Source organism: Perca fluviatilis, chromosome 1, assembly GCF_010015445.1.
Source record: "Perca fluviatilis chromosome 1, GENO_Pfluv_1.0, whole genome shotgun sequence".
NCBI lineage: Eukaryota > Metazoa > Chordata > Actinopteri > Perciformes > Percidae > Perca > Perca fluviatilis.
In genome coordinates, this window is record NC_053112.1 from 45,484,260 (window position 1) to 45,556,348 (window position 72,089).

Below are 72,089 nucleotides of genomic sequence, written 5' to 3' on the forward strand. Positions count from 1 at the left end.
CCTCTCTCTCTTTCCTCTCCCTCTCTCTCTCCTCATTCATATCCTGCCTCTCCCTCTCCCTTTCCTCTCTCTCTTTCCTCTCCCTCTCCTCTCTCTCTTTCCTCTCCCTCTCTCTCCTCATTCATATCCATCCTCTCCCTCTCCTCTCTCTCTTTCGTCTCCCTCTCCTCCTCTCTCTTTCCTCTCCCTCTCCTCATTCATATCCTGCTTCTCCCTCTCCTGCTCCTCTCTCTCTTTCCTCCCCTTCTCCCTCTCCTCCTCTCTCTCTTTCCTCTCCCTCTCCCTCTCCTCCTCTCTCTCTTTCCTCTCCCTCTCTCTCCCTCATTCATTTTCCCCCTCTCCCTCTCCCTCTCAGCCTGAAGTTCATTAATTTTCTTCATCTTGTTGTCATATTTTTCCTGAAGTTTTCTCTCCACTTCCTCTTTTTCTTTGCATATTTGCTCCTCTTTCTCTTTCAGGATGTGTTGTTTCTCCTCTTCGACTTCGCTCTCGGCCTCTTGGAACATTTCGTTTGTGTAGTAGCTTCCTCCGTTCTTCTGGGTTAAATTTAGAGAGAGGGGGGAAACATGCAGTAAATCGTCACAAGTCAGATTTGAACCCTGGATTTCTGCGTCGAGGCATAAACCTCCAAGTATACGTGCGCCTGCTCTACCACTGAGCCAACCCGGCCACCATTTTGTTTCTTTTGCTGCAGAGATTCAATACAAAAAATGATTGACCCATCTCAGAGTAGCTATATAGAATGTACAGTTTATGAGAAAAAGGAGACAGAGACAGAATTGTCCAAACCTGACTCCGCCAGATGGATTGCTTCGCATTTGCTCGGCATATCCATCTGGGAACTTTCCATTGGAGAACTTTTGGGAAGGGGCGAAAATACTGGTTAGCTGATTGGATAAACCATCTGTCTATCACCTATGTTGGTGATAGACGGGCCAAATCAACCAATCAGATCCACGAAGCGTATGAAAATACAACCACAAGCCCGCCCTGCTGCTGCAGGCAAAGCATAGCTCGTTAGCTCAGCATGCAAGCAACATGTCGGTAAAGGATATTTGCAGTTTGTGTAACGAGAATTTAGGAATAAAAGGCACCATTTCAGGTTCCCGGTCCATATTCCAAAAGAAGGATCCAAGAGAAAAAAGCATTAGCGAGCGGCTAACAGAATTAGGTCTGAAAATACGGGTTAGCTGATTGGATAAACCATCTGTCTATCACCACCTAACCCGCCTCAAAACCAACGCTGATTGGCCCGTTCGTTTGGCGAACTGCTCCAAATTTTCTCTATCTCAAGATGCCAGACTGATCTGCGAGTGGAAAACTGGAGCTTGCGAGATCAGGACGGTCTCACGAGGCTAGAATTGTCCTGGTACTCCTCTTCCTCTCCCTCGTGAAGGTATTTTTCTTATTTTCTGTGTTCATCTACAGTATATTGTTCAAATAGGTCATCTTTTACTGTACCACCATATGATCATGTGATTGAAAGAACCTCAACCTCTGAGTGTGTTTCCTAGAAGGGAATCAGCTGTGATTGATGTATTTGCATAACATCAATCAGCTGTTTCTCAATAAATGCATGTATAAAATGCAGGGGATATATTTGTGTTTCAATATACAATATGATCAGCTGTTCACTTTGACTTTAGCCTATAAGTTAGGTTAGAACATTATGTTATCTGTTGTAAAACACTGGACTTTCACTCAGGAGACTCGGGTTTGCGCCCCGCGTGTGGCGTTTTGTTTCCCCGTCTCCGGCGTGTGTTTCCCGGCTTTTGAGGCGTCCTTTCCCCGTTGTTTTTCTTTTGTTTCCCCCGTCTACGGCGTGTGTTTCCCGGCTTTTGAGGCGTCCTTTCCCCGTTGTTTTTCTCCTAAACCCAACCTCCGCGATTCCGTTCACCCGTCCCGAACAAGCGCGTCAAAAGGGACAAAAAAGGGACGGCAATAGTGGCGACCAAGCACGTTTACATGAGACGCTAAAGGAGACTTTTAACGTCAAATAAGAACGAGAAAGGCTCCTGACCGAACGTCCTTATTTTACGAGTTGGGTGTGAGAATGTGTTGTGAAAAAAGTGTCATAGCGATCGTAAAAAACTGTAATACACCAATGAATAAAAGATGCGCACAAACACACGCACACACACACACAGACACACACAAACACACACACAGACAGTCAGACACACACACACAAACACACACACAGACAGACACACACGCAAAACAAGCCCTTTTGTGAAGGTAAATACAAGCTGAAGAATTGTCCTATTAACTTACATTGTAGCTTGTTTCTCAGCTGCCGACTGCAGCAATCTCACTTAACATTGGACTAATTACAAAGATTTTTGTTCCAATCAGTCACTTAGACACAAAAACATAGGACCATAGGGGCCAGGTTGGAAAAACAGTAGTTACTGTTTACAGTTTTTTCCGATTGCTAAACGACACTGGGCACAACTGGAGTCACATGTGCAAAACTCAAACTACAGTCTGCACTACTTACAGTCACCGGAACTAAACAGTTCACATCTCCTGCAGAACTCATTCAAAGCAACACAACTCTTAACACACGTCTCAAACAGTATGCACAGGCCTCACTGAGATAACACACACTGTCACTCAGAACACACTGAGGGTAAAAACACTAGCATCAAACACCAATACAGAAATTACAAACTTTTTCATCTTTACAGTTTGAACAATTTGAGTGACTTGACACTACTCAACAGTTTATTTAAGGAAAAAATATAGATTGAATAGCATACCAATTTTTACATAAGGTAAACAAGAAGGAATGAAAAGCAGCAGTTTTCTTCAATAAAGTATTTTGTCTCTAGTAATTTATGGAATTACTGGGGGAAAAAAACTAAAGGTACATACGTAACAGTACCAACGAATAGTGTGACTAATCCTGCCTCTCTCCAGCATCATGTGGCAAGTTTTCTTCATCACATTGGATGTCTGCATCATCTCTAAATACTAATGAATGTGGTGTTTCTATTGCTTTCACCTCCATTACTTTCTGAAAAACAGTAAGAACGCAGTTTTACTATTGTAAAGATATAGTGTTTTTCACTTTTTTTATAGCTGTGTATATAACCTCAGACATCTTCCCTGGACATATTGGTATCTTTGCTCTTTTACCTGTTTCTCTCAAACAGTACAGTGTTTCATTCTTATTTGGTGTTTGTATACAAAAAAGTCTTTCTGAGCTTTCTCTATATAAATACCGTATATGTTCACTAACTAGTCTAAAACAAGACACCTGCTTAGGCGTTCAGCTAAAATTGCAATCAGCAGTGTTTGATAGGCACCAGACTGAAATCTATTCTGTTCTGAATGTGTGGTTAACAGTTTTGACAGCAGTGTGTTAGCATTTGAACAAAGTGCTGTAAATCTACAGTGTTGTGCACGTTGTGGTTAAAGTCATGGGATAAGTGTGTAGAGTTTTGAAAACTGTGTTCAAGCGATGAAAAACGAACTAGAGTTTGGTCCACATGAACTGCTGCTGTGCAGACTGGAGTTAGCGTTTTGCAGATGTGACTCCAGTTGTGCCCAGTGTCGTTTAGCAATCGAAAAAAACTGTAATGTATAAAGTAACTAAAGCTGTCAGATGAATGTAGTGGAGTAAAAAGTACAATATTTCTCTCTGAAATGTAGCGGAGTAGAAGTAGAAAGTGACATGAAAAGAAAAGACTATTACCTCAAATTATAATCATAGACTATTATTTATGATTTAACAACTTTTAAAAGTATTTCCCAATGTATTGGTTCACTTATATGTTACTCTTTATTAATACACTGGTAGTAAATTAATAATATAGTAGTTTGAATTATTTCTCTAATATAGGACATTTTAGATTTTCATCCATTTGCTGATTGACCTATGTAAACAAGTAAGCATAAACAAGAGCCAAGAGATGGCAAAGCGAGTTTATTTGAATAACACATATTATACACAAAGGTAATTCAGAGTGTTTATAACATGCATGAACCACATTAAAGATTAAAGTACAGAATGAATAGAAACCACTGCTTACATTGTGTGTAAAGAGAAAGAGAATTACTAGATTGATGCAATATGTGCTTGAGGTCAATTTTAATGGCATTGGAGAACATAAAAATGTTGATATAAGCATTCATCTAAATCTGAAAAAAAAAACAGAAAAAAAGAAAATAGTTTATATGTATAGTAAAATGTTAACTTACATTATGGAATATGACCTTGGGCTTTGTTAAAATAATGCAAAAGGAACACTAGATGGCAGTGTGAGAGTATGATATGATGAGTGAACCATGGAGTGAACTGGCCTTACTAACCTACGGTATACAGCTCTACTTTAACAAATACAATTAACTTCTTTTTTTTTTTTCACTCAGATAATAAAAAGTAAATTGTGATTTTAATTCTGTGGATGAAATGATTGTTTTAAATATTCGTGTGTAGGAGCTTCTAGAGGGTTCCTCTGTAGTTGTGCTGCCTCAATCACTCACTACTTTCATGTCTGTTCTGCAACTTTTCTATTTCCTCTCTCAGTTCTTTGAACGATCCCCCAATTACTTTTCCAATAGATGTAATTCCTTCAACTACCTTCTTGCCAGCACCAACTATTGCTTCAACAGCTGCTACCAGATGATACAATGGATTAAACCCCTCAGCTTCCTCTCTGGCCACACGTTCATGTCTGTTCTGCACCTTTTCTTTTTCCTCTCTCAGTTCTTTCTCATGCTGTTCCTTCATTTTATTCATCAGGTTTGCATACTCCCTTTCTTTCTCCTCTCCGTCTCTTTTTCTCTCTAATTCTCTCTCCTCCTTCTCCCTCTTTCTCTCCTCATTCATTTCCTGCCTCTCCCTCTCCCTCTCCTTCTCTCTCTCTTTCCTCTCCCTCTCTCTCTCAGCCTGAAGTTGTTCATTCATTTTCTTCATCTGTTTTTCATATTTTTCCTGAAGTTTTCTCTCCACTTCCTCTTTTTCTTTGCGTATTTGCTCTTCTTTCTCTTTCAGGATGCGTTGTTTCTCCTCTTCGACTGCCCTCTCGGCCTCTTGGAACATCTCGTTTGTGTAGTGGCTTCCTCCGTTCTTCTGGTTTAGATTTCTGATCTTCTGGAGCAGCTCAGTGACCTGAGAGCGATCCTTCAGCTTATTATTGAAGACATGGTACTGGCCATTACATCTGGTCACGAGTTCTTGCAGGTCTGAGGATTCCATCAAGAAGTCTTCAATAGTTGTGTCTTCAAGAAGGTCCCCATGAGTAAAGAGAACCATGCTGTATCTGTCTGCAGCCTGTCCAAAGATTTCTTGAATCCTTTGCACTGTCTGCATTTCCTCTTCGGTGTATCTGCCCAGCCGGATGACCACCAGGAACACATGGGGTCCAGGAGCAGCATAAGAGATGCACTGGCATATATCTTTAGTTGTTCTATCCATGCCAAACCTAGTGTCAAACAGGCCTGGGGTGTCGATAACAGCCACCTGTTGCCCATCCACCTCAGCTTTGCCCTTGGAACAGTCTACAGTCATAGACTTTGCACTGAACTTTGATTCAAAGCACTGTCGTCCCAGAATGGTGTTTCCAGCGGCACTCTTCCCAATTCCAGTCTTCCCCACCATCACTATCCTCATATCCTCATTATTTCTGCTCGAACCTGTATAGAAGAATGTGTGACACTGAATAAGAATCAGGTTGTACATGCTTTGTAGTTAATACTACAGGAAATCCTATTGTGGCTTTCTTTCCATGATCTAATATGGCTTCCATATATTGTTTAGTTAACTATTTACACGAAAAGGCACCAGGTATTTTAAAGTACCCCATGCATTAGTGTCTAAGTGACTAATATGAACAAGAATCTTTGAAATTGGTCCAGTATTGAGCAAGAACGCTGTAACCAGCAGACGCAAAGCAGGCTGTAATGTAATTATATACAGCAAATAGACATCGTCAGTTTCCATCCACCATAACTTCTTTTCTTGCCACTGACAGGCTCCGATTATTATTCTGTCTGATAACATTATGGTAAGGATCCATACAGAGATAGACCTTTTTGTTAAAGAGTCAAATCCTTTTAAGTTTAACTACCCAGTAGGCTATGTCTATGGAAGCATTAGTCTATAGAAGCTACACAAAGACATTATATAAATAAGATTTAGCAGTGATCACCGTTATAACATTATTGTTAATAATGATCAAAACATTAAAAATATAACAAATTAAAATGGATACAGCATCATAACTTACCAAAATAGCTGGCCATGTTTAGGTTGTAATAGTTCCTGTCCCTGGTTAGGTTAAAGAGTATGGAGTAGATACTGCAGCTGAAGTAAAGACAGAGTTCAGAGTGTGTCTCTATATATGAGCCAAACCACACCCAGGAATACTTATAGACTTACTCAAAACTACAGACGCTGCTGTACAAAGCACAAAGCTCCCCCTTCCCTTCAGTATTTACAAGAAATGGCAGCAGTTCTCTTAAGGTCCTCGTGATTCTGTCAATCCTACCTGTCACACTGGCTGGTGGCCGAAAAAAGTTAACTTCAGGCCCTGCTTATCAATCATAGTAAGTGCAACAAGTATAATTAAGACAGAGTGGTTTTTTTTGGGTAATATTTCTTTGACTGATTAAATGAAAATTATTTCCCCCCCTTTTTATAGAACTGAACCGGTCTGGTTCTTTGGTTACGAGGTGCTCAGTCAAGGCACTGGTTTGAGTGTATCTTTTGGTCATTCAATTTTCATTTCATAAACAGGTATTAGAAAACTAAAAACGAATAGTTATTTGATTTTCGTTTTAAAATTAAAAAAATTGAAAATTGAAATACAAGGTGTTTTTTTTCCTTTTCATGGTCAAAAGAAGATGAGAGAAATTTTAAATATGCTTTGATTTTCATTTTCTATTTCATATAAGGAAAAATAAATCACTAAAAAACAGAAATGAAAAAAGGCTGTTGTCATTTCCAAGGCAACAGCGCAAGTGTACCACTGTTGCTTTCAGCACAGGCTAAAATGACTTTGGATTCCTACTCTGATTTGATTTTAGACATGGCGGAAAAGAAGGTCTGTCATGTGCAGCAATCTCTGTGCGCATATTACAGGTAAGTGGGGGTGCAAGAGGATTTTCTGCACGAAATGTGAGGAGATTTTTCACTGAAAATGACCCATCTGACACCATGCTGAAGTTAGCTTCAGCTTCCGCTTGGCAGCGTCTGATTCTGCAGCTGAGGGAAATCTGATCCTTTTTTTTCACCTCTTTACATAAATATACATAAATATGGCTATGAAATACATCCTGAAAAAATGTATAAATGAGGCAATACATATAAAGATATACATTAGTCATTATAGTTCAATACCTATGTGTTTTACTTTTATTTATTTCAGGGGACTTCATTTAATGTGTAACGTTACACATTTATTTCCCTATTTGCACGTTTTTTTTTAATTAAGTTTCATTATCTTACAGAGTCAGACTACAAGCAAGTTAGCTGGCCTCGCTGGCATAGTGCATCAAACCATATGACTATCTGCCAAAAGGAAATAAAATCTTAATACACCCATAAATAAAACACGCGCACAAACAGACACACACATAAAATAACACACACAAACACACACACACGCACAGTCAGACACACACACACACACACACAGACAGACACACACACACTGACACACACACACACACCCACACACACACAGACAGACACACACACACACAGACACACACACACTGACAGACACACACACACTGACAGACACACACACACTGACAGACACTCACACACATGTTTCTGCCCGTTTAAAGGAAGTTTTTATGTTAAGTTTTTATGGGTATGAGCATGCTAGTGTTGTTAATGGAGAATCAGATCTGTTCAGTTTTAATCGTTCTTTTACTTTATTAACAGTATAGCATATTTATATTTGACATTTATGTTACCCCCAAACCATATTAATAAGCAGCGGTGGAAGAAGTATTCATATCCTTTACTTAAGTAAACGTACTTATACCACACTGTAAAAATACTCTGTTACAAGTAAAAGTTCTGCATTGAATATGTTACTTAAGTAAAAGTATGTAAGTATTGTCGTGGAAGTTTTCCTATGAAGCAGCAAGGTTTAGTGATATTCAGGATAAAATCAAAACGAATAACGACCGTTTGAGAATTAAACCAAAGTTTGGTCTTTGAGTATTTATTTACATTTGCAAATGGAGAAAACACAGTTTCAAAGGTACGGCTTGTAAGGTACAACTGAAAATGTCTTTCTAACCTAAAGTCTAAACATCAAAACATCATATAGTGAAGAAACTCTGTTAAGCCACCCCTCTAACTTTATCTTTTAGCCTGGCCATAGTTGAAAAGAGGACATCATTACAGTCACACCATTGTCTCACCTTCCCCTCTGCTCCTGTTCTTTTCATTAGCCTAAACAACAGTTTATCTCAAGAGACAGAAACCTACGTAGTTCTCACTGTCGTAGACAGTCATCGGCCTTCTCCACTTCTATCTAAGCAAAAGACAACAATGTGAGGAGATTCAAGCTAGTAAAATCTTTAAACAAATGGTTAATATCATTAAACAAATGGTTAAAATAAAATTTGCCACCACAGTTGACCCTTTTGATTACAAAATAATCACAAAAATAAATTTTACTTTTTAAAGATTCAACCCTTATTATAGAATTAATCATATAACCAAACTTTACTTCTTAATATTCAACCTTATGGATATTCATGTCTGTTTCTTACATGTTAAATGGAAAGGTACAAAAAAACCCTCTTTTAAATAGTAGCAAGCATTCACATCAAAGAATAAAACAAAATGAATCAATCTCACACAGTATCAGAGACGGTGTCCAAACATTATTATCATATTCAGAAAGACGGAATACGTCAGAAGGCTCAATCATATTAACCACAAGAATGAAGAACTCTTTTTCTTGATTAGGGTAATGACATAGCAAACAAAAAACAAATCTGAAGACCAAACATAATCTGCTAAAAACCCTGGACCTTAATGTCACTGGTTAATGTCACATCAGACTAGTGCCTTATAATTTGTGTAAAGAATGTGTTATGTATTTAAACATTAAAATAACCTAGTGTGAAGTGCGAAAATTTACTAATTTCATATCTACCCATGCGTATGTCCATTGACAACCCATGGTTAAACCCCAAGTACTGCAAACCCATACGGCGAAGTCAAATTTTCCATAAAGCTGATTATTAAATTATCCAATGCCATCAAATAATTCCCTCCTTTGTTTATTTTAATATAAATCAATTGAAACACGCTCGGTGCAATTATCAAAGCTCTCACAGAGTGAAAGTTGAGAAGAATCAGAATCAAACTGACCCCTCCTTATCTCTAACATCAGTAAGTGCTGTCAGAGCACAAATAAAATTCAGTTATTCTATGTGTGTGGTTTCACTGGAAAGAGCTTATTTCTGTAAGTGAAGAAATAGTGAAAAAAAATCATTATATCCTACATCACGCATACATTTCCTAACTAAACCCAAGTCATTCCTTAGTAGAAAATGTATCTATTAGTTAAGCTTTCAAAAGTTTTAGTCAAATGTGGTGTCTATGTGTCGTCAAAATGTGGAAGGTGAAATTACTTCAATGTAATAAAAGATCCACAAGGAACTTTTCCTAAGTTCTAAAGCACACAACAAAATGGCCTAGGTCTTTATACTTAACTTTGTTCAATATTAACAATATTGCTGTTTAGGAATAATTTACTTTCTTTATCAATATTCTATCAGTGGAGTTTGTGTGGTCATGAGGAACCACATAAAGTACAAAACCCCTAATTAGCCCCAATTTAGTAGCATTCGTATACCAACCATCCTAATGCCTGTTATTGGAACATAAGAGTGGACGTAAGTTAATCATTACAGTAATATTAGCTCTGTACTAGTACTTATTGTATTCCAACCACCATTTTCTCCTTGACATGGAAAGTAGTGAATACATCACGTCTTTTCACTATTGTTCCTAGAGTGTTTTTGTATGCAAATATTGGGAGAAATGGTTACACGTGATTTATCATACTTTTCTCTCATCAAAAATAAAATGCAAAAACCATGAATGCAATTGAAAATCATAAATGCAGTAATGAATAATAAACACACTACAAATGTGGAAGCCCCCCCATGTTCTTCTTGAAGGGTACCTGTTGCAGTCCTTTCTGTCCTCCTGCCACATGTGTGTGTGTGTGTGTCAGAGCACACTGCTCCGAGTCACAGAGGAATGTCAGATGCTCCTCAAAAGAATGTGCAGTGAGTGTGTGTTCAGAGAGAGAGAGGTGGTGTGTCCTCTACAATTGTGAAGTGTATTCTGCTGTCACTGTCAGAGAATGTGCTGTGGTTGTCAGAGAAGAGATCAGTATCACTGCTGTCTTCTGAAATGATTTCAAACAGCAGGCTACAATACCAGTATGTAGCTTCTGGTTTTTCCTCCTTGGAAAAACTTCTCGTTTTTCTCCTCTCTCAACGTGTTGCAAACAGTGAGAAAAACTCCAGCTTTCCCCGATTGATTTCAGAGATAGCACAGAAACGCCGTCTGTCAGGCTGATCTCTGAATCGATTTCCCTCGTAGGTGACTCAGCAGAGGATCTGCTCGTCACTTGTTGCAGGTTGTAGAAAAACCTGCCCTCTTCTCCTCCACATCTGGAACCTTTTGTAGTGATGCGTGTATCCAGGTGACTCTCCCTGGAACCTTCACTGCCCTGTGTCAATGGAAGGATCTCGATGGTCACCGTCTATTTGCCAATCTTTCCTCCTGAAGTTGTTATCACCACAGAATCCCCAGGCTTGACACCTGGATTCTTACGGCCAAAAGAGCAGAAGAAAATTCTCAATAACCTAACCTAACCTATAATTTCCCTTATACTGCCGTGGAAGAAATAGGTGTTTTTTATTATGGGCCTCTCCCTACCTATGTATAAATAAAGAAAATGAGCAAAATTCTTTGGAGCAAATCAGAATCAACAAAACAAAAAAAATTACTATTGCATCCCCTTACACTACCGTGTCAATCAGGGGGTAGATGATCCTTTTGTTTATAGTTGAACTATCAATTTTGTCAATTTTGTTCACAGCTAAGCAGATTTTTTTTTAAATGTACAGTTGTTAACTATTCTAGCACTTTGGTTATTCAAGATCTTTTAAACTGGAGCTACAGTGATGTCACAACAAGTGTTTCAAACGTCTATAAAAAAATATTTTAAAGGGGTGATAGAATGATAATATAGGGTATTTTACACTGTTCCTTAAGGTCTCCTAATGGGGTATGTAACATTGGTTGGGCTGAAAATTGCCCGAATGCTATTTTATTAGGCCCTTAACTACCCTGTGAACATGGCTCTATTTGGAACAAGAGCTTTTCTTCCAAATATGGTATGCTAATGAATATTCAGAATGAGCTACGCGCTGATTGGTTTGAGCAAACTACATAGAAACATATGGGAGACTCTGCAGCAGGCCTCATATTTCAGACGCTGCAAAGTTATACATTGTTTGTCGGGCTATTTCGTTATTAAATTCATTTCTGAGACTTTTTTAAGCGAGAAATCAACTATATAAAGCTCAAATATGGGCCGTTTTACGAAAATTTATGGCTAATTGCAAATTTGGTAAGACTGTGTGTCGGAGTTCAGCCACTGGTGCTGCCTTGACGCCCGCCGGTGCTGCCTCGCCGCCCAGCCTGCCTTCCTTCACATACCCCGGCCTGCTATGAGGTACTTGGAGCTCCGTCACGGCTGGCAGCCCACAGCAGGGACTACCAATACCGCTGCCCTAACAGAGCTCCAGGGCCTTCAACTCCCCTCTTCCTGCTAGTTAAATGGCCCGTTGTGTGAGAGTGAGAGCGCCGTCAGCGAGCTTGTTACACCAGCAATCTCTTACCACATGTTACACACATGTCACGCCACTTATAAAAAATCTAACTAAAGGTCTTATAAAGCTAACAACGGTGTCCGATTTCAAGTTAATGAATATTTGTGAAGACAAAGTGTTTAGTTAGCTGCGACTGTCCCTTCAATCCTAGCTATGTGTAGCTACAAACCACGGATAGTTAGCTTCCTTTTCGCCTTAATTCGAGTATATTTACAGTTTGAATTTCGTCACGCCACTTACACAACATCTAACTATATGTCTTATAAATCTAACAACGGTGTCCAATTTCAAGTTAATATTTGTGAAGACTAGCTAGCTCGGTGTTTCGTTAGCTGTGACTGTCCCTTCAATCCTAGCTACAAATCACGGATAGTTAACTTCCTTTTCGCCTTAATTCGAGTATATTTACAGTTTGAATTTCATCACGCCACTTACACAACATCTAACTATATGTCTTATAAACCTAACAACGGTGTCCGATTTCAAGTTAATATTTGTGAAGACTAGCTAGCTAGGTGTTTCGTTAGCTGTGACTTTCCCTTCAATCGGATAGTTAACTTCCTTTTTGCCTTAATTCGAGTATATTTACAGTTTGAATTTCGTCACGCCACTTACACAACATCTAACTATAAACTATGTCTTATAAACCTAACAACGGTGTCCGATTTCAAGTTAATGAATTATTGTGAATTCCAGAGGAATTCTAAGAGGAGGCTAGCTAGCTCTCATTGATGCAGCTCCATCCAGCCGCAGGCTCTATCAATGAGACTCACGGACAAGCGGCGTTTATTTCCCCAATCGTTTGTTTAAATAACTCCACACATTATAATTACACACATTAAAAGAGTAACTGGAACCTGTGGTAAGAGAATGCTGGCGTAACAAGCTCGCTGACAGCGCTCACTCACATACACAGGGCATTTAGCTAGCAGGAAGAGGGGAGTTGGAGGCCCTGGAGCTCTGTCAGAGCAGCGGCGTTTCGTTGTCCATTAGCCCAAAACGGTGACTGGGGTCTGTGAAGGAAGGCAGGCCAGGCGGCGAGGCAGCTACACAGGCAGCACCAGTGCTGAACTCCGACACACAGTCGGACATAATTTGCAATTAGACATCAATTTTCGTAAAACGGCCCGTATTTGACCTCTACATAGTTGATTTCTCGCATAAAAAAGTCTCAGAAGTGAATTTAATGGTAAAATAGCATTTGAACAATGTATACAATTTCTGACATCTGCACGACCTAGATTCAGAAGACTAACTGATCTCAGGTCAGTAGCCTATGCAAATGTTGGGGCGTGACAAAGAGAAAGACTAGAGCCAAATTAGGAGGAGCCGCAATAGTTGACGTCAACTATGGGGCTCGTTGAGATTTGCCCGTTTTCAGAGGCAGTTTCAAATAGTGAGATTTGCAGAGAAAAGAGGTGTCAATGGGATTTAGAGGTTCTATGTATGTCCTAGTTACCCACTAAACTGTCATTATTCAACTATGACAAGGTAAAATCAGTTTTGCATTCTATCACCCCTTTAACACTAAAATGATTTAACAAACACTATTTATTTCTGCTACTTTTCCCTTTCTCTTTATTAAACCCCTTATTTATCATTACTATACTATATCCCTCCTATTTGAGACATGACAAAGCTCATGACTCAAAAGCAATATAAATAATCTGTTTAATATTCTAATCCTTAACATTGTTCTAGGTTTTACAGCAAATCCTGTTTATCAGTAACAAAAGTTCAATGAATAATTTCTTTAGGGGAATTTTCACCTCAGTAAATTTTTCAACGTCAACATCAACTAATTTAGTTTAGACAATTTGTGATATAGCAACAATAAAACTCATTAGAGTACGATATGAAACGTACTGCTTTTAGGATTAAATCTCATTTAAACCTGCATTTATGCAATATCACCAATAAACTAAGACGAATTACCCAAAATACATTGTTTATGTCCTTTTTTTATCTACAGTTTACAAACCAAAGTATCACAAATTTACTATCTGCTAGTTCCAAGAATCATTACAAATTAAAGTTTTTAGCCTTCTATTTATCCAAATCGTTACCTGTTATGGGAAGCATCATATCATATAACATTCAACAAAAATGTATATCAAAATAATTTCTTTAAACCAAAATTTCACTTGTACTACTCATGTTTGGTTTTAGCTTGTGTCTTATCTCTGTGTGGGGTGTGTGTGTGTCTCCTCCTCTGGCTTTCCTCTCTCAAAGAAAGAAGGATTTCTCCAAGGTACATTTAACACACTGTTATTCTTTTTGTAATTTATGGCATCATTAATTAACAACTCAATGTATTCCTCACAAAGGCGTGTCAAGGTGTACAGCTTACCATCACCCAGAACTATAAAACGATATTTACTGTCTTTTCTACTGGAACACTGACAAAAAAAACGTTAGACGAAACAACAGAGAATCAAAACATTTAACATTCCCTGCAGAATGTTATTTTTAGCTGTTGGAGACACTAGGTGCTCAAGCATAGACCCACTGCATTTACTGCTTGAAGGTCCTGAATAAAACAAACCTTTAACAATTATAATAAAAATGATTTTTCTTATTTATGTTACTTGAGAAAATAAGAGTACATGCCGGAGAATCTAAACATGGAACTATAACCCCCATCCGTCAATAAAGAGTTAAAAACACGGTCGGATTACTTCCTGTTTTAGCGTGTACTGATGTTTCTGGGGCCTGTAGTTCGAACGCAGCTTGATGACTACAGGTTAACAATTTGTCAATCAATCCACGTCACATTTGTGTGTTTTGCCCAGAGATAACGCTGTACCTGAGACAAAAAGTGTGGTGAAACATCAGTAAATAAAAATATTGTTTTTACCGTGTGAATATGCCTGTTTGTAGTCACACGTTTACTAAATAATTGAACACTGTGAATACAAGGCCTACGCTGTTGTATGGGTTTTCTATAGTCTCCTTTCGATGGAGAGAAATAAACACATTATCAGTAGTGTCAGTCCAGTCAGTAAATTTTTACAAATAGTCACAAGGTGTCCTAGGTCTGTCTCCTCTTCTGTTGGAGACAAAGAAACATGAATGTGAGCTTTTGAGTTAGAATTTCTGAAAACCTTATGTAGTTTATCAGTCAAGGTAACAGCCACTGGACATGTGTATGTGCCAGCAGACAAAAGAAAACTCATGCTCGTCCTTTGATTTGTTAAAAAAAAAACTTTTCAACGTAATCTTCATCAGGGTCAAAAAAAAGGTGACAAATTATGTATGTAATGTAATATTTGTGATTCCTTAAACTTAACTACAGGTGCCCCAGTTTGTTTTACCGTAATCAGGAGATTAACAGACTGACATGGTACGTGTTCCATTACAATTTGTAAACAAATACATACTTTTAGGCTGCAACAAAAATATGTCAGCCAAAGAGTGATTTTTATCAAACCGCACAACTTTAAAGCAAGTGGCTTCAATTTCAAATAGACATTTTCAAATGTCTGCCTAACAAATTTTCAGGACACTCAGATGGAAGGAAGGAAAAAAAACAATGAACATTTCCCTTTCTTATCTAGTTCAGGATCCTAAGGATCTGAACTCACACATATAAGAATGGTGAACTTTCCTGGGATAACCACTCAATCATTTCTCTAAAGGAAAAAACTAGTTTACCAGAGAGCTTCTGATTTGAAGAACAAAACTTCACTAAACCCAAATTATTGCTCCTGAATCAACTAAAAACTCAATTTTCTTCCCTTGTATAATTAACACCATGCTAGGCAATTTGTATACACATCAGATAAATACATTGAATAAATTAAGCTATTTTCCAAAAGTATTCAATGTGTAGTATTTGCATCTAATTTTATCTGTCTATCGTGTGGGGAGTGTTTGTAGCGTGCAAAAAGCATGTCTTCATTGCAAGCATGTGTATATACGTGTATGTCTGTATGAACTGTTTTTAGGGATCTGGCAGTCCCAGCATAGGGGGAGACAGTTACATAACCAATGTCCAAAGTCCTTGCGGTACCAACACTGGTCTGGGTTCTAGGGCTCAGCATTTTTGCCCACGGTACCCGCCTCGGCCTCTCTCTGGTTCGACCACGTCCTTTGTGGGAGCGGCCTTTTTCGGGTCCGCGATCCATATGTTGCCCACCAGCCTGTTGTAACATGCAGACAAACGCTTCCAACATGGTTTTCTCACGTACTCGTTGGTCTTTCCACCCAATGCAGGTGTGACGGTGCTGTTGGTCCTGTCCCAGAGTTGAGTCTGTGTCCTCTTCCTCCCTCCGTTTCTCCAGCTTGTCTTCCTGATTTTTAGAGAAAGCTCAGAACATGGGCTTTGATTAGAACTGATCAGGAGGTTATTGGTGCATGTGTGTTTTGCATTCTTTCCCTGGATCACTGTTTTATCTATATTTTAAAACATTCTTTGTTTTTCCCGTACCTAGTAGCTTTAAATCCTCTGTCTTAATCATTGATTTTTCCATTAATTTTCTTTCTACTTCTTCTAAAATCTTGCTTTAACATTCTCAGTGTCTTTGTACACAAAGATCCGTTTCTCGGAAAGCCAAAGCTTTTTGACCAGTATGACAGACATCGCAAACAGTCCAACATTTTTGGTCCATATTTCTGACACATCTCACCCACAATGGGTCCAGATGCATTGCTCGGCCGGGAATTTCTTCTTCCATGATTGACCCTTGGACCTTATAGTATACTATGTCTTGGTCGATGTGATCGTCACCACACCGTGAGGTTATCTGCTCGGGAAACTTGTGTGAAAACCCGTGTGCAGCCCTGCGGACAAAATCAACTTAATAGTCAAATAACTCGACCTATTTAGTATGTCTTGCCTTGTTGCAGTCTGTCTCTAAATAATCAAGAGGCTCTCTTAGAGTATCTTTACAACCCAGACCGTCCTGCAGGTTGTCCTTAAAGGGTCCAGAACTTGTTTAGAGTATCATTACAACCCAGACCGTCCTGCAGGTTGTCCTTAAAGGGTCCAGAACTTGTTTAGAGTATCATTACAACCCAGACGGTCCTGCAGGTTGTCCTTAAAGGGTCCAGAACTTGTTTAGATTATCGACTATTTGTTTTTGTTCGGGAAACTTGTATGAAAAACCTGGGCCGACCATGCTGTCAAAAATCTCTTAAATAGTTAACTATTATTTTTTTTTGTTTTACTCTGCAGTCCGCCTCTTTAATCAAGAAACGTGCTATCAGTTTCGTAGATTAATTTTTAGGCCTTGCCTACTCTGCCAGTTCTCTTACTGGTCCGCCAGCATCAGAGAATTGATCAGAAATATGTCCGTGTCTGCCAAAAGATGTCATTCATAAGCTCATTTATATCTTTGTTACTATCTAATGACCCCAAAAAAGTACCCAGTTACTCACTTCCCAAAAGTCAGAATTAGTTTCATTTATTCTCTTTAGTTAAAGAGAATGATTTCGCCAATTATTCATTACTTAATTCGTTTAGCAATGGTTGCTTGTTTAGAATGTTTGTTCAAAAACCTTGAATTCACAATACAATTGTAATTCATCAATTTTATCTTACCGTGCTGATTGAAATTTCTTCCTGTTCGTTTTTGACGGAGTGGAAAACAGTCAAGAGCGCTCCGCGATCCTAACCCTCTTCTCTCTGAAAAACCTTTTTAAAGGTTTAGAGGTATGAGGCAGGTGATTTTTGATCCCTGGATAGCCAGTCATCAGCGACCCAACGGAGCTCTTTTCTCTGTTAACTCATCCATCCTGCCGGACAATGCCAAAATGTCGTGGAAGTTTTCCTATGAAGCAGCAAGGTTTAGTGATATTCAGGATAAAATCAAAACGAATAACGACCGTTTGAGAATTAAACCAAAGTTTGGTCTTTGAGTATTTATTTACATTTGCAAATGGAGAAAACACAGTTTCAAAGGTACAAAAGCACAACTGAAAATGTCTTTCTAACCTAAAGTCTAAACATCAAAACATCATAAAGTGAAGAAACTCTGTTAAGCCACCCCTCTAACTTTATCTTTTAGCCTGGCCATAGTTGAAAAGAGGACATCATTACAGTCACACCATTGTCTCGCCTTCCCCTCTGCTCCTGTTCTTTTCATTAGCCTAAACAACAGTTTATCTCAGGAGACAGAAACCTACGTAGTTCTCACTGTCGTAAACAGTCATTGGCCTTCTCCACTTCTATCTAAGCAAAAGACAACAATGTGAGGAGATTCAGGCTAGTAAAACTAAATAACTCTCTAGGCTATAGTTTACGGTTGCCAACTGTTCCCCTCTCTGGTGCTTTAAACGTCTACAGGAAGGAGCAGGATTTTGTGGAGGTTTAAAACAATCTTTAAACGAATGGTTAATATCATTACAGTTTTTCACGATCGCTATGACTATTTTTTCAATACTTTTAACAACTTTCCTAAACACTTAACGCACCAACTCACCTACAACACACGATTGGCAAAACAGTTAATTTCATGCTCAAAATCACACATTGTAAACTAAACTCCAACACTGATTTTCAAAATACAATAATTCACTAACACAATACACTATGTTTACCAAAACAATGCAATCATGTCTCAAAATCAAATAATTCTTCCAAAACACTAACACATGTTCTCTCCCAACAGGAACATTTAGTCAATCATAGAACAATATCATACAAAACACTAACATCCATGGAAATACAGAAATTGCATTATTTTATATGTGTCAGTCTGGTCTGCTCTTATACAACAGACAAAAGTGATTGTATTGATCATAGATTGTGTTTTGCACTGCAGTTACTGTTGAAGCTTCTCTACATTTTTGTTTTGTTGGGTTTAGTAAAACAATTTTAAAGATTTTTTTGGGGCTTTTCCACCTTTATTTGACAGGACAGCTAGTTGAGAAAGGGGAGAGAGAGAGAGGGAAGACATGCAGGAAATCGTCACAAGTTGGATTTGAACCCTGGACCTGTGCGTCAAGGTACAAGCCTCTAAGTGTATGTGTGCCTGCTCTACCCACTGATCCAACCTGGCCACCAATTTGTTTCTTTTGCTGCAGAAATTCAATACAAAAAATGAATGACCCATCTCAGAGTAGCTTTATAGAATGTACAGTTTATGAAAAAAAGGAGACAGAGACAGAATTGTCCTGGTACTCCTCTTCCTCTCCCTCGTGAAGGCATTTTTCTTATTTTCTGTGTTCATCTACAGTATATTCTTCACATAGATCCTCTTTTACTTTACTACCATATGATCATGCGATTGAAAGAACCTCAACACCTGAGTGTGTTTCATAGAAGGGAATCAGCTGTGATTGATCTATTTGCATAACTTCAATCAGCTGTTTCTCAATAAATGCATGTATAAAATCCAGGGGATATATTTGAGTTTCAATTTACAATATGAACAGCTGTTCACTTTGACTTTAGCCTATAAGTTAGGTTAAGAACAAGATGTTATCTGTTCTGACATACAGTATGAAAGCATTTGTAAATTTGGCAGTAAAGATCCATTGTTTTGGTTTTGGTGGAGCTTGTGTGTATAAGAAGTTCAAGCATTTTAAATTTGTGTTAACTGTATGCATTTCGTGTCAAAGCAACAAGAAATGTGTTAATTGTATAGCCTGCACAGACGGATGTTGTGCTAACTGTGTTAAGAGTTTAGAAAAGTTGTTAAAAGTATTGAAAAAAGTGTCATAGCGATCGTAAAAAACTGTAAACAAATGGTTAAAATAAAATTTGCCACCACAGTATTATCAGGAAAATGTACTTAAAGTATTAAAAGTAAAAGTACTCAGCAAAAAAAACCTCACATTTTAGAAACTAGAAACGATCAAAACACTTCTTTGTTTTATCCTCTCATCATTTTAGCTTTACTTGTAGGCATGTGTATATTGTTGGGTGGTTTATAATACAACATATTATATAAACTACATGTGTTTCTTGTGCAAAAATCTTAAAGGGTAACTACCGTTTTTTTTTTTCAACCCTATTTGTCTATGTTTTTGTGTCTGAGTGATTGAGGTTTTAAAGGTCTATCGCTGAAGGGATCCTTTCCATAATGTTGTCAGACACTTAGAATATTAATCTGAGCCTGTCAGCAGCAAAACGAGCCCTTTTGTGAAGATAAATACAAGCTGGACAATTTTCCTATTAACTTACATTGTAACTTGTTTCTCTGCTGCTGACTGCAGCGATCTCGCTTACAGTTTTTCACGATCGCTATGACAATGTTTTCAATACTTTTAACAACTTTCCTAACCTCTTAACGCATCAACACCTACAACACACGATTGGCAAAACAGTTAATTTCATGCTCAAAATCACACATTGTAAACTAAACTAAACTCCAACACTGATTTTCAAAATACAATAATTTACTAACAAAATACACTATGTCTACCAAAACAATGTAATCATGTCTCAAAATCAAATAATTCGTCCAAAACACTAACACATGTTCTCTCCCAACAGGAACATTTAGTCAATCATAGCACAATGTCATACAAAACACTAACATCCCATGGATTTACAGAAACTGCATTATTTTATACGTGTCAGTCAGGTCTGCCCTCATACAACAGACTAAAGTGATTGTATTGATCATATATCGTGTTTTGCACTGCAGTTTCTGTTGAAGCCTCTCCTCTTGTTGGGTTTAGTACATTTGTTTTAAAGATTATATTTTGGGCTTTTCTGCCTTTATTTGACAGAACAGCTAGTTGAGAAAGGGGAGAGAGAGAGAGAGGGAAGCCATGCAGGAAATCGTCACAAGTCAGATTTGAACCCTGGATCTCTGCGTCAAGGCATAAACCTCCAAGTATATGTGCGCCTGCTCTACCACTGAGCCAACCTGGCCACCATTTTGTTTCTTTTGCTGCAGAGATTCAATACAAAAAATGATTGACCCATCTCAGAGTAGCTTTATAGAATGTACAGTTTATGAGAAAAAGGAGACAGAGACAGAATTGTCCTGGTACTCCTCTTCCTCTCCCTCGTGAAGGCATTTTTCTTATTTTCTGTGTTCATCTACAGTATATTGTTCAAATAGGTCCTCTTTTACTGTACCACCATATGATCATGTGATTGAAAGAACCTCAACCTCTGAGTGTGTTTCCTAGAAGGGAATCAGCTGTGATTGATGTATTTGCATAACATCAATCAGCTGTTTCTCAATAAATGCATGTATAAAATGCAGGGGATATATGTGTGTTTCAATATACAATATGATCAGCTGTTCACTTTGACTTTAGCCTATAAATTAGGTTTAGAACATTATGTTATCTGTTCTGACATACAGTGTGAAAGCATTTGTAAATTTTGCAGTAAAGATCCATTGTTTTGTTCTTGGTGGAGCTTGTGTGTTAAAGAAGTTCAAGCATTTTAAATTTGTGTTAACTGTATACATTTTGTGTCAAAGCAACAAGAAATGTGTTAATTGTATAGCCTACACAGACGGATGTTGTGCTAACTGTGTTAAGAGTTTAGGAAGGTTGTTAAAAGTATTGAAAAAAGTGTCATAGCGATCGTAAAAAACTGTAATACTGGACCAATGTCAAAGATTGTTGTTCAAATCAGTCACTTAGACACAAAAACATAGGAACATAGGGTCCAGGTTGGAAAAACTGTCAGATGAATGTAGTGGAGTAAAAAGTACAATATTTCTCTCTGAAATGTAGAAAGTGGCATGAAAAGAAAAGACTAGTACCTCAAATTATAATTATAAACTATTAGTTATGATTTAACAACTTTTTTAAATATTTCACAATGTATTGGTTCACTTATATGTTACTGTTTATTAATATATCGGTAGTAAGTTAATAATATAGTCATTTGAATTATTTTTCTAATATAGGACATGTTAGATTTTCATAATTTGCTCATTGACCTATGTAAGCAAGTAAGCATAAACAAGAGCCAAGAGATGGCAAAGCAAGTTTATTTGAATAACACATATTATACACAAAGGTTATTCAGAGTGCTTTATAACATGCATGAACCACATTAAACATTAAAGTACAGAATGAATAGAAACCACTGCTTATATTGTGTGTAAAGAGAAAGAGAATTACTAGATTGATGCAATATGTGGAAGGGGAATATTAACTGATTTGTATTTCTAAAAAAAACAGGTAGTGAACTTGCTTCTCAATGGTAGCCAACATAGTACATGTATTATATGCATTGTTGCCGATGATGTCAGACAAGAAGGATGGCCTGGTTCTTCCCAGTTGTAAATTGTTAATGTGGAGTTTTAAAGTGTATCAGTATGTTAACTTGAGGTAACAATGGCTGATAAGTTGTCATTACCGTCCAGTGTGGTAATGAGGAGGGAAGTTTGACCCTTTCTTTCTCATTTTAATCAAGATTTACAGAAAAACCAAATCAGAGAATTGTACAATCATTTTCTGAATCAGATAGCTGCTGTGCTTGGTATCTCAACCTTTCTCTTTCTACTTCCAGTTCTCTTTCCCGCTGCTCCTCTAAATATTTCTGCATAATTGCAATATGCCTTTCTCTCTCCTCTTCATCTCTCTTCCTCTCTGCTTCTCTTTCCTCCCTCTGCCTCATCCTCTCCCTCTCTCTTCTCTCCCACTCCTTCTTCCTCTCCTCCTCTCTCTCTTTCCTCTCCCTCGCTCTCTCAGCCTGAAGTTTTTCATTAATTTTCTTCATCTGTTTTTCATATTTTTCCTGAAGTTTTCTCTCCAATTCCTCTTTTTCTTTGCGTATTTGCTCTTCTTTCTCTTTCAGGATGTGTTGGTTCTCCTCTTCGACTGCCCTCTCAGCCTCTTGGAACATCTTGTTTGTGTAGTGGCTTCCTCCGTTCTTCTGGTTTAGATTTCTGATCTTCTGGAGCAGCTCAGTGACCTGAGAGCGATCCTTCAGCTTATTATTGAAGACATGGTACTGGCCATTACATCTGGTCACGAGTTCTTGCAGGTCTGAGGATTCCATCAAGAAGTCTTCAATAGTTGTGTCTTCAAGTTGGTCCCCATGAGTAAAGAGAACCATGCTGTATTTGTCTGCAGCCTGTCCAAAGATTTCTTGAATCCGTTGCACTGTCTGCATTTCCTCTTCGGTGTATCTGCCCAGCCGGATGACCACCAGGAACACATGGGGTCCAGGAGCAGCATAAGAGATGCACTGGCATATATCTTTAGTTGTTCTATCCATGCCAAACCTAGTGTCAAACAGGCCTGGGGTGTCGATAACAGCCACCTGTTGCCCATCCACCTCAGCTTTGCCCTGGGAACAGTCTACAGTCATAGACTTTGCACTGAACTTTGATTCAAAGCACTGTCGTCCCAGAATGGTGTTTCCAGTGGCACTCTTCCCATTCCCAGTCTTCCCCACGATAACTATTCTCATATTCTTCTTTTGCTCTGTATGGAAGAATTAATAGCATTAGAAAAGTAATGAATGCTCTAGATATCCATAATCTTTTTTTAAGTGCATCGTGAAACAAATAAAAAAATTATATTAGACTTAAGACTGTAAAATATCCTATTGCGCTATGCTTCTCATTTCAAAAGAGATTCAATGTTCAGGAGCAGTAATTTGCAGCTTGGGATACGGCTATTCCTGTTAGCTTTTTACGTTGGAGGAGCCGGATAGATGCTGGACAAAGTCTCTACGCTACCTGCCTGAAGTCACCTACGACGATGTGGTTGGGATTGTAAATGAACTCTCAAAGTAAAAAACATTTTTAAAACAATAAAAAAAGACCGTGTACAGAAACTATCAGAGACTTCAATGGTAGAAACTCGCTCTAGCCGTTCGCGGTTTCAACGCTACGGTAAACGTTACTATGGTAACAGCGAGTTGGACCAATCAGAGACATTGTTGTTATGCTTAGGATTGTGGGCAGTGTAGTTTTTCTCTATAAGATCGCGGATAAAACATGTTTTTCTTAAAACAAGATAGATTTCATACAGACTTCTAGCTTCTACAGGAGCAGAAACTTTCGTTTCACAAGAAGAAAGGGACTGTTGACCGGAAGTTCTGATTCCCTACTCTGCGTTCCAGAAGCAGGAAGTGTGACATAGGCCTATTGACACTAAGCCATGTCATATTCCCCAGCGCTGCCGTTTGTCCAAATATAGTCACTTCTCTCTTAACTTAAAGAGACAGGTGATTAAACAACAGAGGGTGAAGGGAGGTGTAGCAAAGGTCTCTTTGACAGACAGTAGGGGAAAAATAATGTTTGTTTTTTTTACATTAAAGTATGTAAACTAGTAGATCCCCAAAATAAAAGTAAGAACCCAAACATAACCATAATATGTCCCCTTTAACAACATGAGTAACAGTGTTGGGCAAGTTACTTCCAAAATGTAATACATTATAGATTACTAGTTACTGTCATTTGAGAGTAATTAGTCTCTGAATTGAAATGTGTTACACTACTTTTGCGTTACTTTTGAGTTACTTTCACCAAAATAACAGCGGAAGTTTGACTTGGCAGCTAGCTTGTGAATTTCACCACTGGATCAATAAAGTCTCATCTTTACCCACTTTAATACATCACAGATTATTCATAATATTTTGTATAATTAATATGAATATGCAAAGTAACTAAAGCTATAAAAAATAGATAAGTAAAATGTACAATAGGCAAGTAGGAGAAAATGAAAATACTCAATTAAAAGTACCTTACAGTTGTATTGAAGTAGCCTACGGCATTGTTGTAAAATGTTTGTTTAAATCACTTGAATAAGAAATTCATGTTCTTTAGTTTAAAGTGATGGTTTGGAGTAATTTACCCTAGGGTCCTTTGCACCATGACCTCGAGCCAAACACCCCCCCAGAAGCTTTTTTCACCTGGGTCTAACATTGGGCGAGTTAGCGTAGAGTAGCGTTAGCCGCTGAATAGCTTAAGCGGGCTAATGGACCCACGTTTGTATCTCTTAATATGGCCCACTAATAATGCCCGAAATGATACCAAGGTCTACACTAGTATATATAGGTTATGCACTCATAAAGCGATGGATTGGAAAGTTTGTAAGTACACCAGAAGTTTATGTAAATAACACTTGCCTGCTGGCTTCTGCTCTCTGCTGTTGTTGTTGCTGCTGTGAGACGAAGTGCTTAGGACGTCTACAAATTATAACACCGAAAGAGATGCAACAAAAATATTTTTAATTTAACTTATTTTTTAAAGTAAGTGCTGTAATATAACTAGCAGGAGACAAGTAATAATTGAGGTAAGTTTGGAGACATTACCTTATTTAATCATTAAATTAATACATATTTTGTTGTATCTCTTTTCGGTGTAGTAATTTGTAGACAGCCCTAAGCACTCGTCTAACTGCAGGTAGCAGCAGCAGCAGCAGCAACAGAGAGCAGAAGAGAGCAGGCAAGTGTTCATAAACTTCTGGTGTACTTACAAACTTTCCAATCCATCGTTTTATGAGTGCATAACCTATTTGTACTAGTGTAGACCTTTGGTATCATTTTGGGCATTATTAGTGGGGTCATTTACGAGATACAAACGTGGGTCCATTAGCCCCTGCGCTAAGCTAATCAGCGGCTAACGCTACTCTACGCTAACTCGCCCAATGTTAGACCCAGGTGCAAAAAGCTTCTGGGGGGGGTGTTTGGCTCGAGGTCATGGTGCAAAGGACCCTAGGGTAAATTACTCCGAACCATCACTTTAAAACAGTCTAAAGGAAATTGTCAATTATAGTGTGATTAAAACTCACTATTTACATTATTTACAGTACTTGATTTACAGCTGATATGTGAAAAGGTACACAACCTTATTTGTTTAACAGTAATTTAGTTTTACTGCGAACCGTCACAGGAAGTGCTTTTATTTTGAAGTAGCCTACACGGAAGTTGTCGGTTGTGTACCTTATGTACTCTTGCTAGCTTACTGAGATGCAACTGTTATGCATGTTGATGATGCAACAAATACTGTCTATGGATGGAACATGTCCGTCAAGCTAAGTTGCTCACTTTCTTGTTTGTAAAACTGCAACTGTAATAATTATTACCGTTCATGACAGAAACATATTGAACAGTAAATGGTCACAGTAAAAGACGAGCATCTTTGGTCGTCAAGCCATTCCACTACAGGCAGAGTTAGGGTTACTCTCCACGGCTGATAAACTGCAATGATCTACGTGTAAGCAAGCCTAAACATTAATTCCCGTCATATTTAAATCTGTCAGCGGCTCGGATGCTGTCCGATCTGACGTACCGTCACCTGTTGGGACACAGATGTTATGAAATAATACTCACGGCTTTTTTTCCTGTGAACAAATGCTTCGCGGTGTTGGGAAATTCTTAAAAAATGTGGCGTTAAAATGCGTTGTAACTCGCGTTACTGAGATTGTAACGGGTAATAATATTACCGAAATTTAATTAGTAATGCGTTATATTACTGCGTTACAGCAAAAAGGAATGCATTACTGTAATTGCGTTACTTTTGTAACGCGTTACTCCCAACACTGATGAGTAATAGTATCATGACTTACCATGGTAGTATTTGCTGGCCATTTTTGGTTGAGTGCAGGTGCTGGGACCATGGACAGTATATAAGAACTGGGACAGTCTTTTTGCTGTTTCTCATCTTTGTCAGCTGGCTGCTTGCAGCAAACCACACCTACAAGCAGTTACACAGTGAAACTGAAACTACAGTTAAAGCAGCAGTTTTTACAGTCCAAATGGGAACATCACTTTAAGAAATAAATCCGTAAACTAACAGAAAAAGTACTGGCAGCTCATTACCTGGACTTTGTCCCATAATTAAAAAAATGGAATGTTTCAGTTAAATAACCATGTCCATGCTAAAAAAAAACAGATTTCTTTTTTGGTATTTAACGGTGTACCTACAGTAAAAACAAAAAACAGAACATGTTCTGTTATTAAATGGTGAACCTACCCAGGTAGCAAACAGACGTTGGCCAACGCTGGCTGCGCTGTTGTGTTGGGTTAACGTAGCGGTGCTGGCGTCCAACGACATTTATGTCCGTAAGTCAACGTTGAGCCAACCATCGTCATTAGATGGCAAGCGCGACCTGTTGCCAACTTAAAAACCACTAAAATAACGTTGGGCCAACGTGGGCCAACCATTTCATTAGATGGCAAGCAGACCTTCTGCCAACCCAAAACCACTAAAATAACGTTGGGCCTAGCGCGGGCCAACATGTCATTTAGATGGCCAGCAGACCTTCTGCCAACCTAAAAATATTTTACCAACCTTTTACCAACTTAAAAAAACTAAAACAACATTGGGCCAACCATTAGACAGCCGACCTTCTGCCAACCCAAAAATTTACCTTACCAACCTTTTTGCCAACTTTGGGTCAACCATTTTTTAGACTGTCAGCAGATCTTCTAACAAATTAAAAAATATAGCCTATTTTAACCATCTGCCAACTTCAGAAATAGTAAATCTGCAAACTTAAACTTAAATAGGTTTTACCAACCTTACCTCAAATTTTAAGATTGTGACATGGCCTTCTCATTACGCATTAAGAGAGACGACAGGCACAACGGACAAACTGAATTGGTTATAAAAATAAACCTATTTATTGGTAACAAAAATTAACATTACAATTTAATGTAGTTTACCTTGTGGTGCTGTTGTTGGAAAAACTTGAGCACATAATAAATAAATAACACAGGATGTGAGCGGATTGACAAAATAGTTGAAAAAAAAACAACACAAAGGCAGTCAGTGGAAAAATGCTAAGATAAGTAAAAAATAAAGTCAAAGAAATCAACAACAAGGAAACCAAAAGGCGCAAGAAAATGCGGAAGAAGGCCAAAAACCAACTGAAACTAAGAAAATGTGCAGATTCTCTTCTGTATTCTGCAGTTTTTTGCAGATTTGAAGCAAATTAGATTGTGTGTGGCTCTTATGATGGGAAGATGGAGCAGAGGAGGAGAAGTACAGCATCTTTTTCCTGTTGTAAAAAACAACAAACATAATGGAACTTTTAGAAACAATTTAAGATGTGTCGTTCTATTTAATTACACAACCCAAAACAGAAAGAAATTGGGGTGTGGTGTAAAATATATAAACAGCAAACAGAAAAACAGAATGTGATCATTTCACGAAAGGAAATTTTACACACTCACAAATTACACATTTGACTACACTGTTAGACTTTGCTGTAATTTCTACAGTACCATTTTTCCGTTCATTACTGTAATATGCATTGCATTATGGGTATTAAAATTTGATTTACAGTGATTTACTGTATGTTTTTTTTAGACCTAGCTAAAGATTGTGTAACTCAAAAATATGGTGTTAGGAGTTGAATGTATATACCATGATTTATGGGGGAAAGTAAAATGTATATTTCCTAGCAACTTTAAATTTGACCAATCGTAAAAATTGATTAAAGTCTTTATAGGTTTAATTTTTCTGCAACATAATGTTGTTAGTATTATATATATATGTATTAACTTGTAATACATCTGTTATTTACAATATAAGAGTTATCTACATCATACTGGTTCCTGCATACAATGCATGGCATTTTTAATCTTGTTATTGTGTTTATAACCCCATGCATGTAAAATATACATTTAATTATTTCATATGTATAATAACAGTCAGGAAGGATAGTAACACTTTCTCCTTTAATAAAAGTCACTCTTTGATCTCCTGCCAATCACTCGCTTCGAACAGAAGAAAGGCAACTGCAGCAGCTGCAAAAGGCCTTCTTTCTTTCTTCCAAACTTGTTGAAGTGATGTGTGTAACGTGAGAACGTAGTTTAACTATCATTTTTAAACTTCGGGTTTACTACCTGTTATCTGTAAATGTTAAAAGTACTTTATTCATATTCAATAACTACTATGTGATCGAAGTTTACTGTTACAGACATTATTTGGAGAGATATATATAGATATAATATTGCTCTTGCTGTGTTCTTATTATGAGTGATATATTTTTATTAGGCCTACTTGTGTAGCCACGTGTTAATATTCAGGTTGTGTTAGGGCAATTTGTTAGTACGTAATCACCAATAAAGGAAGCTGGGAGCCACGTTATATACAAGTGTATTACACCTTTGCACAAATATGTGTGCTGTAATAGATGTCTTATTCTAGTTTGTTACTGGCAATAGTTACAATGTAATATCTATGTTAATTATACTGAAAATGATGAATAGTATTGTTTGTTGTTATATCTGGTGGCAATAATATTTAGTTTGAACAATGCATCACCAATATCCCTAATAATAGTCTAAGATCAAAAACTACGCGGATTATGACGTGTTCTTAAACAGACGATTTGTTGGATTGTGTTTTTTAGGATTGATGAATCCCACGTCTTTGTAACTGAAAGCGGCAGTTGTTCCTAATTAGCATAAGAACCCAAATACCCATATAGGACATGAACTTCCTTCACCTCCTGAGACAGGTTTGGGATTGTCGAGCGAGGTGGAGGGAAGTACTGAATCTCAAAGTACAAATAACAAGAACATATTTACTTTAGTAAATTATAAGGTGCCACTACCACAAACCAAGGCCTGGTTTAAAATTCTAACCAGCAAAACGGAAATGTGTTAGAATCGAATGCGTTGGTTTATTCATGGATGTATTTTATTTTTCTTTAACCATGCAAGTAAGCAAATAAAATGTGTGAAGCAGCGAATGGGGAGAGTGAAGAGTCCAGCCAAATAAATAAGATAGAACGCGTCTTACGAGCCTGGCGAGGAGAAAGACGCTGTGGTGAGAAATAGATATAGCAACTATGATTTTAAAACGGAATAATAAAACAAACGTTTCACTTTTACGGGCGTATTACCGAGGCTGGCGCGCTCTGCAGCACCAGAGCCGGGTTGGATCGGGTGCCCCATATATACAGTATCTACGGCAACAAAACTTCACTGGTGAGACAAATGTGTGACAGTCAGGGAAGGACGTTTTGGCAGGGGAAACTGATCAGAAAATGTAACGGGACATTGTAGAAATGTAGTGGAGTACAAAGTATAGATAATTGCTGCAAAATGTAACAAAGTAAAGTCAAAAGTAGGCTATGCACTATTGAGTTTATTAAGTAAAGTACAAATACGTGAAAAATGTACTTAAGTAAAGTAGGGCGAATTTGTACTTTGTTACATTCTACCACTGCATTTTGGCCCTATAAATACCGATCAATCACCCAAATAGTGTTAGTAGTGTGTTTTTTGCATAATATGATTTCTTTTTCAACAAATGATCAGAAATACATTACAGTACAATACTATCATTGTAAAACGACTGTAGAATTAAATAAAATGCAGTAAGCAATCATTTGGGCAAAATTGTCATCACTCCAAAGGTGAAGAGTGGTTCTTTCTTAGTATGAGGATTTTGTTCTTAGCTAAGAACAAATCCAAGTTAAGAAAACATTAGTGAATGCCAGAATCTTTGTAAAAAGTTCGTAAGAAGGGTTTAAAGAACACATTTCTTGGTAAGAACGGTTGGTGAATGGAGGCCCAATGTTCATAGTAAGTATTATTTCAGAACCACTTCAAAGTGAAAAGCACTCCAAGTCACCACCTTCCTCCAAGGGCTCACGAATTTGAGGGAAGACATCAAACTAGGTAGGCATTTTCTTTGTGTGATGTACTATAGTTCACACATCAGAAAATGTTCACAGACAGAACAGTGCAGCTACGCAATTCTGCCTGCTCAAAAGAAATGTATACTGTCATATTCTATGTTTTTGCACAAGTTGTTAGTCGGTTAACCGTTAGATAGAGATAAACTCATGACCATTTCTCTTCAGTACGGACCACCCCACCAGAGCATAAATACTCTTGTCTGGATTGGAGACCCCCAAGCAGATGTGGATCAGCAAGCAGAAGTACCCATGGGTTCGGCCCCTCCATCATCCTTCACAAATCTTCTAAAGCTTCTAAACAAGACTGTTCCTCCTTCCCTCCCCCAAACCAAATGCCCATCAACTTCAGCTCTGTGGTAAACAACCACACCACATTTTTCATACAAGTTACAGTATCATACTGTACAATGGAACTTTGGTAAAGGCATCATACTGTAAAAAAAACATCACGTACACTTATGGTATTGTAAGGGGTAGTTACAGTGACTCACATATCTACATAGAAAGTCTAACAGTGTATTTCATGGTACATTTTAACGTCCATTTTGAATTTGATGCCAGCAAGACATTTTCAAAAAAGTTTGGTCATGTTAGGGTGAGCACATATTTTATACATCTTCATGCAGTGAAGATAAGGCTGTATGCCTAGTGAAGATGAAATCGCCTCTGTTTAATGGTAGGTTAGACAGAGGAAGAAAAACAATCATTGGAAGACACTTACATTCACTTTGCAGCTGCTGGAATCTGCATGAGGGGGAGGCATCTGCTTTTCTGTGTTGAAGAAAAAATTATCAAAATGTAAATTACTTAAAACTCCAACCATTTGCAAAGGTATTTGATCAGTCTTAAAAAAAAAACATACACTTATAACTTGGCCTTACTAAAGGCCTTGTGTACCCTTTTCTGTTGCTCTTTTTTTTCTTCCTCCATTTCGGTCTCCACTGTACTTCAGCCAGGTTTTAATTTTTCCTCGGCTTCCACCACTTTTGTGCCTTGTTTTTGGCTGCATCTGTCAGCATGAAATTAAAGAAAATTAAACAGAGAAAGGGTTAGCCGACAGATCATCTGAGTTGTATTTTGTAGAGTTCTGTACGATTAGTTGATTAATTGGCATTCTTCCATTGACTTGTATTTCATTCAATGACACATTATGTTGAGACTGTAAGGGGTTGTTTCCTCTTTGCTATTTCAAAGTTATGTCTAAGTTTTGAATATTTGAATGTTTTTTAAAACATATCACCTATAAACAACTTTTGCCAGCAAGAGCGCAGAAAAGGGGCTCTTCTGTCCTCTCCCTTGCCAATTAAAATTGTTGGCCAACTCATTGGTCATAATTTCCCTCATGATTCTGTGGACAATGTCTTTGGCAGATGTTCCACCCAAGCTGGTAAGATATCTTGTCTATGAAAACAAATCATGTGTTAAGCAGCAGTAAATCAGGTCTAGGTCTCTAAATATGTTAGTATTATTTTAAGTGAAGTTACAGAACATCATTAGAATTTACTAGAGAACGTGTGTGTGTCTCTGTTTGACCGCCTATCCTCCAGATCTTTTATGCCTGTCATGCTCCTTAAAGGAAACTGGAAATTCCTCATTTACAACTTCAGCTGCATTCTCTCTTCTCAGTATGGCCTGAAGGAGGAGCGGAATTCTGCCTGACTTGACCCTTTATCTCTTCCAGCATCTGATAGAGCCGGAGTTCTCTTTCTGAATAAGACAAACATAAGATGCAACATTATAACTATACAGAATTGAATGTATAAAGAGAGACTGTGTCTCTTGTTTTGTTGTCTTTATCATAACATAACTTTTCCAGCCTTTTGTTGTATCCATCCCAGCTTTTTTTTAGACATGTTGCTGGCATTAAATTCCAAAATGTGCTTACATTTCCTATAAATTAGTAAAATTTGACATTTTCAACATTTGATATGTTGTCTATGTCCTAAATATGGGTTTACAAGAGTTTGACATTTTACATAACATCCCAAGTTTTTTTAAATTGTGGTTGTGAAAAGGGTTTGTCATTTGAAAATAGTAAAACTTAGCCAGGCAAAGTTCTTTTTGGTTACATTCATTTTATTTTTTGTTACTTGAACAGTTTCTAATTCATGTTATAGACTAAAAGGGTAATTGCTAAAAACTCCAAGTAAACTATTGTAAAGGTTTGGAATAGTTAACGTGCCATCTTGTCTTGGTTCAGGGACTGTCACAGCAGGTGCTGATGGTGCAAATAGAGGTATGGTTGGCAAGGTCAGGCTTTTGGCTCCATTACTGCAGAATTTCTTTTTGGTCTTTCCATTGTCTCTGCATATGAAACAGTAAGAAACAGAATCAGTAGAATGTACAATCTATTTACTTCCATCCAGAGTTTCGCGCAATCTTATACAACAGGAAAGTGACTATTGTTCAAAGAGTTCCTTTCAACATATCGTCCCCTTGGAATTATTATTCTATTTACATTCTATCTACAACTCTAGGGACGATATTCCCAAATCTTTAATTTGGATTTAAGGAATCTTTGGTGACCATTATGGGGAAATAATTCCTCAAGGCTGGTGCAATGACCACTGAATGTTTTCGTCTGTACCTGTGTGGAGCCGCTTGTTGAGGCCTGCACGGAGGTCTTCCTGAGGCTGTACCAGATGTAAATCCATTTTACATATTTTGCCGATGGTCTGTTGGGCACATTAAGAGTAATCAATTTTTACTGCAAATAAGCAGTAGGGCTCTATAAAGGAGAACAGAGAATAGTGGAAACATACACTCTTTTTCCGTATACTGTCCTCATCTGTAGACTCCAAACTGTTGCCTTCACAGAACTTCACCAGCTTTCTTCTGGCTTTTCACTAGGAACCTAAATATAGAAACAAACAACATCACTAAACCTATTATCTGAACATTTGAAAAGAACTGCTGTGTCTAGCGCATACGCTCACAAGGAGCATCTTTAATTTTGAGCAATAGATTTGAATAGTTATTTCTCTATATTTCTTAATACTTACTCAATAACTTACCATACTCAGCCACCCATTCAGTTTCATATTCGTCCCATTCTTCATCAGGAGTTTCATTTTTTTCAACTGCTTTTCTACATCTTGTACCGTTATATGGGGGCCAAAGGAAACTTTTTGTCGATGCTCAGCCAGTCACTTGGTATAACCTCGGTCTCATTCTTTTCAGTAAAAACAACTATTGAATACATCTATAAAAAAAAATTTAAAAAAATATCTAGTGTTACAAACTATATACATTTATTGAAGCTCTATTAATTTCCCTAACTGTGGAAATGATCTAAACTATTCTAAATCTTATTATTACTATTCGTTATGATTGGTAAGTACTGTACATTTGTCAGATGCAGAGAGGGAATCAAGCAGTATGCAGTAAAGGATATGCCACAAACCCATCCTTATATACTGTAAAAGAAGGACTTTTGAAACAGTCTGCGTAGGAACAATAGTCAATGACTGCCGGGTTGTTTCACAAAGGATATATCAAGACTCGATGAATCAATGGGATAGGTGAAAAAAGATGACTTGTTTTGGAATTTAAGACAGACTAGATGCGATGCTTCCTTGTCTTTTAAAATATTTTTCACTATATAAATATCTCCATTGAACAGAATATAGTTGTCTCCCTCTGATAAACTAATTGAAGATCCACCATTTACATATTGCTTATACTGTGTAAACTGCTGAGATGTCACATTGTATGGAAAAGGCCCATTCTTATGTTCCTGGTAAAAACCATCCTTGCACACCCTTTTTTTAGTTCTGACATTTTGCTTTTTCTGACAATCTCCTGATGATCTGTTGAAGGGCTGCGTGGGGGTCCTAATCATTTTTTTAATGTGTAGAGGAAGTTCTCAAATGGGAAAGCTGAGAAATTATGCAGCACACCAAACTGCCTTGCATCATTGGCAAGATGTGTCAGCCCGTGTATGTTATACACAACGTAATTACCATAAACAGATTGAAAATGCTCAACAAATGTGATCAGTAACTTTTCAGCAAAATCACAGTACTGGAGGCACAGTGAGGGGCAGCATAAAATCCGAATGGCTACATGCAGAAGCATAAAATTGTGGTATAGAACATTTGGCAGATGGTCTTTCAGTGCCACTGGACCAGTGTACAGGAGAAAAGTTCTGAACTCTGTTGCTTTCCACCTATCTACCTCAACAAGTGATCTCCCCTTCCGTGCAAACTCTCTGGGGAGTGTCATGGCAAAGGACATAAGAGCTGCAGAAATTAGGCCTATCTGATGAGCACCTAAACGAGTTGGAAGTAGTCCCCTCATCCAAAAACCTATCAACTTTCTCTATAACCCCAAGAAAAACCAGGTGCATAACATCTAATGGAAATTGGGTAACCATACCAATTCCAACCCTGTCAAAACACTGGTCCCTTTATGGTGAAACTCATCATCTTTATTGATAAAGGCAGTATCTGTCCTTAAGGGTGAATCAACTTCAGAGGAAAGTCATGCGATTTTCGCCCATGTTCCCCTCCTGTGTGCATTTTTCACAGCCGTGGTATGCATTGTGGGCTTTAATGTTTTTACAAAGAACCCTCGCGCTTACGTCGCAAACAAAATTGGAAATTTTAATATCTACACATTTGCCAATTACATCCACACCCTCTAATTTAAGCTTTCCATATTCATTCACAAATGTTTCCAGGAACAGATTGACATTCTCTGGTTTTTAGATCCAAGATATAAGCGATGACGAATGTTTGCTTTGTTTTGTCTTCTTCTACCAAGCCTAGAATGGGCCAGAACTGCTGATTGCTGCTTTTGAACAAAGGTAGTCCATCAATATTCACTTGTAAATGAATGGCTTTTGGGAGGGTCTATCTGGTTTAACACATGCCTAATGCCTTTCTCAACTCCAAAATAATGCATGGTGCCACCAGCAATCTGCTGGACCTCATAATTTGTTGGAGTACTTAAGAGTGCGGGCATCCCGGAGATATGGATGATATCTTCTCAGGATGCCCAAGAGCCCTTAGGTGGCATTGTGGTATTTGGCTGTCTATTGCCCAACCTCTGAGCTCCTCCCAAGACACTCTGCAGACTCAACAGATTCGTCATCACTTGAGTCAGTTTCTGTTAGAGCATCTGACCAAAATTCACCAATCACGTTATCGTCAACATTAAACTCAGTCTCTAACTTCGTCTGATTCATAGGACATGGGCCAATCAGATACAGCGTCTGACCACACATCATCAGCAGGGGCGTTTTTGCCAGGCATATATTTACGTCGGCTGCGTCAGATTCAGCATTGGCGTTAACCTCACTATGAACCTCACTAAGGACGTTGTAAGCCCTCCGCTTTGCCTGACGTTTAAGTGTTCTGTCTGAATAAATGTTTGCAGACATAGCTAGTGTGGGTTCGCGTAGCTATCTCTGTAGGGCTAAGTATGCTGCCAAACAAATAACTAACGTTAATTACAGCTGATTTCGATTCTGTTTAATCTAGCTAACGGTATTGCTCTCGAAAGCTATGTTTACCTAGCTATGGCTCGATAGCTAGCTAACGTTAACTGTTAGCTAGAAGCTAGCAGGCTAGATGTAGATGCTAGCTGTCGCTAAATTACCGGTATGCTAAATTATAAGGGCGAAATTTACATCAGATTGCTAACGTGAAGCCATATAACAGATCGAGCCTTACTAGATAACAGATTGATTACATATTGAAACAAATAGCTATATAACAAAACAATATATTTAATCGAGGCGATTACCTTGGACTGGCTGGGCTTGCGTTAACGGCTGAAGTGGAGGCTACGGTTAGAAGATAGCGGAAAATAACGGTATACAATTCTATATCACACACTCACCGTTCTCTTGTAAGAATGAGCTCCGCTCATCTTTAGGTCCGATGCATCCAGACGTTTAGATGGTATTCATGTTGTGTAAGTAATATAGCGAGGACAGGGTATGATACCTATAAAATACGGTGTTTACATAAATAAACTGTACATTGTTTACACACTGGTTGTTTTACATGTCAAACGGATCTGCTGCTGGGTAAGGTTTGTTTAGATGACTTGTCAGACAAATAAAACAATGATTAACAAAAAAGGTTTAAAATAAATGTTTTTGAAAATTTTGTAAGAAAAAAAAAAAAAAAAGGGGGTTGGTGACTTGTTTGTCAACACACTGGGAACGAATATGAGGCTGCTGTCTGTAGCAAAGCTTTTTTTTTCGATAAGGGATTAGCCCAGGAAAATTTATTTAAAACCAGATGTAACGTTTTACTACGCAGACTGTAATAAACAGCCACTGTGTCACAGCACTTAATGAAAGATTCTGGACTTAAAACCGCATTCAATGCATATTATTATATTTTGCACATTATGCAATGATTTGCACATGTTGTATCTTGTTTTTGTATGTTATTACTTATACTGTATTTATACAGTAAACTTGTTTTGCATAAACTTTAATAAAGTACTTAAAATAAGGAAAGATTGAACATGTTACCTCATTTTACCCCCTTATGTTACATTTTCAGTTTTACACAAAATGTGAATGTAGAGGAAATTATTATTCTTATATTATTTTATTCATCCATCTTTTGTCATATGATGTCCTGTCATTTCTTTGTAATCTTTAATAAATACATTGTTCTGATTTCACACATTTGATGCATTGTATTACTTGGAAAAACGTCATAAAAGCGAGCCAGACAAATATTCTTTTCGCCATGTTTACTGGGAAGAGTGATAAAACATGAAATGCTGCTAGCATATATTTTGAAGTAACGTAATTCGGCCATTGCAGCTGACCATACGAACGTTGGCCCAACGTTGTATTTCTGTCAGATAGGTCGGGCCATCGCAGCTGACCATGCCAACGTTGGCCCAACGTTGTATTTCTGTTGTATAGGTTGGGCCAACGTAACCAACCAATATTGACGTTGGCCCAACGTCTGTTTGCTACCTGGGTACACTGTAAGAAAAGTCCATAAAAAATACTGGCTAATATACTGTGTTCATATGAAGGGATTTTCTTTAATGATTTTTCACAGGCTTTTTCCAATATTTCGATTTGTGCAATATATCTTCGGAACAAGACAAAGCGAAAAAATTCACAAAGCTGTTCAAAAGTTAACTGTATCACTGGGATTTTGGAGCAACCTTTCTTACACCTCTGTGGTAAAAATTCACAAATACATTGTTTATGATATAGGGATTTATACTTCGTCCAGCTTTTGTTAACCTGTGTTTGTTTTTTGGGTGTTGAGAGGGTAACGTTAACGCCTAACGTTAGCTATTTTAGCCGGTTTGCCCGCTTTGTAACATTAACGTTAGCTAGGTACAAATGGCAACGCCATCCGTGCTACTACCACGGTTGGGCTGACTTAACCAGCTAACGTTATCACAAGCTAAAATGGGGTCGATTGGGCCGGCTAGTTAAAGTTGACCGTAATGTAACCGTCAATGTTCACAGATACTCATTAAGGCAGGTCGACAAGCTAACGGCATATTATTAGAGCCGGTTCGTCCGCTTTGTACCTAGCTAACGTTTCAGGCCCGTTGGTGGTAGTTGGCTAGCTAACATTGCAAATGATAACGTAAGCCAACTGTGCTCTTCTGGGCACACTATTTAGCTAGCTAACCAGATATCACAAGCTAAAACAGGTCCGTTAAAAGTTAAAACATTTGGCAATATTTGATAAACAACATACTTTATTTAAATGTATTCAGTGCACACTGCAGCTGGGCGGAAAAGGATTGCTTCAATACTAACTACACTTAATCAGCATTTGACTGCCTCACATCAACCCAGTGGTGTTGACATCAACGCCAGAGATGTTCTTTTGCTGCTGCTTTGGGGTTGCTGGACGTTTCAGTGAGAGAGCTCTGAAATTTTGACAAAAATCACCTAATCTTACACACACTCGTGCAGATGCCCACCCACCTTTGCTGCGGTTTACTAAGCGAGCGAACGAGTGAGATTGATTTAAAGTTGCTGATACAACAGCACCATAGAACTCTGATTAGCCCACCAAACATATTTCAAATACCAGCCAACAACCCGGGTTCAGACAATCATTACTGCAGCTCTCATACACTGGCTCAGAAGAGTAATACAGCAGGCCAAATACACCACACATAGCCAAGCACACACATAAACACACGTTTATCCTCACACAATTTTCACACTTGCACATATGGTCAAAATAATGTAGTCATATCTGTAGTGACTTAATATATCTAAATAAGCCACTGAGGGCAGACATGTTTTCTGGGCTAAAAATAAACCAATGTCCTGTATAACTTTAGATTCGGTTATCCATTTATTCACATTTGTGTAAAACACACGTTCACTGTAATGTTAGTCTACGAGACAGAGATAAGAGTAAGTTCTTGCATGGATCCCTATCAGCTGACTCGCCCACTGTGGCCTGGCTGTGCGATCCCCTGGTCTAATGTCATTTACAGCAGGGTGACGTTAAGCATCCTCAGCAGCCATCACGGCCGTGGTCAGGTCATCTTCCTCCGGCCGCTTTTCTTCGTCCCGGTTGGTGACAAGTTCACCATATCTCTCAGTCTCACTTACAGGTTTTGATAAAGTCTCCACACCTTGACCTTTAGGGAGTAAAAAACTATCCATTGCTAGCGTTAGGTTCACTTCTCTAATCCTAACGGCTCCAAATATTGAGCTCTTCTTCTTCAGGGTGAAAACGTTACTGCGGAAGTAAGGTCAAAAGTTCAATGTGTGCTGCACCCTTTGGCCGAATACGATCACCTGTGTTTTTTAGCCTAAAAATAATCGGTTGGTTTTATTAATCTATTTATTCATTTTTCAAATATAAATTATACTATTTACACATTAACAATTTTTTATTTATTTATAAATCAACCACAGCAATTTCTTGGGGGTGCTAAGGAAATCCTAGGGGTAGCTACAGCACCCCCAAGCCCCTCCCTGGCGCCGCCTATGCATCGAGCCTAGCTTCTAAAGAATTGATTAGTTCATGTCTGTCAATAGCATGTATATATAATATGTAGCATATTTAGTAGGAACCATGGTATGAAATATGAAATGGTTATTTCATTGTAATAATTATTATACCACAAGAAGATTGACAAATAGCAAAAAAATTATTGGGTCTTGTTCACTCACCAATCAGTGAGAAAAGTGAGAGCGACGGGATGAGGCAACCTTTCTGATGTCAGGCCTGTATTCTGTTGTGGCGATCCTGAGGCACTGTCCAAGATGTGAATCTGTGAGCTCTTGATAGCAGTCATTGAAGAAAATGCTGATTCACAGATGTATGTTGAGGGGAACATCGTGAGTAGGAACATTGCAATATCTCTGGCGTTTTTAAAACGAGCTTGGGGAACCACGTTGATCCAAAAGTCACTCGCCAGTGCATCCTTTGTTGAGCTTTGAGCAAATCAGATGTTCCCATCTCCAAGATCTCCATCTGAAGAGCCGCCTCATCTATGGAAGGCACCAGCTTTTTGGCCTCTCCAGTCCACTGGCTGTCAGCTGACACGGAAAACGGCTGTCTTACGAAGAGACGGATGTCAGCTGAGAGTTTAGGGGAGCTTTCAAATCTTTCCTTGAAGTTTTCTGCCAGCCTGGACACAAAATCCTTCATTGCTGGATCTTCCTGCATTTTATTCTTCTCACAATGCTCACGCAGACGTGGAAAGTGCAACTTTCTCCCATGAACGTCTCTCTCCAGGAGGTGCAGCTTTGACCGGAAAGCTTCAATCGCCTCATACATGTCAGCAACAGTGTGGTTCTTGCCTTGTAGTCGCAGGTTAAGGTGATTTAGATGAGACATGATGTCACACAACAAAGTAACATCTGATATCACCTTGTTGTCAGTTAAAAAGCTCAAAAAGTCGCTGGCTTTTTGGCTCTGCAGGCTGGATAAAAATGATACAAGTTCATCACATAGGTCACACACCCTCTCCAACACACGGCCTTTGCTCAGCCAGCAAACATCATTGTGGAGCAAAAGATCCTTGTGTTCAGCTGACATTTCCTCAAGTAATGGTCTAAAAAGGCGATGCTGCAGACTAGAGCTCTCATGGACAAAGTTAACTAGTTGTGTGACAGTATCCATGGTCTCTTTCATTTTTTCCACACAGTTTTGCGCACAAAACTGACTTGTGAATAATGCAGTGAAATGCCAGGAGTGCTGGGTTAACGGCAGAAAGCCTGCTTACCAAGCCCTGGTGGTGTCCCACCATCGACGGAGTCCTGTTAACAACAGAGACAGTTTTACTCACATCTAAGCCATTCCTTTCCAAGAACTGTGTCAGCTCGTTGAATATTATTTCCCCGTTTGTGCGCCCGGGTAGAGAAATCAAACACAGCAGCTCCTATCAAAATGTCTTCCTATCAAAAAATTTTGCGAACACAGACAGCTGTTCCATGTCGGTTCGGTCACAAGACAAGTCTATTGCCAATAAGAATGCTTCTGTTTTCCTCAAATCTGTGAGTAGACTGGAAAAATACTCCTCCACTAAAACTTTGACTCTTCTGGTTGCCATATTAGCCGACAGCGGCACTTGCTTCAACAGCTCAACAACTTTTTTTAAACTTCGGCAGCCATGTCGATTGCACATTGTTTAATTAACTGGCATTGGCGAATGGCTTCTTAGCTCTTGCAAGCTTCCAAGAAACGTGTAACGAGGCAGCTGTTGCGCTCTCTTGTGCCGATGTTGTTTTACACAGAGAACCGAGTGCTTGTATGATATTAACGTGCTTGCAATTTTTTGTTTTGGGCTTGTTCGATTTTTCTGGGTAGTTTGCATTAAAACTGGCAGCATGAATAGAGTTAAAGTGCCGCTTCAGATTGTCCGCTTTGATTACAGCTACAGTCTGCATCTGTGGTCCGGTAAAAAAAAGACAATACCTCTCAGTCCAGTCAGTTTTGAACTGACGATTCTCCTGGTCTACCTTGCGTATCTTGGCGAATGCCATGTTGGTTTGACTGCATTTAATTATTTTTTGTGAGTCAGTTTGGTCAGTCCTTTTGATGGAAGAAGGCTAGCTGGCGAGCGGCTGCGGCTACTGTGTGTGTGACACAACACTAGCTAGTCGAGTGGAGACGAGTATGCAAAGCGCACAAAGCACGTCTTACTATATTACAAGACACACTTTAACTATGTTCAGCCTGTTGAAATCTCACTTGGGTACAAAGATATAGGGCAGAAGAGGCACTATCATAATATCCCAATACTGCAAAGCCTCACAGCCATGGGTGTTTGGTTTGAAATGTGCTGGGGACAGAGACGCATTCGGAAATGTATTTTCAGAAGTGCTAGGTACAATGACGCATTCATTTTTTTTGTTCTCTTTCGCACAGGTCATGTTTTGAAAGACGCTGTCCTGTAGCCTACAGCATCATCTGATGTGTTCCTCGTATCAATCGTATCAAGTTTAAGTGTGTTGAAACCAATTCCACAATTATTCTCCCCCTCTTCTCAGACTCCGGCTGCTGCCATTTAGCGTCTAGTTGACTTTCTAAGCATTTGTCTAATGGGGGCGAGAGAAGCTGCAAAGTCACATTCAGTTCTCCACCTGCTCTGTCTGACTGTAGAAAGAATGTAACTTTCGGTTTAACATTGAGATCTCCAACTATGTAGGGAGGTCCCGGAACATGTCTGCCCAAATACACTGTTTCACATTCATCTGCTGATGGGTCTGACATTCTGTTTCCTTATACTTCTGGCACTGTGCCTGCTTCTTCTTACAGACATATAAGGAAAGTATCTGTAGATTGTTTCCTTATACTTCTGGCTCTGTGCCTGCTTCTTCTTACAGACAACTAATCAAGTGTTTTGTCACTTGTTTTGTGTTTTGGGGAATGAGGAAACATTTCAAACATTTGACTTAAAAACACGACAACAATGTCTTTACACAATGTCATGACAACCTTCAGTCTGGAATGTATGTGGGGCAGATGAATATGTCTTTGTCAGTTGATATAAAATTCACCTCTTTTGATTAATTCTATTGAATCGGTATATTTAGATTCATACCAAATTATCATTCCTCCTGATTCTCTCATGAGTGACTCCTTTTAATTTGGTGGATGGGTTAGGGTTAGCAATATTACAAGACACACTTTAACTATGTTCAGCCTGTTGAAATCTCACTTGGGAACAACAATATAGGGCAGAAGAGGCACTATCATTATATCCCAATACTGCAAAGCCTCAAAGCCATGGGCGTCAGTTTGGTTTGAAATGTGCTGGGGACAGAGACGCATTCGGAAGTGCACTTTCAGAAGTGCTGGGTACAATAACGCCTTCATTTTTTTGTTCTCTTTCGCGCAGGTCATGTTTTGAAAGACGCTGTCCAGTAACCTACTAATGTAAATGAATAAAAATGTAAACAAAAATGTGATGTCCGACACTTTGTATGAAGAAGAAAGCCTTTAGTTTTCAACAAGCATTAGACATATGACCCACTATGTTCTGCTTCATGTATCCATGTAGGCTACCATGTTGACAATGTGACATGACGTGACATCAGACTCAGAGAGAGAGGGGCTGCGCCGGATAGAAACAAAAACACTTCTGGCGTAGCCTACTTTTGGGACACTGAATAACTCTGGGAAGAGTTGATTCTGGGGTTTCAATGCAAACACAATCATCTTGAATGGAGTTAATGATTCCTACAGATCAGGGGAAGTTTCAATTCAACTCCAAAAACAAAAAGCATTTCAAAACGTAATCTGACAATCCCTTGAGGAAGACAAACACAAAACACAAAGCAAAAGTTCCTGACTCCTTGGAGATGTGTAGGAAAAAAGAGTTTATCCAAAGTTAGAGCGCAAGTGAACGGTGTTGAAGCGCGAGCAGGCGGCTGAGCCTACGCACCGTCCCGTGGAATAACGGTGCAGGCGCTTCAGTCATATTGTGCAGCACAATATTTGTAGTTCTGCAGCACAGAACGGCTGTGTCTGTGCCGGCCCTGTGGGGATAGAAATCTTTGTGGATTTGTTGGCATGTGTCGCTCAAGAATTATATGTGTTATGAACTTTATTCTTTTCTTAAATTGAGCTTGAGGTTTTCAAAAAAAGTGGTGGGTACAAAATTACTCATGACGAAATCTGATAGGTACACATACCCACCGTCCCCACCGAAATCGACGCTTATGCTCAAAGCAACGCTAAAAGATGAAAGTGCAGCTCAGCAGCGTTTTAACCCACCTCTGGTTGAAGATGGCACACTCCGTGATTTCACTGACGGGCATGTCATTTAATCTAATGCTATGTTTTCTTCAGACCCAGATTCTTTAAAAGTGCATTTTTCATTTGTTTGTATTTAAATCGACATACATCCATGCCCTGTACCGAAGTTAGCTTCTGTTTTGGGCAAAGGGGGCTTTGCGTTCTCCGTTACCTTGTTAAAGCCCATGTTGCAAGGTTTATTTTCTAACGATTTTTTGCAATTTGCTTGGTAATAAACATTTAAACTGTTACCCAACAACATCAAATACAATGGATATCACAAAACTTTTTTGCAGTGGTTTCTCCTTTCCCCCACAATGCATTGCATGACGTCACGTTGGGGAGACGACAGGCGAAAGCCCCGTCTCGGTTCACTGTCCCGGTCCCGGTTTCTGCCGCTGGTCTGGCAAAATATGGCTTTTGGTCTCGACCGAGTCAATGTGTCTTTATTATGTGTATAATAATATTGGGGGGGAAGTGAAAGGCAGCTTGGACGGGGATGCTATTCGTCTTGTCATAAGTTTTTAACAGCTAGCTAACGCTACGCCGACGTTTGCTAACGTTAGCGCAACAGTGTTAGCTTAGACTGCTAGTTAAATACCGGTATTACAACTGCATTCGGAGCTACGTCCACGTTGTCAACACAAGACATGTGGCGTTAGAGCTCCTTTTGTACCATACTTTTATTGAATGAAATATTAAGCTGCTTGCTGGCTATGCAACGTTAGCTAATGTCCGCTAGCATACGTACAGGCTAACTATAGCCAGTTAGCTTTGTGTGTAACTAACAAAAACTCACCCATCTCGTAGGAGCGAAGTTTAACGTTTCATTCAATAAAGTTATGGTACAAAAGGAGCACTAACGCCACAGGTCTTAGGTTAAAAACGTGGACGCAGATATAGGAAACTCCGAAGGCAGTTGTAATATTTACCTAGCCGGCTAGGCTAACGCTAACGTTAGCGAAACGTCGACGTAGCGTTAGCTAGCTGTCTAAACTTGAGAAAAGCTGAACAGCATCCCCGTCCAAGTAATAAATAAACACTAGGCAAATATGTTGTTACTGGAGCTAGTAGGCTACCATCAAAACGTGAGATATCTAATCATGATATCAATCATATCTATGTGTTTGCAACCATCTGGGATTTCACAGGTGGGACTGGCAAGTTAGCACATAGCTAGCATGATGCCTTGTATTTTCTAGATCTAGTTAAGTTTACCGGTACTTATCTGAACTAACGACATGATCACTGTCACTAGATATAAATTAAACATTGACTTTCACTTGGTGCTATTCACGGACAGTAAAAACCCCTCTTCCTCATCCCAGTCAGTCACCATAGTTCTAGTACTAGGCTGATACACGTCTCCCCAACGTGACGTCATCACAGAATTGCGGAAGAAAAAACACCAAAAACCTGACAAAAATGACAAAAACTCGCATTTAACACTATTTGGAGACATTTTTAACAATGATATACATATATTGAGTGCTATATGTACCTGTTAATCAACACTGGTGGTTAACCTGCAACATGGGCTTTAAGGTAAGCTAGGTTAGCCTCCTTTGTGCACCTTTGTGGGATTTTTCCCTTAAATAAATTGTCCACATATTTTACCACCTTCCACTGCAAGGCACTTACTTACTTACTTACTTACTTACTTACTTTTATCTGACACAAGTCATGTTTCCATCAACGTATTTTAATGTACGGTGGCCAACAGGGGCAAACGCCCTGCAACTTCAGAAAAAAAACACAAAAAAAAAAAAAAAAAAAATCATTAATTTGACAACACATGTGCAATTGAAATAAAAAACGATGCAAAAAGAAAAGCACCCAAACCCTGAAAACAAATGTAACAAAAAAACACTGCATCCAGATTCCACAACGGAAGTTCTCCAGACCTCTAGAGGGAGCAGCTAGTGGAACAGCTTGATATTCAACCCCACAGGGGGAGAGAGTCATTTTATTAGAGTCGGGTATGGCTGCATAGTAAAAAGAGATCTCCCGTCTCATGCCCTCCTGTCCATAGACTGTATATTAAATTCATAGTATTATTATTATTTTATATTTATAATTTATTTATTTCAGGTTTATTTAACAGGGACAATGCACACTAATAATACATAAAGAAAATGTACAGTGTGCCAGAATTAGCCAAAAGGCTATTTTACATCTGCTGTCCCTGGACAGATCGTAAAGTGTCACACCTAAAAAGATAAAAGGATTATAAAAGTACATAGAAGTTTAGTCCAATACAAGTAAAAATGACTATAAATGTAAAAGGAAATGATCAAGCATATAAACAAAAACACTTGGTCAATATCAACATCAACACCAGCACACATACACACACAAGCCACAGTGTCAGTCCAACAACCTCATATGCATAGCACAAGTGACACAAACAGGCATGACAGGAAAGACAAGATAGAGGCAAGATTTTGTAACTACATGTAATGTTAACAGTCCTGATTACCTGTTAGCCACTTCTTTAAGTTAGATTTAAAAGAAACATAAGTTTTAAAATTCCTAATGTGAGTTGGAATGAGGTTCCATTCACGAGCAACCCTAACTGCAAAAGCTGTTTGACCGAATGCACTTTTCCTCAGCGGAACAATGCAGTCACCTCTTGCTGCACTCCTTGTGGATCTGTTAGCATTTGGTACTGCGTTTACAATCTGGCTCAATACATGAGGAGCCAGTCCATGTATAATTTTGTACATAAGACAGAGATCTGTATATCTAATCAAATTTTTGAAACTTAAAAGGTTGTATATTTTTAAAACATGACAATGTTATATATAGGTTTCCTATCAAGTACTTTAAGAGTTTTTTTTATATCAAGAGAGTAGTGGTTTGTGAGAAGTGTTGCTTGCTTGTTAACAGGTTGTCAAATGGGATAAAATCATTGAATGCGTAAACATCATTGCAGCCCTTGTTGACATGCAACTGCGGACATGTCTAAAGTTTGCCAGGTTGAACTTAATGCGATTACAAACCTTCGTAATATGTGATTTAAATTTTAAATTGTTATCAATGTATACTCCAAGGTATTTAAAATCTGAGACGACTTGTAGTCTCTCCCCTGCTACGACTAGATCCGGTTCTGCACAGCGACTTTTAGATTTACTAAAAAACATACAAACAGTTTTGGATACATTCAGTTGAAGGCAATTATGATTTAGCCATTCTGTTATCTTTTGCAGCATGTACAAAAATTACTGTGTCATCTGCATACATTTGGGTGTTGGCATTAAGACAAACATTTGGCAGGTCATTTACATACAAAGAAAATAAAAGTGGACCCAAAATCGAGCCCTGTGGGACACCTGCAGACATGGAAATAGCATCTGATTGATGATTCCTAACTCTAACAAACTTAGTCTGATGTGTTAAGTAAGATTCTATCCATTTAATGGTGAATGCGGAGAAGTTAAAAGTTTGTAATTTAGATTACTTAGAACTTCATGTTACGAGTTACTAAATAACTGGTGAAAGCAGCAACAAACCAAACGCTGTTCCCAGCAATTGAGCAAAGCTTGGGGGCCATGAAGCCCAGAACAGGTGGCTATTGAGGTTCTTCCCTATTTTATTGCATGACCAAATTGAAGATGCTATATGGCAGCTGATACTACTTCTGACGGAGCTAACTGAATTTGTCTGTGCACCTAGCCTTTCAGAATCTCAGATTGCTTACGTCAGGGGTGTCAAACGTACGGCCCGCGGGCCGGATCAGGCCCGCAAATGGGTTTAATCCGGCCCGCGAGATGATTTTGTAAAGTATAAAAATGAGCTGCAATTTTTCAATAAAAGAAACTGCTGTTCCAATTGCGTCCACTGGATGGCGCAATAGCAATTGTGTTAAGCAAGCAAACTGTTTATATCGGGCAGAGCAAGTAGGTCAAGCAAGTGCAGCCAGTCCCGCGAAATTTATTGCGGCTTCTACTTTTAACATTATGTGCTTTGGCACCCTCATTGCCCCAATATGTCTTTGTCAAAAAAGAGAAAAGTGGACGCAGAGTGCAGAGCGTTCCAAGAAAAATGGTCATCCTCCTATTTATTCACAGAAGTGAATGGGAAAGCTGTATGTTTGGTGTGTTCACAGCATGTTGCAGTGCTAAAAGAATTATAACCTTCGCGCCACTATGTGAGTCTTCATGCCGACAAATATGACAACTTTCAGGGACAGCGGAGACGGAAGGTGAATGAACTGTTGGCGGGTCTGAAGAAACAGCAGTCTGTGTTTACTCACAGCCGAGACGTCAGTGACGCTGCAGTGAAAGCTAGCTACCTCATTGCTAATGAAATCGCAGTGGCTTCAAAACCATTCAGTGAGGGTGAATTTGTAAAAACATGCATGATGAAGGCAGCGGAGATTGTGTGCCCTGAAAAGCGCCAGGCTTTTGCAAATATCAGCCTGACAAGAAACACAGTTGCAGACAGGATTTCCGATCTTTCAGTGGATTTGGACAGCCAGTTGAAGCAAAAAGTAAAGTCATTTATTGCGTTTTCAGTTGCAATTGATGAAAGCACGGACATTACAGATGTTGCACAACTGGCCATTTTCATCCGCGGAGTTGATGACACATTGACCGTCCACCGAGGAGTTTGTGGAGTTGGTGCCGATGACAGATACGAATGCACAGCAGCTGATATTTTCACCACACTTTCGTCGGGGCGCTGGACAGGGTTGGAGTGGACTGGTCCCGCTGTCAGCCTGGCTACAGATGGTGCCCCCTCAATGATCGGAAAAAAAAGCTGGCGTTGTGACAAAGTTCAGAGAGAAAGTGCAATCTGCAAATGGAGGACGTGATTTTTGGACTTTTCACTGTATTTTGCACCAGGAGGCTTTGTGTTGCAAGTCATTAAAGATGGATAACGTCATGAAGGTGGTCATCCAAACTGTTAATTTCATCCGATCCAGAAGCCTGAATCACCGTCAGTTTGACAGCCTTCTCAGAGAGAAAGACCACATCTATAGCCTGCCATACCACACTGAGGTAAGATGGTTAAGCCGAGGTGCTGTGCTGAAGCGGTTCTTTGATTTACGAAGAAATTGAACAGTTCATGGAAGAAAAGGGCAAACCAGTGTTAGAATTTCATTCCGCAGAATGGATGCAGGACCTTGCATTTATGGTGGATGTTACAGAGCACCTGAATAACTTGAACAAACAGCTGCAAGGGCGCAACAAAGTTGTCACGCAGTATTATGACAGCATACGTTCTTTCAAGTTGAAGCTGTCATTGTGGGAGACGCAACTCGCCGGTGGTGATGCAGCTCACTTCCCCTGTCTGAAAAATGTGTGCAAGGCCCAACATGTCGCAGACATGAAGCGGTTCAAAGCGGGACTGTTACAGCTTTATGTTTAAATGTTTTTATGTTGATGTGCTATTGTTTTTAATTGATTTTATTTGATTTGTATATTTAACCTATTCTTGACTCTGTGGTTCTTGCACTTGTTTGGGGAACAGGATTTCATTATTTGTATCTACATTTCTGCCTGAGAAATGACACCTTGATATAGTTCTGTGATCTGTGAAACAGTTCTGTGAATCACTGAGGCATTGTGTGTTTGTGCGTTCTTTTTCTTTAGAATTTTCAAATAAACTTGAGGTGTTTTATGATTAATAGTGATGTTGTGCTTGTACTATTTTGGACACACTGTCCTCAGGCTCTAGCTTTATGTTTTATGTTGATCGTTAAAACAAAGAAAACAATCTGAAGTTGTTGTTTTTAAGTTATATATACCATGATTTTACCGGTCCGGCCCACTTGGGAATAGATTTTCCTCCATGTGGCCCCTGAGCTAAAATGAGTTTGACACCCCTGGCTTACGTAAACGTTCCTGATTGAGGAGTATGTGGAAATGAAGCAGGAGTTATTCCCACATGTAAATCTTCGACCTAAACATAACTACCTGCTTAACTATGCCGACTTGAGTTTACAGTTTGGTCCACTTATACATACTTGGACAATGTGCTTTGAAAGTAAGCATAGCTACTTTAAAAGATGCATCAGGTCATGTACAAACTTCAGAAATGTGACAAAGTCGCTGATAGACATCAGTTATTTCAGGCTTATCAGAGTCAGGGCAGTTTATTTAGCCCTCAGGTTAAAGTTTCAGATTCCACCAGCTTTTAGCCAGAGCTCTATGATGGTGGCATAAGTACAGCAGTCACAGACTTACTCATGTAACTCAGTTGTCACAGATAAAGTCCAAGTGAGAGGCACTTCATATGCAAATGGTATGTTAGTCTTACTGAGACATACCAAAGGAGAATTACAGTTGGGGCAAATAGCGAGCATTTTTAAAAATGAAACCATTGTCCTACTTCTGTGTGTCTTAGCTTGGAGTCTATGAAATTGATAAAAATAGCTCAGATTTGCTCATTTTCAAAAATCTAGACAAGCTTAATGATTATGCTCCACTTTATTTTTACCACAGAGGTGCAAGGTTACTCATCCCACTTAAGCATATGCCACTATGAATCTGATGGACTCACTCATGGCTAGACTGGAGGTGATTGGAGAAATCTGTGTAGATGACCTTAACTTTGTCAAGACAGAGGACATCAATGGAATTCTGCCTCCTATTCAGTGTAGAAGACTAATTCAAGTCTTCAGCTCAGGTAAATGTTCAGATTTCCTTTTACTGTCTGTATTTATATCTTTGTGGATATCAGATGGTCTTGAAATTTTTTGGCATTGTTCTATTATACTAGATGTCATACATTTCTAAAATAGTTTGCCCACAGTTGCTTACTTATCATATTAAAGCTTGCTGAAAATTTTATAAAAACTTAATGTTGTGGTTTTGAGCCCACTTTATCTTCAAACTGAATCACGTCAGATCATAGTTTGACATGGAATGTAAATGTTAAAAGTACTTTCTTAGAAACTAGGCGCATGTCTGAAAGATATAAAAATTGTTCATTGATTCAATTCAATTCAATTTTATTTATAGTATCAAATCATAACATAGGTTATCTTGAGACACTTTACAGATAGAGTAGGTCTAGACCACACTCTATAATTTACAAAGCCCCAACAATTACAATAAGTCCCTCAAGAGCAAGCAGTGCGACAGTGGCGAGGAAAAACTCCCTCTTGGGAAGAAACCTCGGACAGACCCAGGCTCTTGGTAGGCGGTGTCTGACGAGCCGGTTGGGGGTGTGATGAACAGTGGCGATAATAGTCACATTAATAATGGAACAGTGACTTCAAATGGTAGTCGTGGTAGTTCATGTCATATCAGGGCGCTGCAGGGCGTTACAGGATGTAGTGTGGCCCAGCAGAGCATGGATGGATGTAGCGGGAAGCTGCAGGGTTCAGCAGGACGCAGCATGACATTGATGAGGCATTAAAAATACAAAGTGCACACCTACTGTATATTTCAGGGACATTTTTCCAATGTATGACACAGTCTACCATGTGCTAATAAATAAATGCTCCAAATATGAAGCTGGCACTGTGAACTACTCTTTATTTATTAAAAGTATATTTCAGGTTGTTTGCAGTGGGGTTGTGTGCGGTATGTACGCCTAGTCAGTGCATGAGCTGCACTCTCCCAGTTTCCTTGAGAAGAGCGCAGTCCAGGGACAGAAGCAGGACAATACACTGCAGGACAATTCAATTCAATTGAATTTTATTTATAGTATCAAATCATAACATAAGTTATCTCGAGACACTTTACAGATAGAGTAGGTCTAGACCACACTCTATAATTTACAAAGCCCCAACAATTCCAGTAATTCCCTCAAGAGCAAGCAGTGCGACAGTGGCGAGGAAAAACTCCCTCTTGGGAAGAAACCTCGGACAGACCCAGGCTCTTGGTAGGTCGTCGTCCGAGCCGGTTGGGGGTGTGATGAACAGTGGCGATAGTAGTCACATTAATAATGGAACAGTGACTGGATGTAGCAGGAAGCTGCAGGGTTCAGCAGGACGCAGCTTGACATTGCAGGGCATCGCTGAGCTCAGCAGGGAGTGCAGCAGGACCACGGCGACAGCTGCAACCAGGATCTTGGTGCCAACGTTCTCCAAGGAAATACGCTGGGGGAAAAAAGCATAAGGACTCCGGGGAGTAAACTCCCCAGAAGCTAGGATTAGTAACAAGCATTTCTGGGACGGGCTGCACACAAATAGTAATAGTAATAGTAATAGTAACAGTAATAGAAAGGGAGAGGAGAGAGCAGCTCACTGTGTCAAAGGAAGGAAGTCCCCCGGCAGTCTAGAACTATAACAGCGTAACTATAACAGGTAACTAAGAGAGACAGGTCATAAGGAAAGGCTTTAGTAACACAAGAAAGTCACAAAAACACACTAATAAACGGTTGGGTTTAGGGAAGAAACATTGGGGAAGGCTTAACAAAAAAACACTACAAAGTCCCAAAAACGCGCCACATAAACACGCTAATAAACAGCTTAACAACAAAAAAAAAAAACACATGCTGAAAATCGCCAAAAACGGGATGCTGAAAATCGCCAAACACGGGACGCGAACCCCGGTCTCCTGGGTGAAAGTCCTGTGTTCTCAATCGACTTATTTATATTTTAAATATACCTACAGTTAAACTGATGTCTTTTTTTTTAATAGGACTTCTTTTAGGTAGGTAGGTAAACTTTTTTTGTTGTCAGCATTTCATCACTTTGCTTCTGTCCCTGCACTCTGTCCCCAGCATTTTGTACAAAACTTTAAAATAAAGTTATATTAGTGCTATATTATATATATAGGAAATCCTGTCTACTTCGGTCTGGCGAGGGGTCAACTTAAACTGAATACTGTATCGCAAATCCTGCAATGGTCAAGGCAGCAACAGCTGTGACACACATTTAAAAATACCATGGCTTGGATCAATGTGTTTGAATGCATATGTTACATTGGTCATATCAATAATATTTGGTGATTTATGTTTTTCCTAGAGTCACAGGCTACACTCTACCCTGCTTCAGAATCTCTGCCACAAAATGTCAATCTACCACAAACGCCACCTCCTACACCTGGTCCCATGGAGTATTCCCCATCCCATGAGGGAAAGTGAATACCATGGCATAAAATGCCCCCAAACATTATGTTTCCTTCAAGTGAAAAGAAAAGACCAAAGCTTAAAGAGAAAAGAGAACTGGTTCGTATAGTCATTGATGATGTACTCAGTAAAGAGCATGGAAGGCCTGGAAGAGCAAAGCTGCGGGAAGTTGCCAAGAAAACTTTCCAAGACAGAGAGCTCAATGGAACTAAAGTCATTGGAACAGAATATGATTCTCTCTTTATACACTTGGAAAACCGAGTTGAAAATGTCCAGAGACCATTCACGATCAGTTCAGCAAAGAGGCCAGCAGAGGATGCGGATGCAATGAGGAAAAAGTCCACACATTCAGATCGCTATGGATGTGTGGTGTGGCAACCTGCTATTGAGGGTGCAGCACACCTAGAATCGAAACGAGATGAAAAGATGAAAAGTGCCTTCAAAACCCATCATCTTCAGGAGTCATGTGCTCGAAAATTGATGGCTGAAACATATTGCATCCAGCGTGCAACCATCAACCAAGGATGCACTTTTTTAGGATACCTTTTTGAAGCTGTTCACCTATTTGATTACACATGTACCCTCCTTGGCTTTCCAGCACAAACAAAGGTGGCAGAGGAATTGTCAAGAAAAGGAAAGAGCATCAAAATACATCAATACAAAGACTTTCTTGTCTCAAAAGGACAGAGAGACCAGGTGAAGATCCAGCACAGTTGATCTCTGGCATCGCAAAATTCTTCAAGGGAAATCCTGTTCATCTTTTCTACCCAAATGAGGTAGGTTTAAACTTTTGTTTTATATGGAATTAAACTTTTGTTACTCCTTGTATGCATTTAAACCTGATTGCCCAAACATCACTGTATATCAGTGCTTTCCACAGAGTTTGGACCTTTATTTTGGTGATAAAGGAAATGCAACCTTTTAAAAAACAATAACTGGTGTAAATAATAATTAACAGAGCACATTGCATTTTGTTAACATTTAATGACCTGAGTCTGAAATATTCAATTCCTCAAAAACATTTTTTTAACATTTTATTTCATCAAAGCATTGTGATGCCCTTTGGGAGCCGCCGCTATCCTGTCTGGAGAATATTATGATTAAGCATGGACATGGGAAACGCCAAATCTCTATATTATATGCTACACTTATCTCATATGATAAGGAATCCAGTAAAGATAGAATGAGGGCTTGGAGTTTGGATATTAAAGAGGATATCGAGGAAACAGTGGTCCAAAGCATGCTTAAAAGCTCAAATACAAACGATTAATACAAGAATGAAGCTATTGCAACATAAATGGTTGATGAGGACATATATAACCCTTGAAATGCTTAACAAATTGTCCCCGGACATTCCAGACACATATGTGAAATGTTTAATTGAGAAGGGAACTTTAATTCATTGTGTATGGGAGTGCCCTAAAATGGTAAATTTTTGGAAAATGGTTGTCTGTACCCTAAGTAGCGTCACAAAAACTCAAATACCGTGCATTGCAAAACTTTGTATTTTGGGGATATACCCAGATCATCTTTCTATCAATAACAATCAGAGGATTCTTATCGATTTTGGCCTTCTGCAGGCCAGGATGAATGTTGCTTTGAGTTGGAAAGAGACTGAAATATCTTCTGCACACTCTTGGATCAAGGAGATGGCAATGTGTGTTACTTTAGAGAAGTTAACGTACCTTACAAGGGGTAAAGCACAGCAATTTGAAGAGATGTGGGCACCTTTAATTGATTTCCTTAAGAAATAAGAGGATACATGTATTAATGTTCTGAGTGTGACATATTTTTGTTCTGTTTTGTTTTATTCTAACTACTGCTGCTTTGATCAACATATTTAGAAGGTTTTTGTAACCTATTTTCCTTTTGGTGATATAATTTTTGTTATTTGGTTACAGGTTTGTTTTATTGGAAAATCAATAAAAAAACATTGTTGAAAAAAAAAACGATCAATGGGTTATGTTTGGAGCGATTTTCTGAAGTGGACATGCAATTTATTTGTTCTTGTAATATCTTATATGTTGAAGGTGCCTGGCGGTTCAAGATTACTGTCGATCAGGAAGTTGTGAATGACCACATCGCCTCCCCTGTTGTGGTCCTGAGCTACACTTTCTCCTTGTTTTATGTCTTCAACATAAAATACCTAAAGGAGATGGCACTTACCTTCGAATACATACCAAGCAATGCATAGTTTGTTTTGAAACGTATATGGAACATATTGTTTTTCTTTGCTGTTATTATATTATCCAATACGCACATTCTTAGATATGCTGAATATAAATGGTCACATGATGATGATGAAGGAACTGTGGGAAGGCATTATTATATATTATTATCCTGGGTCTTCCCCGAGGCCTCCTCCCAGCTGGACGTGCCTGGAACACCTCTCTAGGGAGGCGCCCGGGGGGCATCCTTACCAGAACCTTGCCCGAACCACCTCAACTCCGTTAGGAACCTTCCTAATCAATAAGGACTACTCCACCGCAGCCCTACACTGTGTCTGTCTGTGTGAATGCAGCATGCTGCTGTGCAGAGGTTTAGGGCCGAACCTTTGTCGTACCAGCTGTTTCTATATATTATTGTCGCTCAATTCAAATCGCTGACGAGTTCTCTTCCCAAAGTTTAAATACACACACACACACACACAGACACACACAGACACACACACACAGCATGCAGTGTTCATGTGGGCTGAAAGCTACAACCTCTTTGATTCAAACTGAATTTGTTGTGTTCCACTTTTAATTGGATCCTTTTGCTTGTGTTTCTATATAGATATGTTGTGTTTACAGGAGAATGTAGCATGGGTTTGTGAAAAGGGGGGGTTATATACTGCTGTACTAGTTTTATGGCCAGAACTTTGAAAATGCTCCGATCCAATGCACTGACCTCAGACCTGTTTGAAGCTTTGGCTCATTAAGTGAGTATTTTCTAAGTAAGAATGTTCTTTGATAGCAGTAGACAAAATGTTTGCTCTCTTGATCATCTTTGGATTTATTTATTCAAGTTTAGAATAAATATTCTGTAATGCGCTACCTATTCTGCAGGCACACATTGAAATGATTACTGCTCATATTATTGTATGGCCCTTACAATCAGTATAATTGTTTTGTCAGGTAGTGTTTGAATGTTTTTTTCATGAACTAAATCAGATATGGGGGGGGGGGGAGAATGTTTTAAGTCTTATGATTCACTCTTTTAAACTCACTACTAACCTCATGTTAATGAGTAATGAGATGTTCGTTAAGAGGAAGAACTCTTGTAAAATAAATAAACATGTTATTTTGTTTATATAGTGGTGGATCATTTGATGATGTTGTAGCTGTTTAGTTAATTCATTTAGCACACTAATTGGTCTTGTGATGGTAGCAGCCATTGTATTAAAGCATTGTTTGAGTATAAAAAAAATACAATATTTATCAGAAAACTGAGGCTTCATCTGACCCATACAGATTAAATTAGAATTGAGGCTATGCTGCAATTTTACAGAATTCTTCCATTTTGTGCACTAATGGAAACATCCATCAAATGCACAGAGCATATACTGTAAATTTACAGAATGTTCTGTATTTGGATTAACAGAAACATCCGTAAACTTGTACTGGTAAATGTACTGGTCATTTTCTGCCAGGACATTATCCGTTTTTCTACGGATTTTATTCTTACAGTGTATAATAATTAAAAAAATGTGTCATTTTCTGTGAATTTTTCATAAATCCGTAAAATAGCAGCAAATGTACTAGCAGCTTACCTGGACTTTGTCCTGTAATTAAAAATGGAAATTTTCTAATTTATGGTTTACCTACAGTAAATAAGGAAGACCATTTTTGACAATATTAGTTACAGCAATAAAAATTTACCAGTTACACAGTAGAAACCCGCTTTATATATGTTCTTGCCTCAAAGACATTTTGACTTGCTTGCCACTTTCAATACCTAAAACTTTAAAGAACAAAGACACATACATACAGATCCCACTTTAGGGAGTGTTGTTATAACTGCAGTGCAGCACTATACAGTAAGAATTTCCTCTTGAGGCCATGTCTCCTGTTGAGGCATGTTGTAGTGATTTATACAACATGCGGGGGTGGGGTGGTTACTGTATGGAAGACCAAATCTCTCTTCTTGATAAGTATATAAGTGCATGAATGAAATAAGAATTTAAAATGGAGAACAGAAAAGATGTGAATAAGAAATGTGTTTCCATTCTGTGATGGCCTAAGCCACACAGGTTAAACAGCCAACAGTCAAATGCTGTTGGAATATCTTCCTTAAATTTAGCTATAGCACTGTCAGATAGGCATCTAGTGTAGAAGTTTTTATCTAATTTAGTATAGTCAGGTAGTAAGAATTCGAAAATAAGTAAATAATTGAATGATCTGATACAACCCAGTCTCATGTCAGTTCGTGATGGCATTACGAAATTAAATCTATTAGAACGTGATACCCTCACGTTATTTTGAAGATTTACGTGTTGGGGTCACGTTTTTTATACTAATGTATTTCAATGAGAAGCATCTTACGTAATCACAGCACGAAACTTTCTGTCAGTCGGGCTGCAGCAGAGAAGCTGGATACAGCTTTGATATTATTGGTATTTTTAGCCCAATAACCACTGTTTTAATCAACATTTATTCACCAGATCTTATCACGGTTTATATGGATTTCTTTTAATGTCATTATTTCGGTCTATTTCGGCCAGGGAAGCTGGATTGCTTTGTTGTTTATTGATATTTTTAAAACTATAACGCTACATCTTTCAACATGTATTTAGCTGTTATCATGGTATGCATTTCTTTATTTTAATAATATTATTTCGGTCTTATTACCGGTAAATATTACAGTAAATAAGACAGAACAGTAGGTTATGATATGAGTGAGCTGGGCGCATTCAAAGCCTTTGTCCCACAATGCAATGCGGGCATTCATTCACAGAATCAGACAGCGATCAGCGGGTCTTTAACGCCTGTATCACTTCAATGTAACGTTAGGGATCATGTAAGCCGTTATTGAGTGCCTAACAACAATGGCAGGCGGATTAGACCCCGACGCGCAATCTTCTTTCAGCGGATCGATTGATAGCTCTCCTCCAGAGGGAACGCTATGGACGCTGCGTATGGAACGGCGTAGTGTTTTATACAACGGTTTGTTATCAAGAAAATAACAGACCGTATTCTACATTAGAATTCAAGCAAGCCATGTAATAAATATAATATATATAATCAGTGGTTTTGTCACCAGCAACAACATGTTGCTCAGTTATGTTCCAGTAAGTTATTGCGACCGTTTAAAAAATCAGCTGCAGACTCTGGAAGTGACGTTACGCCGTAGCCGGGGGGGTAGAAAAGATACAAATACATAATATTCGTAATATTGATGTTTTTGTCTAACGTTGTATTTGAGGAGTTAAACAATAAACATAGCAATATTAATAAAATACAGTTTTATGTATTTGTCTCATGTACTGTTTGCTCAGCCTGCCGGCGGGCGGCATCAATCTGAAATGGAACGAAGCCCACTCACGGCAGACAGCAGAAACAGGAGCCGAACACGTCCGCCCACCCACCCCGGAAGAACTACAAGTGCTCAAGCTTTGTAACAGATTCTGGACCGCGTATATAGTGGGAGTTGTAGTTTTTAAATATATTGGTATATTTCTCATATGTAGAAGTTGGTAGTGTAGAATTTTGGATACACCCTGGGTTTTTTGGGGATGGGGAACACACTGGTGTCATCAGATTTTAAAAATCGAATCGTTAAATAGGTGAAAATAGCTTATTACCATATTTGACAGTGCTTACAGTAGGTAAACTTTGGTGACCATGTCTACATGATAGCTGAGGTCCAGAGCTTTCTAGAACAGCTGGTCTTATGTGTGTAGCACCTTCTGTTGCTAAATGACAAGCCTTCAAAGATGTACTGGGTTCAAGGTTCAGAAGTCAATATTTCAAAGCAGGAATAATGTATCCTCTTCAGACTGACATATGTTACTGTCCAGGTTGAGACCTTTCCAACGATGTGTTTGCTATAGTCCCTACGACAAGGTTTTAATTTTCACATATCATAGGGACCATTTTGCGAAAGGACTTTATTATCCCCAGAGGGATATTTGCCTTGAGTTAAAATGTTTCAAAAATAACACTTGACATATTGTTTTATCAGCATACAGATGACATACTTATGATAAAAAAACAAAAAAAGTGATATGGAGTCAGATTGAAGCACATCACACAGCCACAATCTATTGCTCATCTTTCATAAACAGTGAGCAACACACAACCATATGCATCATATCATGAAGCTATTCCCCTGCCGCCTCAAGCAACATTATTTTAAGTTTGAATTGAGGTAGGTCCAAATTAGGGCTATAGTTTAGAATTATTTAGTTTACATTCGGGTACCCATTTCTTCTGTCAGAGGATAGAGCTACTTGGCATGGAGACCATCAGACCATATTCTCTGTGCTCCCCTGACAAGGAAGCTTTAAATGAGATGTTTTTAGATATTGCTGACATATTAAAATGCTCTGTAATGCAGCCTTATATAACATAAACCATCTGATTCACTATGAGTGTCTGCTCCCAATGATAAGACACACTTTCATCATGGGTCTTCCAGCCAAAGGTGTTGTCCATATACACACCAAGGTGCCTGTAGGAGCAGAGCCCATTGATTGGTTCATCATTTATGACCTCTGATACCCTCTGACCCATGTCACGACCAACTCCTCATTTTGTGAAATGGTTGAACCAGATTGTTGGGTTTGGCACCACATTCTGGTCTCTATTTTAGCAGAATATGCAAAAGTACTTGTGTCTGTGTGCAGTAGGCTGAGGTAGAAGTGTGCCAAAAATGCCAAAACACATTTGTGTACACATACCCATACAAAGCTATATACATCTCTGTGAACAAAAACCTCAGCAAAAATCAGCTTAAAATGCTTCCTAAAACCAGCCCCTTCTTAATTTTGAAAATGTAGTCTCAGTAAAGGCTACAGAGGTTATAGCTACAAGCTGTACTGTAACCATGCTGATTGATATCAGGATCATCTTCTGAATATAATAATTAATGATAGGCCTACCATAAATTGTTATTTAAAACAACTAATAATGCAGTGTGATTTAAATCAAATTAAGTCCCACACATAAATATCCTTATGTTTTTTTTTCCCCTTTAGTCTTTGCTATTAACATTCATCAACTGCAAATTTAGAAAATTGCGTTTTTAAATAATATGCATGGAAAATAAAATGAAAAATGCTTCTCTTTGTAAGTAGTTTATTTTTTGTTTTTCACAACAGTAGCCTACAAGTCAAAACAAATGCCCATTAGTCAAACAAGTCATTTGGCTGTAGTTCTAAACAGTCAACTGTAGTTTGTTTATATAGGCCTAGTATTTTTCTGCGACAAGGCAAATCAAAGTGCTTAGCATAAAACACAATTTTTCATTATTGATATTTTTATTGTATAAATTCTCACGTACAACGTGCAGCAATTTGTTTTATTTTTTTACGTGCAGCAATCTTTTCTATCCGCCGAGTGGTAATTACTACATCACTTCAGCAGTCTTCAGCTGATGTCATTTAGCAACAGAAGGTGCAACACACATAAAAAAGCTCTGGACCTTAGCTATCATGTAGATATGGTCACCAAAGTTTACCTACTGTAAGCACTGTCAAATATGGTAATAAGCTATTTTCACCTGTTTAACGATTCGATTTTTAAAATCTGATGACACCAGTGTGTTCCCCATCCCAAAAAAAACCAGGGTGTATCCAAAATTCTACACTACCAACTTCTACATATGAGAAATATACCAATATATTTAAAACTACAACTCCCACTATAGACCCGGCCCAGAATCTGTTACAAAGCTTGAGCACTTGTAGTTCTTTCCGGGGTGGGTGGGCGGGACGTGTTCGGCTCCTGTTTCTGCTGTCCGCGGAGTGGGCTTCGTTCCATTTCAGATTGATACCGCCTGGCCGGCTGAGCAAACAGTACATGAGACAAATACATGAAACTGTATTTTATTATTATTGCTATGTTTATTGTTTAACTCCTCAAATACAACGTTAGACAAAAACATCAATATTACGAATGTTATGTATTTGTATCTTTTCTACCCGCCGAGCGGTAATTACGACGTCACTTCCGGAGTCTTCAGCTGATTTTTTTAAACGGTGCATAACTTACTGGAACATAACTGAGCAACACGTTGTTCCTGGTGACAAAACCACTGATTATATATATTATATTTATTACATGGCTTGCTTGAATTCTAATGTAGAATATGGTCTGTTATTTTCTTGATAACAGACCGTTGCTAAGTACAACACACCGTTGCCATGCATAGCATAGCGTTGCCATGGACGCAGTTCTGTTCCCTCTGGAGGAGAGCTATCAATCGATCCGCTGAAAGAAGATTGGCGTCGGGGTCCTGATCACCCTGCCGTTGTTGTAGTCGCTATAACAACGCTCTACATGATCCCTAACATACATTGAAGTGATACAGGCGTTAAAAGACCCGCTGATCGCTGTCTGATTCTGTGAATGAATGCCCGCATTGCATCGTGGGACATCGGCTTTGAATGCGCCCAGCTCGCTCATATTCGAAAACCTACTGTTCTGTCTTATTTACTGTAATATTTACCGGTAATAAGACCGAAATAATATTATTAAAATAAAGAAATGCATACCTTGATAACAGCTAAATACATGTTGAAAGATGTAGCGTTATAGTTTTAAAAATATCAATAAACAACAAAGCAATCCAGCTTCCCTGGCGGAAATAGACCGAATAATAACATTAAAAGAAATACATAAACCCGTGATAAGATCTGGTGAATAAATGTTGATTAAAACAGCGGTTATTGGGCTAAAAATACCAATAATATCAAAGCTGTATCCAGCTTCTCTGCTGCAGCCCGACTGGCAGAAAGTTTCGTGCTGTGATTACGTAAGATGCTTCTCATTGAAATACATTAGTATAAAAAACGTGACCCCAACACGTAAATCTTCAAAATAACGTGAGGGTATCACGTTCTAATAGATTTAATTTCGTAATGCCATCACGAACTGACGTGAGACTGGGTTGTCTGATAATACAGAATTCTGCGGAAATATTATTAAATCCTCAATTTCAATACCATATGCCAACACAAGGTCGAGAGTGTGGTTAAAACAGTGCGTCGCCTTGTGCACACTCTGACTGAAACCAATTGAATCTAGTAGTGAGTTGAAAGCATTACTAAAGCTATCATTGTCAACGTCCACATGGATATTAAAATCACCTACAATAAGTACTTTGTCTGATTTAAGGACTAAACATGATAGAAACTCAGAGAATTCAGATAAAAATTCAGAATACGGACCTGGAGCCCTGTAAATAACAACGAATATAATTGGCTGTAATGTTTTCCATTTTGGATGTTGAAGATTAAGAACAAGACTTTCAAACGAGTTATAATTTAATTTAGGTTTAGGAGTAATTAACAGGCTTGAATCAAAGATGATAAGAGCCCCAAGGAGTTGTATGCAAGGCTCAAGGAGCTTTATGTGAAGTGGATCCAGCCAAAAGGTAAAACCATCCAAGAAATTGGTGAAATTATTATATTTGAGCAGTATTTGAGAATGTTGTTCCCAGAGCTTCAGGTCTGGATCAGAGAACATGACACAGATTCAGCAATGGAGGCTACAAGGCTGGCTGATGTTTTCGCGGCTGCACGGCAGAAGGGACAACCATGGAGCTACAACCTATGGAGATCAAACGACAACTGGAAACAAGCCTACCAACCAGTGACCGGTGTGAGTAAGCGTCCCATGGGGGAAAACCAGACAGCTAACAGAGCATGCGGCATAGAAGGCCATATAAAACCCATGTGCCCTAAAAACTCTGCTAAAATGACACAAATGTGCTTTGTACCACACTCTCAGGAAGAACCTGAGCTCAAGAAGGACCAATCTATTAAATTGACAAATATTGAAGTGAATGGAACAACTCTTAAGGCCCTGCTTGATTCGGGAAGTGATCAGACTCTTGTGCACAGGAGGTTTGTACCCCCCCCCCACATAATCAGCACCCAAGACACCATACCTATCTGTTGTGTACATGGAGATGAGAAAAGATATTCAACAGCTGACATCTACATAAAAGTAGATGGGCAGACTTACCTGTTGAATGTTGGAGTTGTTGATTGCTTACCCTTTTCTGCTGTACTAGGGCGAGATCTTCCAGTGCTTTTTGATTTGTTGGAGTTAGACCAAAGCCGGAAATGTAATGCGGCTGTTACCAGAGTACGGGCAAATAAGTCAAATTACCATGTTGAGACTCTCTGTGCACTGCCCTTCTACAATGATGAGTTGGAGACAGCACCTGGAAAGTCTCGTAAAACTCGCAGACAGAGACAGCAGGAGAAGTTCCAGCACACTGTTGTGAAACCACTAACCAATCCTGAACCAGAGTTACCCTTAGGATTTCAAATGCCAGTGAACACAGTTGAGGCGCAGAAAGCTGATCCATCTTTAGTGTCTCTCTTTCAGAAAGCAAAGGAGAAGGGGCCAGAAGCTGAGCTGGACTTAAACAGAGATGAGTATATTCTGCAAAATGGCATGCTCTATTATCAACAGGGGTCAGTGTTGCAGCTAGTGGTTCTCCAAGCAGTTAGACTGAACATACTTACCTTGGGGCACTCTGTTCCCAGGGCGGGCCACCTGGGTAAGCATAAAACCACAGCACGTGTCGAACACCATTTCCACTGGCCGGGTCTGTGCAGAGATGTAGCTGAATTCTGTAGAAATTGCCCTGAGTGCCAAATAACATCTGCTAAAACTCCGTCCAGAGCTCCTCTCCAACCTCTACCCATCATTGGCACCCCATTGAGCGGCTGGGAATGGACATTGTGGGCCCCGTTGAAAGGAGCAAAGCAGGAAACCGTTACATGCTGGTCATAACAGATTATGCTACGAAGTACCCTGAAGTCTTTCCACTGAAATCTATAAAAGCTAAAGCAGTTGCTTTCTGTTTGGTGCAGTTCTTTGCCAATGTAGGTTTCCCTCAGGAAATCCTGACTGATCAAGGAACTAACTTCATGTCTTTGCTACTGAAACAGGTGTATCAGCTACTTGGAATAAGAAGCCTGAGGACTACACCATATCACCCCCAAACAGATGGACTGACAGAGCGCTTTAATCAGACCCTGAAGCAGATGCTCCGGAAATTTGTCAACAGCAGCGGTACAGACTGGGATCAGTGGCTGCCATATCTCCTCTTTGCATACAGGGAAGTACCCCAAGCCTCTACTGGCTTTTCTCCGTTTGAACTCCTGTATGGGCATGAAGTGCGAGGTCCTCTCTCACTGATGAGAGAGATTTGGGAAGGCGGAAAGGCGAGGGGGGAGTCCATCAATGTCATATCCTATGTTGTCCAGATGAGGGAGCGACTGGAGAAAATGAGTGAGCTTGCCCAAGCACACATGGTGGAGGCCCAGCAACAGCAGAAGTCCTGGTACGGCCTGGCAGAGGTCCTTTAACCCTGGACAGAAAGTGCTAGTGCTCCTCCCCAGTGATGGAAAAAAAGCTTCTGGCAAAGTGGCAAGGACCGTTTGAGATTCTCAAGAAACTAGGGCCCACTACATACCAGGTTTCAACTCCAGGGAAGCCACGGTCAAGTAGGATACTACATATAAATCTCCTGAAGGAGTGGGTGCAGCGACCAGAAAGAAAAGAGGTGATGCTCATCAGAGGAGTGTAAGAGGAAGAGGAAGTGGATGAACAATACTTGCCTTCAGTTGGGGCTCCAGTGGATCATGACCTCGACCACCTCTCTGAAGAAAAGCAGCTCCAGGTGAGAGACATCTGTAATTCAGAAGTATTCCAGGAGAATCCTGGTAGGACAAATATTGTTGAACATAACATTTTTGTTAAAGAAGGGGCTTCAGTGAGACGACTTAGTTACAGGATCCCTGAACGCCTACTGGCTTCACTGGAAAAGGAGACTCACCTGATGTTGTCCCTGGGGATCATCGAGACTTCAAGTGAGTGGTGCCAAAGAAGGATGGCAGCATACAGTTCTGCATTGACTTCAGGTACCTAAATTCAGTTTCTCAGTTTGATTCCTATCCTACACCAAGAACTGATGAACTGCTTGAACGACTGGGCAAAGCAAAATACTTGACCACATTAGATCTGTGCAAGGGTTATTCGCAGGTTCCACTCACTGAGCGATCCAGAGAGCTGACAGCCTTCAGGACTCCATTGGGTCTCTTCCAGTTTACGGTCCTGCCATTTGGGTTGCACGGAGCTCCTGCTACCTTCCAGAGGCTCATGGACCAGGTACTATGTGATTTCACTGGTTTTGCGGCTGCATATCTGGATGACATTGTCATTTACAGTACCACCTGGAAGGAGCATTTGGAGCATCTACAGGCTGTCTTGGACCAGCTCTACTCTGCCGGCTGACCATAAACCCATCAAAGTGTGTCTTTGCTGCTGCAGAGACGGCATACTTGGGCCACACCATTGGAAATGGGGTGATACGGCCACAAGTCAACAAGATCCAGGCCATAGAGTCATGTCCTTTGCCACAGACAAAGAAACAAGTTCGATCTTTTCTGGACATGGCAGGCTTCTACCACCGCTTCATACCGCAGTTCTCCAACAGGGCAGCTCTTCTAACAGACCTGACTGGATCCCGGTGTCCCAATCAGATCCTGTGGACAGAAGACGCAATGGCAGCTTTCTATGACATCCGACAATCACGGAGTAAGGAACCAGTTTTGTACAGTCCAAACTTTGATGAATATTTTATTCTGCAAACAGATGCTTCCGACAGGGGTCTGGGGGCTGTGCTTCTCCAGGGACCACCTGGTGACCGCCATCCAGTTGCCTACATCAGCAGGAAGATGTTCCCAAGAGGTTCGGTATTCGACAGTGGAAAAGGAGGCCCTGGCTATCAAGTGGGCTCTCGACTCCTTAAGGTACTACCTCCTAGGCAGTGAATTCACCCTTGAGATGGACCACAAAGCTCTTCAGTGAATGGAAAGGATGACGGATAGTGATGGCAGAATAACCAGGTGGTACCTGGCACTCCAACCTTTCCTCTTCAACATCCAGCACATCCCAGGCAAGAATAACCTCACAACTGACTACCTCTCTCGCAGTTCCAGCGAGAATCCTGAAGGGAGGGGGGGGGGCGTGTGTGATGGCCTACACACAGGTTAAACAGCCAGCAATGGTAATATAGTACACAATTTTACCCCATGCTTTTTGGTACACATTAATTCATTCAGTCACACTTTAAATAATTTCAACATTAAAACAAACTCATTACATTGTTTGGTTAATTAATAATCCACATTTATTTCCTGTAGCTTTATATGGTTTAAATGGAATACACTTTTCTACATTGCAAGGTTTTGTTATATTAATCATTATTTTGTTGTCTTTGTTACCATGCTGGTGGAGAGGTCCTTCCTGATGCAGAAAAGGCATGGCCAAGGGTGAAGGACTGTTATATACTATGGCCTGCCAATTGGGCCGTACCATCAGATGCCATGCTGGAGGGGGGGTTTAGGTTTAGGTTGGGGTTTATTTGTATTAGTTTCAATTATGTCTATTTTAGTTTTCCCCTGTGTGGTTATTTGGTTTGGCCCAGTTAGTATATTACTCCCGCATTTAGCTAAGCCTACTCAATCAGGGACAGGCTACAGATACTAGCTAACTTTACCTTGTCACACAGACTATCAACACTGCTCAAATTCGGACTTCCAGATATCGGTATTCGGTTACAGTAGGCTATCACCAACAGAATGCAAATATGTGTAATTAGCTAAGCATAAAATTACTTACCATTCACCACATTACACTTCAATGAGTTTCAGCTGTGGCCCTGTGGTCACTCGTCTGGCCTTGAAAATGCCCGCACATGCAGGAGAGAGAAACTGTGGGCCGTTGACACGTCATCAAATTGTATTTTACATTAACAGAACTTAAAATTAAATTATTTTTTGATTAACTGAAAATGTTAAGCTCTGACAAGTCGTGATCGTGTATTGAATCAATAGGCATAATTTGTGTGTCATCCAAGCTCAATAAAATAACAATTACAACAGTATGTCAGAACTTGATTTTTTATTTCACAACAATATATATATTTAAGTAATGACTAAAGGTCCCCTGAATTAGTTTTTAGAGTGTAGAGGTTTATATATTAAGTTCTTGGTCTTATATTGTTTAGTGCATTTTTGGGGTAAATAAAAACCCACTTTTTTCCAACAAACTCCTGTTATCCTAATTGTCTAACTGCTTGGTCCCTGACAATTGGTGGCAGTGGTGGGAACATCCAGTTGAGGAAACAGGAGTTTTTTTTTTAATTATTTAAAAAAAATTTTTTTACACATTCTATGAACTGATATCAATCCATTATCTATCTATCTATCTATCTATCTATCTATCTATCTATCTATCTATCCATACATACATACACACTCTTATGGTCAAAAGTTTTAGAACACCCCAGTTTTTCCAGGTTTTTATTGAAATTCATGCAGTTCAATGTCTTATTGTACTCTGAAATGAAAGAATAGAACAAATAAATAATTTAAGTTAAAAAAGAAATCATGGAATCAATTTATAAACCAAAAAGCATTCTACATTTTTGACTCATCAAAGTAACCCCCTTTGGCAGATATAACAGCTGAACACACTCGTGGCATTATTTCTATAATGGAAATCAAATATTCTTCAGAAGGTTCTTCCCAATTCTGTTGCAGAAGTTCCCATAAATGTGTGGCACGTGTAGGTTGCTTTGCTTTCACTTTTCTGTCCAGTTCATCCCAAACCAGCTCAATGGGGTTTGGTGACTGTGCTGGCTACTCCATGTTTTTAAGCTTACCATCTTGTTCTTTTTTGCTAAGGTAGTTCTGGCATAGCTTGGACGTTTTTGGTCATTATCTTGCTGTAGGATGAAACCCTGACCAACTAGGCGCAAACCAGAGGGTACTGCATGGCGCTGCAAAATGCTGTGGTAGCCCTTTTGGTTCAGGGTGCCTTTCACTCTGTATAAATCACCGACCCTGGATCCAGCAAAACAGCCCCAGACCATCACGCTTCCTCCTCCATGTTTGACAGTTGATGTCACACACTGAGGAACCATCCTTTCGCCTACCTGACGGCATACAAAAATCCTGCGTGATGAACCGAAGATTTCAAATTTTGATTCATCAGTCCATAACACCTTCTTCCAGTCTTCAGTAGTCCATTGGCAGTGTTTTTGGCCCAGGCAAGCCTCTTTTTCTTATTCTGACGTCTTAGCAATGGCTTTCTTGCTACAACTCGACCTATCAAACCTGCAGCTCGAAGTCTTCTCTTCACAGTTGAAACTGAGACTTGCTTATTACGACCACTATTAAGCTGTGCTTGAAGCTGTTGTCCTATGAGCTGCCTATCACGCAAGCTGTTGACTCTCAGAAACTTGTCTTCTGATTCTGTTGTGGCTTTGGGTCTGCCAGACCTCTTCCTGTCAGAGTTTCCCCCAGTTTCTTAGTGCCTTTTGATGGTGAAGAATACTGTACTCACTGACACCTTGACTTTCTTCGCAATTTCTCTGTAGGAAAGACCAACATTCTTAAGTGTTATGATGGTCTGTCTCTCTTCCATTGTCAATTGCCTTTTTCCCGCCATTTTTATGGCAACACACTACTTTCTGCAGTACAATACTGTTCAAATAATGCTCACGAGGGTACACTATAAAAAAACAGTAAAAAGTCTGGCAGCAAAGTTGCCAAACACTTACCGTCAAATTACAGTAAAAAACCTTACATTATTTTACAGGAAAATTCTTTTTTTAAATACAGAAATTTCCTGTAAATATTTATAAAACATTTCTAGAATGTTAAACAAATTTATAAATCTTTATCAAAACTAAAAAATATTGCAAAAATACCTTAAAATTACATAATTTAAATGAAAACTGCTGTTTTCATACGGTTTTCTTTGGTAAATTCACAAGATTATCCAATCCATCCACAAGAACTCCCTGTTAAAGTACAGATTTCTGGATGTGAAGCACATGCCAGAAACATTCTTTCCGTTTTTAACTTTCACAATAAGCCCGAGACATATACTACACAGTTTTGCAGAGGGAATTCAATTGAGTATTAACTGTATACTCAATTAGAGTTGGAGGAAACTCAATAAATAGCATACAGTAGCTTAGTGTTACAGCTTTTCCTGGGACGTACCTGAAGCTAACCTCCGTCCGGAGCTGCTACATTTATTTGTTCTCAAACTGCAGAATCTAGCTGCTGTACAATCACTTCATATCTTCACCACTAATTGTTAACTCTCCCCTGCTCCGACTGCTCTCTCTTTCTCGTCCGCTCACACCACATCTTACGTCACTTTCTTTCTCTCTTCAGCATCTGTCCTACATGTGTAAGTCACAAGACTTAACCTTCACCGTTTTGAACAAGTCGCAAGTCACTGTGTTTAGACTCAAGTAAGGCTGTACCAACAAAAAGGGGTGTAATCTCTTGGTTGTTGTTTTTTTGTTTTTGTTTACAAGCACAGACCAGGTAAAGCAGCCGTTAATGCAGGGGCCCGTTTCAGGAAGGAGATATCTGAGTTGATTTACCCTGAGATGGGAAACTCTGAGTTTTTGGTTTCAGGCAGCATGAATGGAGCCATGATACTACGATTCACCATGGTAACAACCACAAACAAACTGGTGGGCGGAAATACTCATGCACACATACAGCGAGTTTGAACATGTATTTAGTTAAAAAAGCAACAGAGCGGCTGCTGTAAAAGAGAGAATTTGTGTGGGAGAAAATTGCTGCTGGAGTCAATGCGTTAGTTCCAATATAGTGTATATCATATTTAATCATAAGTATAATATTACTGGTGAAATGGTATTGAACCTATAATCTATAAAAATCCTAGGCCTACTAATCCAATTCTGTGGCTGCAGCACCATCATTAACAGAATTATAATTCCTAATCTTTTATTTCAAAGGGCTTACATCATTCACCTGCAATACTGTGGAACATCTTTTTAATGGCTCTTACTGGTTTTTGTCCAGGGAACACTACAAAAACGTTTAAAAAATGTTTCAGAGTGAGTCACACTCTTCTGACTAATATGCTCCACATCACCAATGTTGTAAAGAAAACTGCCGTTCGCAAAAAAAATGTAATGTAACACAAAGGATGTGCTGGGATGTAGCACATGTCCACGATGGGAGACGTTAGTGATACGAGGATGGATAAGGTTAGGTAGGCTACATAACTGATAGACTGGGAAGAAAAATGATACCGCTCAAGCAGGAAGTTATTTAAAAATTAAAATGTCGGGGTTTCAATATCATCTCCAGATGTATGTTTAACTCCCTGCGAAGTAATACAGCTTCTTCATCAACGGGATCGTCGACAAAAGGAAATGCCATGTTCGAGAAAAAAACGTTTCATAGTCTGCCTAACATGGTTAATAAACCAACCCTGTTTTTTTATTCATGCAGGTAACAAACTGCGCTAAAATGCGCCTGATTAAGACTGATAAATGAATGATGAAATGAAAGAGCACTGTGTCAGAGGGAGGAGACTGAAAGGAGAAAACCTGCTCCCGACCAGGTTAGGTTCACAGAGTCCGAGGTTAAGTTACCTCTCTTTCAGAAACGGAAAACCCAGAATTACCCTCATCTCAGGGTTAGCAAACTCAGAGTTTTCACTAAACCTGCTTTCTGAAATGGACCCCACATGTCATTCGGTACCTCCTTCAGCTGTATGTGGGTTTGTGAACTCCTTTGCTGCCTCCTTCTTAGCCTTTGCTGGGCTCCCTCTTGCTCTGGGCTATCCTTTTCTCAGCCATCTGATGCACGAGTCTTCAACTTCACCCAGGCTATTCAGACCTTGTCAAACTGAACACAGAATGAGAGCCATAACATGGGTGAGAACAACACAGTCTCACTCCCTACTCGTCAAATGTATGACGCATGGTCAAGGAACCCTGGCATCAAGTTTCAACGAAATAGGGGTACCCTTGACGTTATTTTTCGACGAGGGGGTCCGTCAGATAGACATTCATGTTATTCCCTCACCGTCGGATATCGACGAAAGAAAAAAACACGCCTCTCACCCCTTACCTCGAAATCTGTGACAGTTATTATTGGTATTTTTAGCCCAATAACCGCTGTTTTAATCAACATTATTCACGAGATATTATCATGGTTTATATGTATTTCTTTTAATGTTATTATTTCGGTCTATTTCGGCCAGGGAAGCTGGGTTGCTTTTTTGTTGATTTATATTTTTTAAACTATAATGCTACATCTATCAACATTTATTTAGATGTAATCATGGTATTCATTTCTTTATTTTAATAATATTATTTCGGTCTTATTACCGGTAAAATATTACAGTATATGTTCTGTAATACAGAACATTACGATATGATCCGAGCTGGACGCATTCAAAGCCCATATCCCCCAATGCAATCCGGCCATTTATTTCAAAGAATCGGGCAGCGATCAGCGGGTCTTTAACGCCAGGATCGCTTCAATATACATATATACAGTCAGTGGTTGTGTCACCAGCAACAACACGTTGCTCAGTTTTGTTCCAGTAAGTTATGAACCATAATAACGTTTAAACAAATCCACGGAAAACTCCAGAAGTGACATAGTACATCCCGCTCAGCGGATACGAAGATAAAAATATATAATATTCGTAATATTGATGTTTTTTTCTAACGTTGTATTTGAGGAGTTAAACAATAAAGATAGTAATAATATTAAAATACAGTTTCATGTATTTGTCTCATGTATTGTGTGCTCGGCCGGCCGGCCATAATAACGCTTAAACAAATCCGCGGAAGTGACGTGGTAATTCCACACCTAGTCTGCGAAATGCTGCGTTCATGCCATCTCGGAATAACAGGCACCGCCCCTCTGGTTACATTGTTTTTCCGACTGGCAGCGTTCATATGGTCGGGATGCGTGTTCTTCTTCTGTTATATTGGCGTTTGGCATAACAACTTTTTGCATGACTGCCACCAACGGTTGGCCGTAGCCTAGAGCATCAGGTGGTGAAAACATGGAGGCCACAATAACAAAAGATTCTCTGCTGTTTTGTTATGCGAGCATCCAAACAGCACATCGCCAGGTGTTTGTTTGTGTTATCTGCAGGACAACGAATGGGAAAAGACACGGATAATGTGTTGTTGTTTTTTATACATAGGCCTATTTATGAATAATTTTAAACATGTTATGTCTGTGTATGTTTCTTGGCAGAGGCATTTGTCCACAATAAACAGTTTATTATCATTGAAATATGTTCAGTGAACCAAAGTCGCCTCCATCAAACGTCAGTTGTCAACAACACGTCAGCAACTGGGGAACTCTGTTAGCAAAATCCAGCCCGAGTTTCCCAC

The 72,089-nt window shown here is 39.2% G+C and overlaps 2 protein-coding genes and 1 pseudogene across 2 annotated transcripts; 1 reads left to right on the plus strand and 2 right to left on the minus strand.

The window, feature by feature from the left end:
• Nucleotides 1-4,801: 4,801 nt before the first annotated feature.
• Nucleotides 4,802-16,568, minus strand: LOC120560588 (GTPase IMAP family member 9-like; the record flags this gene model as incomplete). Its single annotated transcript, XM_039803289.1, has 3 exons — nucleotides 16,521-16,568; nucleotides 16,079-16,184; nucleotides 4,802-5,643 (listed from the first exon to the last, which is right to left on the minus strand). Coding segments are annotated over exons 1-3 (996 nt in total), but the record flags the coding sequence as incomplete, so codon positions are not given.
• A 5,843-nt stretch (nucleotides 16,569-22,411) lies between these two features.
• Nucleotides 22,412-26,373, minus strand: LOC120567162 (GTPase IMAP family member 9-like; the record flags this gene model as incomplete). Its single annotated transcript, XM_039814026.1, has 2 exons — nucleotides 26,335-26,373; nucleotides 22,412-23,241 (listed from the first exon to the last, which is right to left on the minus strand). Coding segments are annotated over exons 1-2 (852 nt in total), but the record flags the coding sequence as incomplete, so codon positions are not given.
• A 21,252-nt stretch (nucleotides 26,374-47,625) lies between these two features.
• Nucleotides 47,626-49,025, plus strand: LOC120560657 (annotated as a pseudogene).
• Nucleotides 49,026-72,089: the final 23,064 nt, after the last annotated feature.